Source organism: Gymnodraco acuticeps, unplaced genomic scaffold (genome assembly GCF_902827175.1).
Source record: "Gymnodraco acuticeps unplaced genomic scaffold, fGymAcu1.1, whole genome shotgun sequence".
In the NCBI taxonomy this organism is placed as follows: Eukaryota; Metazoa; Chordata; class Actinopteri; order Perciformes; family Bathydraconidae; genus Gymnodraco; species Gymnodraco acuticeps.
In genome coordinates, this window is record NW_022991279.1 from 1 (window position 1) to 56637 (window position 56637).

General features: G+C 41.7%; 3 protein-coding genes across 4 annotated transcripts; 1 reads left to right on the plus strand and 2 right to left on the minus strand.

Moving 5' to 3' along the window:
* Nucleotides 1-1533: 1533 nt before the first annotated feature.
* Nucleotides 1534-6706, minus strand: LOC117562078 (5-hydroxyisourate hydrolase-like). Its single transcript, XM_034239857.1, has 3 exons — nt 6429-6706; nt 2902-3032; nt 1534-1854 (listed from the first exon to the last, which is right to left on the minus strand). The coding sequence occupies exons 1-3, from the start codon at nt 6543-6545 to the stop codon at nt 1671-1673; spliced, it is 432 nt and encodes a 143-aa protein (XP_034095748.1). The 5' UTR covers nt 6546-6706; the 3' UTR covers nt 1534-1670.
* A 1049-nt stretch (nt 6707-7755) lies between these two features.
* Nucleotides 7756-10524, plus strand: LOC117562077. 2 transcript variants are annotated; one of them, XR_004571483.1, is made up of 2 exons: nt 7756-8204; nt 8787-9474. XR_004571483.1 is itself a non-coding variant. In XM_034239856.1 (2 exons), exons 1-2 carry the CDS (start codon nt 7817-7819, stop codon nt 9429-9431), a joined length of 960 nt encoding a protein of 319 aa, XP_034095747.1. In that variant the 5' UTR covers nt 7759-7816; the 3' UTR covers nt 9432-10524. The 2 variants fall into 2 exon arrangements, 1 of the variants encoding a protein (XP_034095747.1); XM_034239856.1 differs by having other exon boundaries at nt 7759-8131; nt 8787-10524.
* An 8809-nt stretch (nt 10525-19333) lies between these two features.
* LOC117562079 (RNA-binding Raly-like protein) lies at nt 19334-53052 on the minus strand (the record flags this gene model as incomplete). Its single annotated transcript, XM_034239858.1, is given in 7 exon segments — nt 19334-21991; nt 22209-22255; nt 31258-31340; nt 33065-33178; nt 38814-38950; nt 45117-45167; nt 52980-53052. Coding segments are annotated over 6 exon segments (489 nt in total). The 3' UTR covers nt 19334-21991; nt 22209-22216.
* Nucleotides 53053-56637: the final 3585 nt, after the last annotated feature.

Sequence of the window (56637 nt, forward strand, 5' to 3'; positions counted from 1 at the left end):
CGACACCTTGTGTGCGACACCTGTGGCGACTTGTGGCGACACTTTGTGGCGACACCTTGTGGCGACACCTTTGTGCGACTTTGTGGCGACCCTTGTATGGTGGACACCTTGTGGCTGACACCTATTGTGGGACAACCTTGTGGTGACTTGTGGCGACACCTTGTGGCGGACACCATTGTGGCGACACTTGTGGTGGGCCGACCACCTTGTGGTGACACCTTGTGGCGACACCTTGTGGCGACACCTTGTGGCGACACCTTGTGGCGACACCTTGTGGCGACACCTTGTGGCGACACCTTGTGGCGACACCTTGTGGCGACACCTTGTGGCGACACTTTGTGGCGACACCTTGTGGTGACACCTTGTGGCGACACCTTGTGGTGACACCTTGTGGTGACACCTTGTGGTGACACCTTGTGGCGGCTACTGGTCACCTCCAAAGGGTGCTTGGTTATTACATTGCAGGACACGTTACAGCATGAATATTTATATCTTTGATAAAAAATTGGGAAAACACGGTTTTTTTCAGATGTGTCTGCGATAATGTAATACTTACCAATAACAAAAATAACAACCTATTACTATATGAAATAAATAACCTTATGTGAACACATATTCTTAGATTAATTCAAAAAGAAACATCCAGAAAGGTTAAACCAGAAATTAATATTGTGGTTTATCCAGGACATAATCCACATTAGTTTTTTTAATTGTTTAAGGTTACATCACTATGTAACACTCTAGCTCCTATTGGCTAGTGCTCCAACACATTGTACGTGATTGGCTAAGGGGCTGGACATCTCTTTAAAGTAGAGACACTACATACTGATATACACCTGATCATCAGCAGGAGAGGACTCTTTAAAGTAGAGACACTACATACTGATATACACCTGAACATCAGCAGGAGAGGACTCTTTAAAGTAGAGACACTATATACTGATATACACCTGAACATCAGCAGGAGAGGACTCTTTAAAGTAGAGACACTACATACTGATATACACCTGAACATCAGCAGGAGAGGACTCTTTAAAGTAGAGACACTACATACTGCTATACACCTGAACATCAGCAGGAGAGGACTCTTTAAAGTAGAGACACTACATACTGATATACACCTGAACATCAGCAGGAGAGGACTCTTTAAAGTAGAGACACTACATACTGATATACACCTGAACATCAGCAGGAGAGGACTCTTTAAGTAGAATCACTACATACTGATATACACCTGAACATCAGCAGGAGAGGACTCTTTAAAGTAGAGACAGTACATACTGATATACAACCTGAACAACCAGCAGGAGAGGACTCTTTAAAGTAGAGACACTACATACTGATATACACCTGAACATCAGCAGGAGAGGACTCTTTAAAGTAGAGACACTACATACTGATATACACCTGAACATCAGCAGGAGAGGACTCTTTAAAGTAGAGACACTACATACTGATATACACCTGAACATCAGCAGGAGAGGACTCTTTAAAGTAGAGACACTACATACTGATATACACCTGAACATCAGCAGGAGAGGACTCTTTAAAGTAGAGACACTACATACTGATATACACCTGAACATCAGTAGGAGAGGACTCTTTAAAGTAGAGACACTACATATGAAACTGTAGATGAGTTTTGTTTGACAGCAGCTGATGACCATGTCTTAGTTTATAGATTCTCCTGCTCCAGATGAATAGATGCTGAATCTCACCTCCACATACGGGTAGAAGGAGCTCTGACCCAGACTCTCCCAGTACGATCCCGTCTCAAAGCGCAGTTTGTACATCCCGGGGCCGAACGCCTCTCTGCTGATGAGCCCTGCGCAGCGGCCATCTTCATTTGTAGTTCTAAAAATCATAAAACTTCTGAGTTATGACGTTCCTTTAAAGGACTCTGATCCTTTGGGTCTTTCATATATTTTTCACATCATGTTCCAAACCACATGAAGGATTCTCTCTGAACCAGTATGGAGCTCAAACTCTTTCTCTTTTACCTCATTCACACCAACGCAACTCCGGTACAATCTCCGTGCTAGAGCTTTTGAGGTTCAGAACCGGTTCTTCGGTTTAGCTCCGGCTCTTTTCACACCGCCCAGAGTCCGACTGGTGCTGCGTCATTGCGTCATCGTTTGCGTCATGACGTAACCGTTTGCGTGCCTGCTTCATGAAGCCAAACCGCGCGGAAACCCCTCACAGCTCACACCGACAACAACAACAATGGCCGATTGTGCTCCAGCTTCCTCTGTACGTCTTCTGAAGACCAGATTCCCAGCAGGTAGCTGGTCTCTTCAGTGGACCACTGCTGCTTGTTAAGTTTCTCCATCGTTCTGTACAAACTGGATAAAACGCCGGCTTGTTGTTGTTGTTCAGGAGTTGATCCCGCCCCTGCCCCCGCCTCGACGTAAGCGTGACGTATGCGGTGCTTTTGATCTGGTCGGACAATTTTTTGGTGCTTGAAATGAACCGGATTCCGGAGCTAAGAGGCTGCTCCGCTGCGGTGTGAACAGGAAAACCCTGGTTCAAGCTCCAGCTCCGAACCGGCCCTGAAACACCGTTGGTGTGAATGAGGTATCTCTCAGGTTTACCACAAGGTGAGTTCCTTTTGATTTCCTGCTTCTTCACACACACTCTCTCCTGTACAGGTTAGCTCTGAGTGTTAGCATGCTAATGTAAACACAGACAATATTACTTCCAGAACACATGGTGATGTAGAGAAGACATCAAAAAGTGCATTTTGCATGATAGAAGACCTTTTAAACAAACTAAGAATCTTCTCCTGAGGTTTTGTCACAAACCCTTAAACCTATCTCTAGAAAAAAGACGATTGTTTTCTATGTTTAGTCACAATTCCTAAATTAATTATAATGGATATTTGATGTTATTTTGTCTCTCTACCCGACACTCAGCAGGGTCCAGATCATGATCCGGGGATCCAGTCTGTGCAGGCTGAGGGGCAGACGAGCCGCTGGCACCCCGTCTGCTGTGTTCAGGACGTGAGACGTGAGGGGGCTGGACTCTGACATCATCTGAGGAGAGACAGAGATGGCAGAAGTACACACATCCTTTACTCAAGTAGAAGTACAGATACTCGTGTTTAAATATACTCTGGTGAAAGTAGAAGTACTGACTAAACTTCTTTACTCAAGTGAAAGTAAAGAGGCTTTGAAATGTACTTCAGTAAAAAGTACCCATAACTAGCAGCTGCTTTAAAGAGTACCTGACCTCCCTTTATATTAATAGAACAATAATGTCATTGTTAGCTAATGAATGTTTCCATGCTGAACAACGGCAACATGACAACGTTTCCATTGGTCCCTCTTCTTTAGAGGAGACCAGGAAATGATGGATACACGGATCGTGTTCAAATCAATAGGCACACAATGACTCTAAAGAATAATGATCACGCATCAAACACACATTCAGACTAAAGGAACCAGCTGTTTGGAAAATGAGAGAAGTAGAAAGTACAAGTATTTGAGTTCAACATGTAAGAAGTAGAAAGTACAGGTATTTGAGTTCAACATGTAAGAAGTAGAAAGTACAGGTATTTGAGTTCAACATGTAAGAAGTAGAAAGTACAGGTATTTGAGTTCAACATGTAAGAAGTAGAAAGTACAGGTATTTGAGTTCAACATGTAAGAAGTAGAAAGTACAGGTATTTGAGTTCAATATGTAAGAAGTAGAAAGTACAGGTATTTGAGTTCAACATGTAAGAAGTAGAAAGTACAGGTATTTGGGTTCAACATGTAAGAAGTAGAAAGTACAGGTATTTGAGTTCAACATGTAAGAAGTAGAAAGTACAGGTATTTGTGTTCAACATGTGAGAAGTAGAAAGTACAGGTATTTGTGTTCAACATGTAAGAAGTAGAAAGTACAGGTATTTGTGTTCAACATGTAGGAAGTAGAAAGTACAGGTATTTGTGTTGTTCAACATGTAAGAAGTAGAAAGTACAGGTATTTGTGTTCAACATGTAAGAAGTAGAAAGTACAGGTATTTGGGTTCAACATGTAAGAAGTAGAAAGTACAGGTATTTGAGTTCAACATGTAAGAAGTAGAAAGTACAGGTATTTGTGTTCAACATGTAAGAAGTAGAAAGTACAGGTATTTGTGTTGTTCAACATGTAAGAAGTAGAAAGTACAGGTACTTGTGTTCAACATGTAAGAAGTAGAAAGTACAGGTATTTGGGTTCAACATGTAAGAAGTAGAAAGTACAGGTATTTGTGTTCAACATGTAGGAAGTAGAAAGTACAGGTATTTGTGTTCAACATGTAAGAAGTAGAAAGTACAGGTATTTGAGTTCAACATGTAAGAAGTAGAAAGTACAGGTACTTGTGTTCAACATGTAGGAAGTAGAAAGTACAGGTATTTGAGTTCAACATGTAGGAAGTAGAAAGTACAGGTATTTGTGTTGTTCAACATGTGAGAAGTAGAAAGTACAGGTATTTGAGTTCAACATGTAAGAAGTAGAAAGTACAGGTATTTGTGTTGTTCAACATGTAAGAAGTAGAAAGTACAGGTATTTGAGTTCAACATGTAAGAAGTAGAAAGTACAGGTATTTGTGTTCAACATGTAAGAAGTAGAAAGTACAGGTATTTGGGTTCAACATGTAAGAAGTAGAAAGTACAGGTACTTGTGTTCAACATGTAAGAAGTAGAAAGTACAGGTATTTGGGTTCAACATGTAAGAAGTAGAAAGTACAGGTATTTGAGTTCAACATGTAAGAAGTAGAAAGTACAGGTATTTGTGTTCAACATGTAAGAAGTAGAAAGTACAGGTATTTGTGTTCAACATGTAAGAAGTAGAAAGTACAGGTATTTGTGTTCAACATGTAAGAAGTAGAAAGTACAGGTATTTGAGTTCAACATGTAAGAAGTAGAAAGTACAGGTATTTGGGTTCAACATGTAAGAAGTAGAAAGTACAGGTATTTGTGTTCAACATGTAAGAAGTAGAAAGTACAGGTATTTGTGTTGTTCAACATGTAAGAAGTAGAAAGTACAGGTATTTGAGTTCAACATGTAAGAAGTAGAAAGTACAGGTATTTGTGTTGTTCAACATGTAAGAAGTAGAAAGTACAGGTATTTGAGTTCAACATGTAAGAAGTAGAAAGTACAGGTATTTGTGTTGTTCAACATGTAAGAATTAGAAAGTACAGGTATTTGAGTTCAACATGTAAGAAGTAGAAAGTACAGGTATTTGGGTTCAACATGTAAGAAGTAGAAAGTACAGGTATTTGGGTTCAACATGTAAGAAGTAGAAAGTACAGGTATTTGAGTTCAACATGTAAGAAGTAGAAAGTACAGGTATTTGTGTTGTTCAACATGTAAGAAGTAGAAAGTACAGGTATTTGTGTTGTTCAACATGTAAGAAGTAGAAAGTACAGGTATTTGGGTTCAACATGTAAGAAGTAGAAAATACAGGTATTTGAGTTCAACATGTAAGAAGTAGAAAGTACAGGTATTTGTGTTCAACATGTAGGAAGTAGAAAGTACAGGTATTTGTGTTCAACATGTAAGAAGTAGAAAGTACAGGTATTTGGGTTCAACATGTAAGAAGTAGAAAGTACAGGTATTTGTGTTCAACATGTAAGAAGTAGAAAGTACAGGTATTTGGGTTCAACATGTAAGAAGTAGAAAGTACAGGTATTTGAGTTCAACATGTGAGAAGTTAAAGTAAAAAGTCGTCAGGAAAATAAGTAGTGGAATAAAGTACTGATACCAGAAAAATGTACTTAAGTACAGTAACAAAGTATCCTCCGCGGTCTTAAAATCCCCACAATGCTTTGCACACGGACCAATTTCCAAAGTCTTTGGTGGAAATCGCGCTCCATTTAAGGCGGGGCCTCGCATATGACGCACACCTGCACACATGTTAGCCTGTTCTTGCCTCGCTTCTGAAGGACCTGACTCGGAGGGACATGTCCTACCAAGGAAGCGTCCTCGACATCGAGAAACACCAAAGTGTTGACTCGTGAAAATGAAAATGTTGCGGTTTATCTTTTCAAACCTGTTAAGCCCCATAACTGCCAGTGGGGGGAAAACGCATAATCGGCAGGAAACAGCGTCTGAGGTCTTCTTAATATTTAAAAACCTATGAATGTGTCATACCCACTTAACGGGAAGAAACTCAGCTATCAGATCATATTAACCATTTTTAGCAAAACGAAACATAAGGGTAATAATAAAGGCTCTGAATTAGCCGTGAGCGAAGAAATGCTAACACCCTTAGCACATAAATCACAGTTAAAATACCCTTATTACTTATCGTATCTGCACAAACAAGATATCAATAGCAAACTGAGATTGCACAGACTCGACAGGTACTGGTATCATTACTGACCGATCCGAACTCGCGACATGAGAAGCTAACAAAGACATCACACCACGTAGCATGAGGTAGCCAACACGGCAACATGTCTTACCTTTGTTGTTTTCTGATCTAAAGTGGTCTTCAATGGCATTAAAATGATAAAAACGCTGCTGAAGTTAATCCATAGGTTAATCCAATGTGTCACTTTGAATGATTTCTGATCATCCATGAGCAATACAACTAGTTTTCAGATTTCAGAGCGTAAAATAAGTTTCGCTTCGGGCAAACTGCGTGCGCATAGCTCTCATTTCTCAATGGTAACGTTGGTGTGTATGTGGAAATCCCCCTTCAATTCTATTGGCTCTAACGATTCAAAAATCATCAAAATCGACCAATGGGTTCCAGAGAAACGGCAAAAATGCCCATTTCCACCCAAATCACCTCAGAGGTGGAGTTTGTTTTTGCTAAATCTCTCTAAAAAGGTCAAATGTCACTTGTTTTACATCAATCTTGATACAGGGTACTTATTATATGTTATAGTTTGGATTCCTAAAGCTTTTAGTTTACCATCCCATCATTCAAGGGTGGTTTTCACTATAAGCAATGATTTATTTTTGGACGGACACAATCATTTACAGTTTTTTAATATGTTCAATCTGAATTGTCTTTAAAATAAAAAACATCTATATTGATTCTGACTTCTCTACATCCAACTCACAGGTTTATCATTACTTTGAGAAAAAAGATTATTAATTTAACCCTTTTAGAAGGGAAGATATGGTCATTTGTTCTGGGAATGTCATTTTCGAGCCTGAGACCTGAAAAACAGGCTTGGGGCTAAACAGGTTAAAATAATGGTTGGTTGAGCAGCAGAAACTATACCTCATTCACACCAACGCAACTCCGGTTCAAGCTCCGTGCTAGAGCTTTTGAGGTTCAGAACCAGTTCTTCGGTTTAGCTCTGGCTCTTTTCACACAGCCCAGAGTCCGACTAGTAATGCGTCGTTGCGTCATCATTTGCGTCATGACGTAACCGTTTGCGTGCCTGCTTCATAAAGCCAAACCGTGCGGATGAAATCAGTTGTATTCATTTATTATGGCTCTATCTGCAGCTTTTCCGGAGTCATTTTTGTGGTTTAGTTATATTCTTATAAAAAAGTGTACTCGTGTCAATAAAGGTTTTTTTAAAACACAACTGCTTCCGAGGTCGGTCTTATTTCTTAAGGTGGACTGAACCATGAGTGTGGAGTAACGTTGTATCTTTCATTTAAATGAACTGTAACCTTCACCCAGGTATGTAACAGCTGTTCTCAAATGAACACGTGAAGTAAAGTTTAATATTTATAGTTTTATAGATTTATAATGAGAGGTGATCAACGTGAATGCTCAGGTTCCACCTTAACACGCAGACACGTTGCTTCACTATGAGCAGAAACCTTTATATAGAGGCTTCGCGGCAGACATCTTGGAGTATCACTCTACTGGCGGCAGCGTTCAAAAATGGCGAAAATGAAAGGCTACTACGAATCACTAAACCCGGAGGATAAGACCGTTTACAGAGAAAAATGTGCGTCGATTGGTTCGGTGGACCCTTATTTGATTCCCTTTAAGGATTACAGCACCGATATAAATGCATGGCCTTCACTTTCCTACTGTGATATCGTGAACTACCTGGTTTTTTCGCCTATTCCATTGTACACCATGGAGGAAATGAAGGCGTACAAAGGACTCGAGGCACATAAAGAGTTCACATCCGGGTGGATCCGCGACGTTTGCGTTGCATATCAAGGAGATGTGGCTGTAATAGCTGGAAAAATGAGTAAATATTTCGTGAGGTCCTCTTCAGCTGGCTTTTTAAATATCCCTAAAGTCCCCCAAAATAAAATGGGTGAGGCTGCTTGTATCCACTACGACGCTACCAAGAAATATCAGAGGCCAACTCAGTGGACATTTTTAAACACCAGCTTTTATTTTTGTTGTACCTATATCTATATGTTTACTTTATTTTATAGGGATGTTGTTGCATCAATAAACTTAGTCTTGTGTCTTATTATTTATTTGTATTATCATACCTTTTACCTCCTCGTGTCTCTTAACCTGTTAAAATGTTATATGTTGTTGCTATGCTGCATGTGCCTGTAAAGGTCTTAACATCTGATCTGAGGGGAATTTCTTGTGGTCTATTTTTAACTTGTGATGTGTGCCATTTTGTAAAGCACTTTGAGCTACACGTGCTTTATGAAAAGGTCTTTATAACTAAAGCTTTATTATATATTGCAATATATTTAAATTACAAAAGTTGTGAACCTATTCTTGGTTGTCAGCTTCTGTTATGAGCTACCTAGCATAGGAATATGACAAGAGCTGACCACCCACTGGTTGTGTAAACAATCAGTATTTGAAAGTAAAGTTGGACCAAAATATTGGTGGTTCTAAATAGTCAACAATCCAATCATATTTTATTTTTCAGGTATTGCATTCTCAGAGTATTGGGCTGCCGCCAACATGTCCGTGGGTACTGATGAAGAAGGATGGTGCAGTCATCACAGCTAACTGCAACTGCAAGGCTGGTTTGGGATCGACATGTACCCATGTTGCATCTCTCCTTTTCTACATAGAAACATCTATACGGATACGTGATGCCAAGACAGTTACCCAGGAAAAGGCGTATTGGCTTCTACCTGGATCAGTCAAGGATGTAACACCTTCCCCTGTTGCTGACATTGACTTTACTTCGGCTAAAACCCGAAGGAATCGTTTAAGCCAAGCAATTGACAGTCTTGGTGATGCAGCTAATTTAACAACAAAAACAACACCACCACTTTTACGTCACTCGAGGGAAATTCCAAAAGCGACAGATGCTGAGCAACAGTCTTTCCTGGCGTCACTGAAATCTACTGGAAGGAAGTGTGCAATATTGACAATCTCAGCTCCACACAATGCCGATTTTGTCCCAAAAGTGACTTTGTCAACATTTCCGAAGCCGCTTTCTAGTTTAAAAAGTGAGAACTGCCTAGAAATGGACCATAAAGCCGAAAACAGCTTAAATCATTTTTCAAACATTCCCCTACACAACCAAACCCCAAATCACTTTTCTGATTATCAAGACATTTAATTGACCAAGTACAACATTGACAATAATGTAATAATAATTACAATACAAACATATCATATTTTTCAATCTGATGTGGGTTAATTGGGGTGTAACAGAATGTAAAGGCTCAATCAACGGGTATTACAGTATCACACACATTATTCAGGTCGCAGCACACTTCAGCTATTTTATCCATCAATGTAATCCCATCTACATCTTTAGAAAGTAAAAAATCTATAGGAATTGGTCCTCCCAAAATGGTATATCGCTGCCTTACACATCCTGTGACACGCTCAACATGAATTTGCACGTTAGCAATTTTCCTTGTGTCAATAACATCTTTCATTGATAATTGTTTCCGGCCTTTCATGAATGCAGGCACCTTAACCTCAGCACACATGAAACCCACTGAGTCACTTATATTGAAACCTCGGTCTGCCAAAATCAAATCACCAGGCAAAATGTTATCTACAGTAAGAAGCCACCATGTTATCCTTATCACTGGACCTGCCACCCCATGCCCTTGAAATGAATGATATAACACCCTGCGGACAGATTCCTATGAGAAATGTTATGGTGTTGTGATGTTTGTAGTTTGACCAAGTCTGAGCCCGTGCCATTACATTTGATGGCCTGTCAATGAAAACCATCATTAGAATGGCAAAAGTAGGAAGTCCCGTGTAGAACCGCACACGGTCATCATCGCCCTTAAATGTACTCTCTGAAATTGTGGACTTTACAAGCTTTTCTTTTAAGTTAACATTTTCTGTTGTTACATTATTAATTTCAAATGACATTTTGTCAATCATTTCACCAGTCCAATCAGTCTGAGTTGCAGTGCCAGTCTCTGGTTCAATCAGTCCTTCTTCTTCCCCAGTGGCTCCCAGGACTGGTGCGGGCTCTTCTGGAGATGGTATATCAGACACCATGCTGTAGAGATCAAGTAGTGCAATGGATGACCTTTTTCTGGCGCGTTTATAACTGGCATGTGTAGCAGGGGAAGGTGCTGTAATTTTCTCCTGGCCCAATTTGACAGACGGTGCCCAGTCAGGATGATTTTTGTCAAAAAGTGCCACTGGTTTACCTGCAAATAAATCAGATTGTAGGTCAGTTATATCCTGGGTGAACTGTTAATTCATACAAATGTGACCTCTTTTGACAGGCGAAGTCAGACTTTAGATATATTTAAAATGCTGGTGTCAAGACATTGGAACATGACAAATAATTGAGGAAACCAAAAGCCTCTGAAAAGATGCCAGGGACTGTACAGCCTTTGCTGTTTACATATAATCAAATGGCCAGTAGGGGGAGGAATTACTTTAAATTACAGTTAAACGAAGCGCTGCAGGGGATTGACAGACTGGTGGGAAGATGACCCGGGCCAAGGGATGACTTTAGTTTGTAGATACTCCACAATCTGAAATGTCGATCGATGACACAGACTCCAGGATTCCTATTTCCTTGTTAAGATGCATGTCTTAGTACGTGGGTTGTATGTTGATTTTGAATGTTTGTATGTAAAACCCGACACTTACCTGACGTGAAATGATCCCCACAAACGCGAGTATAGTTGTGGTTGGATGGTTTGAGATCCTCCCGTCCGATCCTATTGAGCCATGTTTCCCGTCGACGCTTTGAAAGTTCATGTGTTGCTTCACCCTGGTGTGTTATAACCGCCGGCAGCCTGTAAATGACTTCGGCTCCCTGTTTCGATCACCTCTGTTGCCGCAGCCAACAATGGCACAGAAGTTAACCATTATATGTCCGATAAAAAACAGGTATGAGTATTACGGTGTCTGTTTTGATACTCCAGTATGGCCGTTGGGCTGACGTCCCGTTACCCGTGACGTCATATGCAAAGCCTCTATACAGTCTATGGCTGAAACTCTTGTTAAGTTTCTCCATCGTTGTGTACAAACTGGATAAAACATGGGCTTCTTGTTGTTGTTCAGGAGTTGATCCTGCCCCCGCCTCGACGTAAGCGTGACGTACAGTGGGGCAAAAAAGTATTTAGTCAGCCACCAATTGTGCAAGTTCTCCCACTTAAAAAGATGAGAGGCCTGTAATTTTCATCCTACGTATACCTCAACTATGAGAGACAATGAGAAAAGAAAAAAATCCAGAAAATCACATTTATTTGCAAATTATGGTGGAAAATAAGTATTTGGTCAATAACAAAAGTTCATCTCAATACTTTGTTATATACCCTTTGTTGGCAATGACAGAGGTCAAACGTTTTCTGTAAGTCTTCACAAGGTCTTCACACACTGTTGCTGGTATTCTGGCCCATTCCTCCATGCAGATCTCCTCTAGAGCAGTGATGTTTTGGGGCTGTCGCTGGGCAACACGGACTTTCAACTCCCTCCAAAGATTTTTTATGGGGTTGAGATCTGGAGACTGGCTAGGCCACTCCAGGACCTTGAAATGCTTCTTACGAAGCCACTCCTTCATTGCCCGGGCGGTGTGTTTGGGATCATTGTCATGCTGAAAGACCCAGCCACGTTTCATCTTCAATGCCCTTGCTGATGGACTCAAAATCTCACGATACATGGCCCCATTCATTCTTTCCTTTACACGGATCAGTCGTCCTGGTCCCTTTGCAGAAAAACAGCCCCAAAGCATGATGTTTCCACCCCCATGTTTCACAGTAGGTATGGTGTTCTTTGGATGCAACTAGTGTTAATTTCGTTGACTAAATCTATGACGAAATATGTTCGTCAACGACCTTTTTTTCCATGACGAAAACGAGACGATGACGAGACGGCACCGACGGCAGTAAACAATAACTGTAACGAAATCATCATGCAATATCGTTGACGAAAAGTGACGAGACGAAAATGTAGTTCATTAAATAAAAACTATGCCAAAATCTCTCTTTACTTTCGTTGACGAAAAATGAGGAGACGAAATATTATCAAAGATAACGTTACATCTCTGATAGTCAGTTTTTCTCCCAGCAGTTCCATTTCCGGGGCTGCGGCAGGGCAGCAGCTGTGTGTCTGTGCGGCGGTAGATTTGAATTACACCGGGCAGCGGCACACTGTGAACTGTCAGGAAGACTCGGTTCTAATTCATGGTCTAACTAACCTTATTTAACAGAAAATGAAATGGCAACAGGGCTTGGGAGCAGTGGTCGCACTCGCGTTAACCGAATACCCCCCGTCAGCGCGAGTGATTAATAAATTGTGCACTCTACGGATAATAATGGATTATGACGGAAATGTTACGATCCGTCAAAATGACTGACAACGAAAAAGTCTAAAGCCACCACTGCTTGGGAGAAAGAAACGATGTGATATTTGGGCCCATTTTCGCTACAATGAGGTGGAGAGAAAAAGCGAATGCATTGTTTCATCAGAAGGGAAGCAATGTGGCCAAAACAGAGTAAAACACCACAAACCAGATACACTCTGCGAAGCTGCATTCTTAATCATTCAACCTGTGTTTTTCATCAAATAAGAACAAGATATAATCTTATTTATTTATATATACTAAAATGACAAATTATTGGTTTTGGCTAGACTAGTTTGACTGAAATGTTCTATATAATCTGATGACTAAAAAATACTCAACAGTTTTTATTGACAAAAAGTAGACTCAAATAATTAGTTTTCTTTGACTAAAATATGACTAAAATGCTCAGACTTTTAGTCGACTAAAACTTGACTAAATAAAACAGGATGAAGGTGACTAAATATGACTAAAACTAAAAAGGAAATTTAACACAGGACTAAGACTAAAACTAAATTAAAAAATAGCTGACGAAATTAACACTAGATGCAACTCAGCATTATTTCTCCTCCAAACACGTCTAGTTGAGTTTTTACCAAAAAGTTCTATTTTGGTTTCATCTGACCATATGACATTCTCCCAATCCTCTTCTGGATCATCTAAATGCTCTCTAGCAAACTTCAGACGGGCCTGGACATGTACTGGCTTAAGCAGGGGGACACGTCTGGCACTGCAGGATTTGAGTCCCTGGCGGCGTAGTGTGTTACTGATGGTAGCCTTTGTTACTTTGGTCCCAGCTCTCTGCAGGTCATTGACTCGGTCCCCCCGTGTGGCTCTGGGATTTTTGCTCACCGTTCTTGTGATCATTCTGACCCCACGGGGTGAGATCTTGCGTGGAGCCCCAGATCGAGGGAGATTATCAGTGGTCTTGTATGTCTTCCATTTTCTAATAATTGCTCCCACAGTTGATTTCTTCACACCAAGCTGCTTACCTATTGCAGATTCAGTCTTCCCAGCCTGGTGCAGGTCTACCATTTAGTTTCTGGTGTCCTTTGACAGCTCTTTGGTCTTGGCCATAGTGGAGTTTGGAGTGTGACTGTTTGAGGTTGTGGACAGGTGTCTTTTATACTGATAACGAGTTCAAACAGGTGCCATTAATACAGTTAACAAGTGGAGGACAGAGGAGGCTCTTAAAGAAGAAGTTACAGGTCTGTGAGAGCCAGAAATCTTGTTTGTTTGTAGGTGACCAAATACTTATTTTACCGAGGAATTTACCAATTCATTCATTAAAAATCCTACAATGTGATTTCCTGGATTCTTTCCCCCATTCTGTCTCTCATGGTTGAAGTGTACCTAGGATGAAAATTACAGGCCTCTCATCTTTTTAAGTGGGAGAACTTGCACAATTGGTGGCTGACTAAATACTTTTTTGCCCCACTGTATGCAGTGCTTTTGCTCTGGCCGGACAATTTTTTGGTGCTTGAAACGAACCGGATTCCGGAGCTAAGAGGCTGCTCCGCTGCGGTGTGAACAGGAAAACCCTGGTTCAAGCTCCAGCTCTGAACCGGCCCTGAAACACCGTTGGTGTGAATGAGGTATGTGTTTCTTAGATAAACAAACCGGTTCTAGGACTTTCAGCCATTTGACCGTTGACTCTCCAAATGTGTTTTTCCCAAAATCTCACGATTGCCAGCAACTGTCAAACTTTCACGTGTTTTTTTTAAAACAACAAAAATAAATACATAGAGAACACTTAGATATTTGATATAAAAATGTTTATTTTAGTCATATCCAGACACCAGAACAAATTCTGGTTTAAGGTCACCTATAATGCTATTTCTAGGCAACAGCATAGGTCTCAGATATATACAAATATATAAAAAACATGTCTATGAAGTGTTTGGCTCAAAACACCAAACAGATCATTCTAGCCATGCCTCATATCCCTCTGTTTCACTTCCTGTTTCTAAAGTGCTGATCTGGGTATAAAGCTTTAAAGAGGAGGGTCTGAGCTCATGCGGGACCCGGCAGCTACTGTCTAAACTAAATGCTGCCGTGATGAAACGCCATATCATGGATCATCAAGGATTCTCTCTGAAACAGTTTGGAGCTCAAAGGCTTTCTCTCTTGCCGGTTATACCACAAGGTGAGTTCCTTTTTACTTCCTGCTTCTTCACACACATGCTCTCCAGTACAGGTTAGCTCTGAGTGTTAGCGATGCTAATGTAAACACCGACCATATTACGTCCAAAACAGTCGGGCATTGTTTCTGATAGCAACGTTTCTGATTGGGCCGTGGGTCCACATTTCAGATATTACGTCATATCGAACGCAAATCTGGATCAGCTCCGTTGTTCCCCGTTTTTAGAGATTTGAGGAAAAGAGAGAGGGTTTTATTTTCTGACGCTGCGTGAGTTCCCCGACACACGGGACACATGTTGATGTATACAAGACATCAAAAAGTGCATTTTGCATGGTAGGAGACACAGAGGATGCAATCTCCTCCGCTCTCCACCCAGCCCTCACACACCTGGACACTAAGACTAAGGACCCATAAGTCAGAATGCTATTCATAGACTTCAGCTCAGCATTCAACACCATCATCCCCCAGCAGCTTGTAAAAAAACGTACAGACCTGGGCCTCAGCCCCTCTCTCTGTAACTGGTTGCTGGACTTCCTCACAGAGAGACCACAAGCTGTACGGGTAAACAATAACACCTCAAACACCATCATACTGAGTACGGGGGCCCCCCAATGATGTGTGCTCAGCCCCCTTCTCTTCACTCTGCTGACCCACTACTGCAAACCCAACTTCAGCTCCAACCACATCGTGAAGTTTGCAGACGACACTACTGTGGTGGGTCTCATCAGCAACAACGATGAGAATAACTACAGGAAGGAAGTGAACCAGCAACAACAACCTCTTCCTCAACCTGGAGAAAACAAAGGAGATAGTTGTTGACTTCAGGAGAACCCACCGTCGACCCCCTCTCCCCCTGATCATCAACGGCGCTGCTGTGACGCAGGTGACCAGCACCAAATTCCTTGGGGTGACCATCACTGATGACCTCACCTGGAAAATCAACACCACCCCCCAACGAGGAAAGCCCAGCAGCGCCTGTACTTCATCCGGAACCTCAAGCGAGCCAGAGCATCACCCCCCATCGTGCTGTCCTTTTATCGAGGCGCCACCGAGAGCATCCTCAGCAGCTGTATCACGCTGTGGTTCGGAAGCTGCACCGCCGCCGACCGCAAGAGCCTGCAGCGCATAGTGAACTCTGCCCAGAGGATCATCGGTGCCTCGCTCCCCTCACTACAGGACCTATACAACACCCGCCTCACCCGCAAAGCACTCAGCATTGTGGGTGACTCCACCCACCCCTCCAGCAGCCTCCTGCCTTCAGGAAGAAGGTTCCGCAGCCTCAGCTCGGGCTCCGTCAGGCTGGGGATCAGCTTCCTCCACCAGGCGGTCAGGATGCTGAACTCTCTCCCCTCCCTATCTCTCTCTGACATCTCTCCCCTGAACTCTCCACCCTGCCTCCGACCTTTCTCCCCTGCCCCAAATGGTCCTGGACTCTAACCCACACACACACACACACACAAAACCAACCTTCCTCATCCAGCACCAGTCACTTTTCTGCCATCTCCGCTGAACACTTTAACATATTATTAACATTTTAAACTGTAGGACCTCGAGAAACGATATTTCGATATTTCTGGATGTAGAATTCTTGACAATAAAGCTGACTTTGACTTTAAGTAAAAGTCCTCAATTGGAAATGTTACTTAAGTAAAGGTATAATAAAAAATTATTAACCATAGAAAATAATATATAGGAAATAATAAATCATTAAAAAAACACCCCAAAAATACTAAATTATAAAAAAATATATATAATGTTTAATGTAAAAATATAATGTTTAATGTTTATCGATGCTATTTCATTATTTATCTACGGAAGAGGATTAGGGCCACATAAAAAATTTTTTTGTGAGGATTTGAAAAAAATATTTTTTTTCAAATCCTGACAAATTTTTTTTTGATGTGGCCCTAATCCTCTTCCGTATTTATCAATTCGCTGGTTGGTTCATTTATTTTGCTGTTTAAGAAAATATCGGTTACGTTTTGTGTTTTTAAAACTTGAAGTTACTAAAGCTGTAAGATAGATATGTTGAGGTCAAGAGTACAGCATTCCCTTTTGAGTTGTATTGCAGTAAAAGTTTAAAGAGGCATGAAAATAAAATACTCAAGTATTCAAAGTACTCAATATTGCACTATAATACACGAGTAAATGTGCTGTTACCTACTCTGTATAGTCCAACACTAAGACTGAGTCACTTTAAACTCTGCAGGAAAACAAGGAGGAATGTAAATACTTGTGATACTCTAAAAGTGCATACATTTTAAATGCAGTAATGTCTGTAAGAGAAACCTTACCTGCTGCAGCCGTCGTCCCAAAACTCATCCAACCATCCCTCTGCTCAACTTACCCAGCATGCACTGCACAAACAGACCTGGGGTTAAAGGTCGTCGTGGCTCGAATGAATCAATAAGAATAAAAAGCTGAGAGTGCAGCTTCCCTTCAGTCAACAACATGTGATTAAACTGTCCATACACGATAAGGCTGACTTAATTAAAACACTAGCAATATATTATATATACAGCCTGACAGTTATTCTTATCTAACCGGAGGGATGTCATGTTAATTAACTTGTTATGGTAGTTACATATGGTCTTAAAGTTGGCCATTTTCGGCAGATCACAGAAAAACATACTGGCTCAAATGTCATGAAAGTTGGTGTAAGGATGTAGCATGGGTCAAAGAGTAACCATTACGTTTTGAAACTATTATTTGTGTCTTTATTCTATATATTTTCTTACATATTTACAGTGAATCATGAGGCCTTTGCCCTATGAAGAAGGTGTCTCATAAAGTAGTTGCACGTATTCAAATTTAAGTCGATTTAAGAGTAAAAGATACTTCAGCGCAATAAAAAAAATGCTTTGAACACATACCTGTTGAACCTGACACGTGTTCTTCATTTGGAGAAAATACCAGCTTTTTTTTAAACAATTAGAGACTTTTTTACTCTGAATATGCTTTTTATATATCGATTTCTCACGTTTACTTTAATTCAATGTTAAACTATGTTTTTCCCACATGCCTCCAAAGAAGTCTAAAAATAAATCTGTTCTCAATCTCTCACACAGCTTGTGCAGTATATATATGTTGCACATAAAATGAAATACTTTATTTTTCAGATTCAATTGTCATATACTTTGTTCTTTTTTGTATATATCTGCATTTCTTCAAATGTTTTAAAAAATTTTAAGTTTTATATTTTTGTTCTAAATGTCCTTGTTTAAACTTGTTTTCCTTTTACTGTGTCATTTCTTTTTTTGTATAAACCTTCTTGGCAACCTGATTCTGATATACTTTAATGTCATGGGATACCCTACATCATTAAAAACAATGTTTTCTTGATCGCTTCTCAGTCAGTATGACCCAAGTCTCATTTGTTCAGTCATATACTCACGATAACTTCAACTGGGGGATTCATTGATACAAATAGAACATTTGGGGGTAAAGAATACCGTTAAACCAAATTACTCTCAACATTTAAATGACTAAACACATGAATATAGAATTATATTATTACAACACATAAAAAGCCAATCACCAATTTTATGAAAAATACCTTTTCTACAATCACATTGAAATAACATTTAGCGCTGAGGACAAACACAAAAGCACCAACAGCAGAAACAGAGAAGCTAAATGCGGTTTTTTCAGAAAGTATTCTCTACCTGCAGTTACAGGATTTCTTATTGAAACCTATGAAGACCTAAAAGTTAGTATAAAGAGCCACTAGTGTGCACATACATCGTTTTCAAGAGACTCTTTTTAAACCAACAAATATTTCACATGAATGCTTTAAACATATTTACAGGCGTCCATATTTTCCATCTGGGTAAAAAGGCTGCAGAAAAAGTCTTTATGCATTTGACTGGACAACAGTTCAGTGGATTTGCCCTCCATAAAACCAGTCTTGATGAATCTGGTGAAACAAACAAGCTGTCATCAAATGGTAAGTAATGTATGACACAGAAGATATGACTAAAAACAGGGTATTGGTCAACAAATAGCAACCTTATTTGTTGACCAATATCCTTAGGTATCAACAGCGTTCACTTTCTTACTGAATGATTAAACTAAATGTCATGGCAATTTTGTAAATAGTTGTCAATACAATACAGAAGCTCTAAGTCACATGTGTCAAACTCGAGGCCCGGGGGCCAAATCAGGCCCGTGGTGGTTTAATTTCGGCCCGCAGGATAATTTCTAATTGCTATTAGATCTGGCCCTCCGGTATATTGCTCTCACACCTTCACTCCATCCTGAGGGTCTCCTCCGCTCAGAGCCTGAGCCCAAACATTGATGACCTTGCACCCAAGATGAGATGCCAAGTATCTGAACTAGCATCACAGAGCAGCACACTGAGTTCAATGGATGCTTCCTTCTGCACTTTCTCTCAGGACAACAGGGCAGGTTTGGTTTTCTCTGTGAGGGAAATAGTTTTGTTGAAGCTGTTGTTGGCCTGTGGAGAAATGTACTCATAAGAAATGACTCTGGAGAAGCTGCAGATAGAGCCATAAGAAATGAATGCAACTGATTATTTAATGTTTAATGTTGTTTTTATAGGCAATCATTTAAGCTTTGTTAGTTCCAGGTTGAATATGTGCAATAAGTTCATTTCAATAAGTTTTGCAATAAACATTGAACCAGTCCGGCCCTCGACTAGCACCCATTGTTTTATTTTGGCCCACTGTGTATTTGAGTTTGACCCCCCTGCTCTAAATGTTTCATGGACGTAAATGAAATTAAACGGCATCCTTTTTGAAGCCAAAAGTTTGCCATTTTATGGATTTTTCAAATATGCATTTACAATTAAAAGTAAGAGACAAATAGTATATCCACCATTCCAGTTATTGCAAACCTAACGCTATAGAGTTAGACTTCAGCATTGAATGGACCTCCACAAGAAAACTACACAGTAAACACATAGTTTTAATGTCGTAAATGGATAAGGCTTATGACCCTTTTAGAATTTGGGTGATTCTCTGAATCGGGTGCCTTTTGGGTCTTTACCTTTTTGAAAAATGAAACTACATTTTTTGCATTTGTGATCATAACATCTGGTAGTGGACTATTTAACACTTTGAGAAAACACATTTCCGCACCTCAGGCACAAAATATAAATAATTACTAGGAATATCTTTGAAAAAATGTGACGGGTTGAAGTTTTTGGTAAAAAGTAGCCATGAGACCTTGTTTAGCTAAGACAGCACCACATGGAATTTAAGGACATCATAAAATTGTAATATTTTCCTAAATAATTGTTTACCATAAGTAATTCATACAACAGAGTTGAAATGTTGACCATGACAATCTCAATCTGACAATAAAAAATATAGGTAAGAGAAGATACTGACACTTGCCTTTCTTTGCCACCTTTTCCTCAATAGACTTCTGTGATGTCACTCCCTCAAAGCAGATGTCACATGGACTGATCCATTATTTTAATAGGGGGGTCAAATGTATAGCGTGACGGGCTTGAAACAAACTGGGGGACGAGTGTCAATAGTGCAATTTCATAGATAATTCATGTTTTTTTTTTTCTCAGTTAAAGTACACACGCATATGATTATATTAGCATCAAAATGTTGGTATAATTGGCAATTGTTATTTGTTTAATATTCAATGAATATGTGATGATGCTCAGTGAGGACATGCACAAATTTGTGTTGTCTACTACAAAGACAACTAATTATTATAAAACAATAACAAAAAATATATATTTCGTTTTACATTGTAATGCAAAAAACCCTGTTCCTTTAATTCAATGCTTTAACATACATTGTGTAGTTTCCTTTCATTTAAAATCTTTGAAGTAAGCTTGGGGGACACAAAGGGCACCCGATTCAGAGAATGAGCCATTTAGTCGGCTGATGACACATTTTGACCACTTCTTGGAGTTTATTGATTCAAAGATTACTAAATTAGTTGTTTGAGCCGCTAAACTGAACAAAAGAAACCTGCCAATCTGATCCTTAAGAAGCTAAACCTTTATATACAGTCTAAGCTAAACCCAAAGATTTCCTCTTTTAAATAGTTGTTAGCTAACCAACTGTTAGCGCTTCCGTTAGCTTACATTTAGCGTACTGCTTTAGCCACTGAACTCTTACATTGTTTTATGTATTAAACCAGGACCAGCTACTTTAACCAAACACATCCTTTAACAGGCCCTAAGATTGACTAAACTGTGTTCTTGACAATTTCCTATTTTATTTGCTAAACCGACCAAACCTCTACAAACTTTGTTGTTGCAAAACTGCTAAACTAACATTAAGAAATTAGTTTTCTTTGCTAGACCATTAGCAAACCAAAACAATTCCTACCTCACATGTAGCAAACTATTTCAGCTACTGTATTTTCTAACCTGAACCCACTGCTAGCTTGCATGTGGAAACTATTTTAGCATCTAAGCTATTAGCTAATGTAAACCAGGTGTAAACTAACATGTATAAATTATTTTAGCATCTAAGCTGTTAGCTAACGTAAACAAACTGTTAGCTTACATGTAGCAAACTCTTTTAGCTACAGAGCTGTTAGCTAACGTAAACAAACTGTTAGCTTACATGTAACAAACTCATTTTGCTTCTGAGCTGTTAGCTAGCCTGAACCAAATGATGTCCCAGTTGTTTATATGCACTACATGCAGTTTTAATCAAGAGTTAATCTTCATTTCAGGAAATTACCAGTCTGTCAATCACTTAACACTGATTTCCCAAATATAATTCACCCAGAGGCTTCCTGTACACATCTGGTTACACATCATTATTATAACACACCTAATGAAAATAAAGGGTGTAATAAGGAGCTGCCAGCTGCTCTATCGCTGATTTGGTTAACTTTAATCAGATAGGAGTCCAACATCGGAGCAAGGGCAATAAACGGGGCCAATTTAATCTGTTGGTAGAGAAAATGTATGTTTTGTCTATCTGGCTATGCCTACAGAATAATAAATAATATAATAGCATGTAGGCATGGAGCACAGTGATGTACCAGGAACAGATTGGGGATTTTGTCGTCATTGTGGATTGGAAACCAGAACTGAAGGTGGTGCCGCAGAAGAGAAATCAAACTGAGAGTGATGGGCAGATAAGAGACAGATTTAGGTGGAGGAGAGTCACTCCAATACAGTTCAGGATCCTGTCAACAACTCTTTTGGGAATATCCAATCCCAGCTGTTACCAATCCCAGTTTCCATTTCTTTTTCTGGAACGATCTGGAAAGAAAACCAGAGATGAGTCTGAACATTGAATATTGATGGGTCTTGGTTGAAATGGCATGTTAACATAGTATTTGTACTTATTAGACGTCAATATGAGACAAATAAAGCACTTTTTGAACATTAAAGCATTGTAATCATGTACAAAAATACAATTATGAAATCTGGAAATGTGCATAATAGGGCACCTTCAAAGTGTCTCAGTGATAGATACCTGCAGTTTCACAGATCGTCCTGTAGATCAGACTCAAACTGCTTTATCTGGAAACACAGAGCAAGAAACTTTTAGAAAGACATTTGGCCTCATGCTAATTTAAACTTCTGGTAAGAAAAGACATAAGAGAATTTTCCAGATGCACCAAATGTTCTTCACGATCCAAATCTACTCTACCCAGGGGAGCTAAATGACGAGTTCACTTGACCTGAATTAGCATCTATTATTAGCATAGGGAACACCCTCTAAACACTGCATAAGGGAAAGTGTTGTGTGGTGTGTAAACACTCTGGCACATGCTTGAGGATAAAATAAATGCCACCAAAAAAGGCTTTGAGGACAATAACTTCAGCAGGAATAGACTACAGTTAAATAAACAATGACACAATAAATCAATTTAAAAAAAACAGTATGTAGGCCATTCAGACTCATTTTGTAGATTTAACTGGGATTAACGGACCACTGCTGTTTCTTTAATAATCTAATTATTGAAATAAGATTAGCATGTATGATAATCGTGCAATTTTTATGTTCATTACATTTAAAATGTAGGCTATGTCTTGTTGCGTTGGAAAAAAATGTCTTGACTCTTTAAACTTGATGTTTTTCCTTATCGTGGAAAAGTATGGTCACATATCTTCACGTCACCACCGCTAAGCTAAAGGAGGCTAATGTTGGGCTATAAAGGAACTACGGCACGGTCACATGACTTCACGTCACCACCGCTAAGCTTAAGGAGGCTAATGTTGGGCTATAAAGGAACGACAGCACGGTCACATTACTTCACGTCACCACCGCTAAGCTAAAGGAGGCTAATGTTGGACTATAAAGGAACTACGGCACGGTCACATGACTTCACGTCACCACCGCTAAGCTTAAGGAGGCTAATGTTGGGCTATAAAGGAACGACAGCACGGTCACATTACTTCACGTCACCACCGCTAAGCTAAAGGAGGCTAATGTTGGACTATAAAGGAATTACGGCACGGTCACATGACTTCACGTCACCACCGCTAAGCTAAAGGAGGCTAATGTTGGGCTATAAAGGAACTACAGCACGGTCACATGACTTCACGTCACCACCGCTAAGCTAAAGGAGGCTAATGTTGGGCTATAAAGGAACGACAGCACGGTCACATTACTTCACGTCACCACCGCTAAGCTAAAGGAGGCTAATGTTGGACTATAAAGGAACTACGGCACGGTCACATGACTTCACGTCACCACCGCTAAGCTAAAGGAGGCTAATGTTGGACTATAAAGGAACTACGGCACGGTCACATGACTTCACGTCACCACCGCTAAGCTAAAGGAGGCTAATGTTGGGCTATAAAGGAACTACAGCACGGTCACATATCTTCACATCACCACCGCTAAGCTAAAGGAGGCTAATGTTGGGCTATAAAAGAACTAAAGCACGGTCACATGACTTCACGTCACCACCGCTAAGCTAAAGGAGGCTAATGTTGGGCTATAAAGGAACGACAGCACGGTCACATGACTTCACGTCACCACCGCTAAGCTAAAGGAGGCTAATGTTGGACTATAAAGGAACTACGGCACGGTCACATGACTTCACGTCACCACCGCTAAGCTAAAGGAGGCTAATGTTGGGCTATAAAGGAACTACAGCACGGTCACATATCTTCACATCACCACCGCTAAGCTAAAGGAGGCTAATGTTGGGCTATAAAGGAACTACAGCACGGTCACATGACTTCACGTCACCACCGCTAAGCTAAAGGAGGCTAATGTTGGGCTATAAAGGAACGACAGCACGGTCACATTACTTCACGTCACCACCGCTAAGCTAAAGGAGGCTAATGTTGGACTATAAAGGAACTACGGCACGGTCACATGACTTCACGTCACCACCGCTAAGCTAAAGGAGGCTAATGTTGGACTATAAAGGAACTACGGCACGGTCACATGACTTCACGTCACCACCGCTAAGCTAAAGGAGGCTAATGTTGGGCTATAAAGGAACGACAGCACGGTCACATGACTTCACGTCACCACCGCTAAGCTAAAGGAGGCTAATGTTGGACTATAAAGGAACTACGGCACGGTCACATGACTTCACGTCACCACCGCTAAGCTAAAGGAGGCTAATGTTGGACTATAAAGGAACTACGGCACGGTCACATGACTTCACGTCACCACCGCTAAGCTAAAGGAGGCTAATGTTGGGCTATAAAGGAACTACAGCACGGTCACATATCTTCACATCACCACCGCTAAGCTAAAGGAGGCTAATGTTGGGCTATAAAAGAACTAAAGCACGGTCACATGACTTCACGTCACCACCGCTAAGCTAAAGGAGGCTAATGTTGGACTATAAAGGAACTACGGCACGGTCACATGACTTCACGTCACCACCGCTAAGCTAAAGGAGGCTAATGTTGGGCTATAAAGGAACTACAGCACGGTCACATATCTTCACATCACCACCGCTAAGCTAAAGGAGGCTAATGTTGGGCTATAAAAGAACTAAAGCACGGTCACATGACTTCACGTCACCACCGCTAAGCTAAAGGAGGCTAATGTTGGGCTATAAAGGAACGACAGCACGGTCACATGACTTCACGTCACCACCGCTAAGCTAAAGGAGGCTAATGTTGGACTATAAAGGAACTACAGCACGGTCACATGACTTCACGTCACCACCGCTAAGCTAAAGGAGGCTAATGTTGGGCTATAAAGGAACTACAGCACGGTCACATATCTTCACATCACCACCGCTAAGCTAAAGGAGGCTAATGTTGGGCTATAAAGGAACTACAGCACGGTCACATGACTTCACGTCACCACCGCTAAGCTAAAGGAGGCTAATGTTGGGCTATAAAGGAACGACAGCACGGTCACATTACTTCACGTCACCACCGCTAAGCTAAAGGAGGCTAATGTTGGACTATAAAGGAACTACGGCACGGTCACATGACTTCACGTCACCACCGCTAAGCTAAAGGAGGCTAATGTTGGACTATAAAGGAACTACGGCACGGTCACATGACTTCACGTCACCACCGCTAAGCTAAAGGAGGCTAATGTTGGGCTATAAAGGAACTACAGCACGGTCACATCTCTTCACATCACCACCGCTAAGCTAAAGGAGGCTAATGTTGGGCTATAAAAGAACTAAAGCACGGTCACATGACTTCACGTCACCACCGCTAAGCTAAAGGAGGCTAATGTTGGGCTATAAAGGAACTACAGCACGGTCACATGACTTCACGTCACCACCGCTAAGCTAAAGGAGGCTAATGTTGGACTATAAAGGAACTACGGCACGGTCACATGACTTCACGTCACCACCGCTAAGCTAAAGGAGGCTAATGTTGGGCTATAAAGGAACTACAGCACGGTCACATATCTTCACATCACCACCGCTAAGCTAAAGGAGGCTAATGTTGGGCTATAAAGGAACGACAGCACGGTCACATGACTTCACGTCACCACCGCTAAGCTAAAGGAGGCTAATGTTGGGCTATAAAGGAACTACAGCACGGTCACATGACTTCACGTCACCACCGCTAAGCTAAAGGAGGCTAATGTTGGACTATAAAGGAACTACGGCACGGTCACATGACTTCACGTCACCACCGCTAAGCTAAAGGAGGCTAATGTTGGGCTATAAAGGAACTACAGCACGGTCACATGACTTCACGTCACCTCCGCTAAGCTAAAGGAGGCTAATGTTGGGCTATAAAGGAACGACAGCACGGTCACATTACTTCACGTCACCACCGCTAAGCTAAAGGAGGCTAATGTTGGACTATAAAGGAACTACGGCACGGTCACATGACTTCACGTCACCACCGCTAAGCTAAAGGAGGCTAATGTTGGACTATAAAGGAACTACGGCACGGTCACATGACTTCACGTCACCACCGCTAAGCTAAAGGAGGCTAATGTTGGGCTATAAAGGAACTACAGCACGGTCACATATCTTCACATCACCACCGCTAAGCTAAAGGAGGCTAATGTTGGGCTATAAAAGAACTAAAGCACGGTCACATGACTTCACGTCACCACCGCTAAGCTAAAGGAGGCTAATGTTGGGCTATAAAGGAACGACAGCACGGTCACATGACTTCACGTCACCACCGCTAAGCTAAAGGAGGCTAATGTTGGACTATAAAGGAACTACGGCACGGTCACATGATTTCACGTCACCACCGCTAAGCTAAAGGAGGCTAATGTTGGGCTATAAAGGAACTACAGCACGGTCACATATCTTCACATCACCACCGCTAAGCTAAAGGAGGCTAATGTTGGGCTATAAAGGAACTACAGCACGGTCACATGACTTCACGTCACCACCGCTAAGCTAAAGGAGGCTAATGTTGGGCTATAAAGGAACGACAGCACGGTCACATTACTTCACGTCACCACCGCTAAGCTAAAGGAGGCTAATGTTGGACTATAAAGGAACTACGGCACGGTCACATGACTTCACGTCACCACCGCTAAGCTAAAGGAGGCTAATGTTGGACTATAAAGGAACTACGGCACGGTCACATGACTTCACGTCACCACCGCTAAGCTAAAGGAGGCTAATGTTGGGCTATAAAGGAACTACAGCACGGTCACATAACTTCACGTCACCACCGCTAAGCTAAAGGAGGCTAATGTTGGGCTATAAAAGAACTAAAGCACGGTCACATGACTTCACGTCACCACCGCTAAGCTAAAGGAGGCTAATGTTGGACTATAAAGGAACTACGGCACGGTCACATGACTTCACGTCACCACCGCTAAGCTAAAGGAGGCTAATGTTGGGCTATAAAGGAACTACAGCACGGTCACATATCTTCACATCACCACCGCTAAGCTAAAGGAGGCTAATGTTGGGCTATAAAAGAACTAAAGCACGGTCACATGACTTCACGTCACCACCGCTAAGCTAAAGGAGGCTAATGTTGGGCTATAAAGGAACGACAGCACGGTCACATGACTTCACGTCACCACCGCTAAGCTAAAGGAGGCTAATGTTGGACTATAAAGGAACTACGGCACGGTCACATGACTTCACGTCACCACCGCTAAGCTAAAGGAGGCTAATGTTGGGCTATAAAGGAACTACAGCACGGTCACATATCTTCACATCACCACCGCTAAGCTAAAGGAGGCTAATGTTGGGCTATAAAGGAACTACAGCACGGTCACATGACTTCACGTCACCACCGCTAAGCTAAAGGAGGCTAATGTTGGGCTATAAAGGAACGACAGCACGGTCACATTACTTCACGTCACCACCGCTAAGCTAAAGGAGGCTAATGTTGGACTATAAAGGAACTACGGCACGGTCACATGACTTCACGTCACCACCGCTAAGCTAAAGGAGGCTAATGTTGGACTATAAAGGAACTACGGCACGGTCACATGACTTCACGTCACCACCGCTAAGCTAAAGGAGGCTAATGTTGGGCTATAAAGGAACTACAGCACGGTCACATATCTTCACATCACCACCGCTAAGCTAAAGGAGGCTAATGTTGGGCTATAAAAGAACTAAAGCACGGTCACATGACTTCACGTCACCACCGCTAAGCTAAAGGAGGCTAATGTTGGGCTATAAAGGAACGACAGCACGGTCACATGACTTCACGTCACCACCGCTAAGCTAAAGGAGGCTAATGTTGGGCTATAAAGGAACTACAGCACGGTCACATGACTTCACGTCACCACCGCTAAGCTAAAGGAGGCTAATGTTGGGCTATAAAGGAACTACAGCACGGTCACATATCTTCACATCACCACCGCTAAGCTAAAGGAGGCTAATGTTGGGCTATAAAGGAACGACAGCACGGTCACATGACTTCACGTCACCACCGCTAAGCTAAAGGAGGATAATGTTGGGCTATAAAGGAACTACAGCACGGTCACATGACTTCACGTCACCACCGCTAAGCTAAAGGAGGCTAATGTTGGACTATAAAGGAACTACGGCACGGTCACATGACTTCACGTCACCACCGCTAAGCTAAAGGAGGCTAATGTTGGGCTATAAAGGAACTACAGCACGGTCACATGACTTCACGTCACCTCCGCTAAGCTAAAGGAGGCTAATGTTGGACTATAAAGGAACTACGGCACGGTCACATGACTTCACGTCGCCACCGCTAAGCTAAAGGAGGCTAATGTTGGGCTATAAAGGAACTAAAGCACGGTCACATGACTTCACGTCACCACCACTAAGCTAAAGGCGGCTAATGATCGGCGTGAAGACGTTTAGTCGTCTCATTTAGACACTTGTTAGCAACCACCGTTTTTAAATTCACTAGTGGGGTATTTACTGACGTATTTATTTCGTAGAATAAAAATCCCTTCAGCTTGTGTTATCCACAGACCTTATTTCAGGCTAACAACCAAAAACACATTAAAAAAACCTTTGAAAATGGGGCAGGAAGTGTTAAAATGCTGACTATTTTTTGTGTTTTAGAACTCATTCCTGCCTCTTTATTAGCCTTCATTATACGCCTTTTCCCCTTTTCTTCAACATCATCATCATCATTGCAGAAGCACACACATATATTTTTGAGTCCACAAAAGATTTTCTGTTAACACACTTTGTTGCACACACACACACACACACACACACACACACACACACACACACACACACACACACACACACACACACACACACACACACACACACACACACACATTATGTTAATTACTACTCTCTGTTTCTTCCTGTCGGAGGAACAATGCTGCAGATTAAAGGTCTGCTCTCTGCCTCCGCTCGGCTAAATGAGGCTCCGCTCCGTCAGGTAAGCCTGCAGCTGATTATATATCATTAAGTTTCCCTGTAAAGAAACGGAAACACTGAAAGCACCGCGGCTCCTCTGCTTTACACCAAGGAGGAGCTCAATCAGAAGACAGTAAACACAACACATTATGCAAATTGTCTTCGGAGTATAGTGTGGAGACTTTTACTGTTTTGTGCAAATTAATGCACCGTAACTTTAAAGACGGGTAAAAGAGTTACTTGCCTCAGATTATCCCCTTATTTCACATTGTCTTTTTTTGTTTTTATTAACCCTTAAATGGTTTCTGTATCCTAGGGAAGAGTCATTTGATACGCTGTGTCGATGTGGAACATGGGTATAATATGGGTGCGATACAGGTTTAATGATGGTGTAATAAGAATTGAAACCGAGCAATCTCATTCCTCTGCATGTTTTTAAAGCTAGGCTAAAGGAAATGCTCGTTGATACTATGGGCACTTGTAAATGTCGATAACTATGTAAATGTATCCTGTAAATATAATGTATGATGTCCTTTATTGTTTCATGTTTCATGTGGAACCTATATGCTGCAGGTCTCCCTTGAAAAAGAGATCTATGACCTCAATGGGACCAATCTGGTTAAATAAAGGTTTGAAATGAAATGAAATGAATATGGGTGTAATATTCGAATTACATGAGTTTAATAAGGATGTATTAACAGTGTAATTACTATCTCATATTCGGGTCTAATAGCAGTAATACCGATGTATGGGCGTAATGATGGTTGATTATTGAAGCTTACTGGTTAACATTCATCATATTAAACGAACGAACCCAAACGTTGTTGTTTTTATTAATATTGCCAATACTTACTAAGCATTTTATTATCATTACACTGGAGAAACCGACTGGCAGCAGAACGTGAACATGTAACTTAATACCTGCATTTAAAGGTGGGGTAGGTAATTTTGGAGAAACCAGCTCGAGTGGCTAGAATGTGAAAATACACAGCCGGAACAAATCTGCCACTTCCTCACAGAGCCCCTCCTCCAACACACGAACGCGCACATGACCAATGAGGGCACGAGATCAGTTTGTGCACAGATGGTGCAATAGGGGTGTATTAATGTGTAATATGGCTGTAATAAGAGTGTAATTAATCTCATTAAATCTTCCAAAATATGTGTGATTGCCCATTTAAGGGTTAAAAAGCACTACTAGTCTTTTCAGATTCAGATTTTTCATACTGTATAACGTTAACAAAATAGTTGGCTTCATCCTGCAAACATTTCACTGAGTGAGGAAAAACAAAACCTTATTCTTATCTCCCAGTAGTCATTTAATTAGGTCTATTTTTAATTGTTTTTGTTTTGCCTCGAGCTAAAGCAATTCAATTGAGAGACAATTAACCAGTAACCACGATGTTGGTAATTTAATCATTAAAGGCTTTGTTTTTCCAGCAAAAGTAAACTTCTTCTAGCTTTAATATTTGTTTTTATGATGTTTGGATTTTGGTAAACATATTATGTTCTGACACACATGTTACGTGAACAAATTGGATATTGGATGATTATTGACATGAAATCAGGTGAATATTAGAGTGAAAACTGTATTTAATAACTTGGTCTAAACTACTTTTTACAAAAACGTCAGAAGCCAAAAAGGTTGAAATCCACTGGTGTTGTGTTGAATGAAAATATTGTTATAAAAGCCAATGTTTAAATGTTTAATCTTAAATGTTAGTGAGGTAAAAAGTACAAAATACACTGACATTGACGTTGACTAAATATATTAAGTTGAAAGCAATAAAAATTAAGTATAATTGAAAAATAATTAGGTGCTTTCAACTAATACAATTATTGGAAATTGTATTTACATAAAACATTTAATGAAAGTCAACGTTAGAGGGAGGTGCAGGGATGAGCCTTGAAATGAGTGGGCATTTTAGCACTTCCTTATAAAAAACAATCGCGGAGATGCTTCCAGCCGACAGGAGTGTGTGTTAATGATGAAGAATCCACAAGATGGCAGCGTTACATTGCTACAGACAGTGGAGCTCAATGTACGCAGACAAACTGAACCGTTGACTTTAATTAAATGTATTATGTTAACAAAATGTAATTAACTGTATGAGGTTAGTTGAAAGCAATGATATGAAGTTGAACCTAATTCTTGCTTTCAACTAACCTAATACAGGTGTGTGAAATCTGTTAACATAATACATTTAATGAAAGTCAACGGTTCAGTTTTTGCATTGTAGAGGGGTTTATATATATTCACCATGTTGGAAGGTATTTATTATATATATTTACCCTGGGGGGGCAGTAGTGAAGCGTCTCTTCCTCGCTCGCCTCTCCTGGTTCGGGACTCTCTCTCTCCAGACTGCTGACTGAACCTGAACACACATTTGAATACTTTATTTGGTTCCACAAATTATATTACATAAGACAGGGAATCAAATATATCGGGGCTAAGCAGCACAGAACACTCAGGGGAACACATAGCACCTCCTTCCACACACACACACACACACACACACACACACACACACACACACACACACACACACACACACACACACACACACACACACACACACACACACACACACACACACACACACACACACACACACACACACACACACACACACACACACACACACACACACACACACATTCATTATTCCAATAAATCGTTTTTCTTCCTGAGAGAAGTTTTCTAATATTAATGTCAAGGAAAAAACATCCCCAAGATGTGAAAACATGTCAACTTGTCACTTTGGATAATTTCCTCATCTTATTTTTGTATCCTCGCAAGCAAATGTTCCACTTCCAAAGTAGAGAGAGTGAATACCGGTGAATACACATACTTTACGGAACTAAAACACAACACACACACACACACACACACACACACACCACACACACACACACACACACACACACACACACACACACACACACACACACACACACACACACACACACACACACACACACACACACACACACACACCACACACACACACACACACACACACACACACACACACACACACACACACACACACACACACACACACACACACACACACACACACACACACACACACACACAGAGAGATAACTCCTGAAGGGGAGCTTATGAAAGGTTATGAGGCCGGTGTTTATCGATGTTTACTCCCCGTCATAATCCACGCTCCGCTGCCGGTGGTTTTGTCATTGAACCATTACTCACAGATGCAGTTTGATAGCGGATAGCATCTGATGGTAAACACACACGCACGCGCACACGCGCACACACACACACACACACACACACACACACACACACACACACACACACACACACACACACACACACACACACACCTCTCTGCATCACCGTGCCCTCACACATCATCATTTGTAAATAATGCAGTCGCTCTCCATGTGGGGTAACGACTGATTTTGATGAAGCTGATATTGTAATAAAACTGGGACCTGGGGTATGACAGACTTGTGTTGTTGTGGCTGCAACATATTCATCAGAATTTGACATTTTAAAGAAAACTGTTTATATGTGTTTTTCCATCAGAAAATAGAGCCTCGAGAGTTTTACAAAAGCTATGCTTTCTGTGAGTTAAAAAGCTGTTATACATGTAGGTGTGGACGAAAGGCCAAAGCCCAGGTGTTCGAAGGCCTGAATGAACTCTGTATTTATGATATCTCACAGCTTTACCTTGCTGTCAGACAGCCTTTTCTGAGGGGGAACTGTCGCAGGTACCTAAGCTCTCTGCAAAGCATCCGGACTCCATTGAAAAAGACATAAATCTTGACTTGCAGAACACGGGAATTAAGGTCTATCGTTGCCTCTGTCTTTGGTAAAACAGGCCGCTCAATTAACCTGTCAAATAAACAACGGCTTCTTCTTGACACCAGTAAATTAGTACGGTAATCAAACTATCCGGCACTCATAGAGCATTTTGCATCATCGCATTTGGACGCACTTTTGAACAGATATAAGTACAGAAACAAGTGAATTGAGAAACAGCCTTAGTGTCGGTGCTGGTTTGTGTCCAGGTGTATCTAATAGGCAGGTAAACACTCGTGAGGGACAATAATGTTGTGTCTGTACCTGAGCAGTCCTTCCTCCGAGGGTCCATCTTGTCCACACAGTCCAACAGGCCGTCGATCTGAACCTTGATCACCGTCAGCTCTCTCTTTATGGACAGGAGCTCCGCCATCTTCACTGCAGAGACACATAAGGTGCGTTCACACCGGAGTACTTTTCCCGTTTAGTTCCGTTAGTACCCCTTATGTCGCATTCACACCAAAAAGAGTACTTCGTGCCGGGAACTTTTACCCCCATTTTTAGTGCCTGCTAGAGAGGTGGTACCAAAGTACCAATTTCTATTGGCTGGGCGAATTGCAAACCACGCCCCGTTTGATTTGCTGGCATTAGCATTATTAGCATTAGCATTAGCCCCGCGCACCAACGGAGAGAGAATAACTTATGGCAACACAAAAGAAAACATGGGAGCGGTGGAGATGAGGAGGTGTCGGCGTTCTGGCGATTTACTCGGAAGTCCCCGGAGCTGGGGAAGGCTTCAGTAGAAGCTGCTGGGAGTCCCAGCAGCTTCTACTGAAGCCTTCCCCAGCTCCGGGGACTTCCGGCCGGGGACTTCGGGTGGCAGTAAATTTCCCTTCTGTGGGACGAATAAAGGGATTCTGATTCTGATTCAGTATACGCCGGTTTCAGTGGTTTGCGGCCTGCCAGTAAACCCAAAGCAGAAGAAGTGACGTCAGCGGCTCATTTGCGTAATCTTCCCTCAGGGAAAAGTACTCCGGTGTGAACGCGATTGGTACTTAGTCCCCTGGGGTACTAAGTGCGGCAAAGTACTTGGTGTGAAAGCGGCTAAGGAGACAGGAGGATGTTGAGTAAGTGACCGACACACTGTGTGGTCAGAGGTTTGTGGACATCTGAAAAGGATCAAATCCATGCACGCCCCAACATGTGGTGGAAAGCCCTTCATGATAAAATGTTCAATAATCACATACTGTATGAGTGTGGTGACCAAATATGTTGTTCGGCATATATTTTACCATCACTTTTTCGTAGTTGTTCTCGAAAACAGCATGAACCGAACTGTAATGCCGCATTCCCCCTGCATGGCTCATCAACTTGATATCAACTTGTACATTTTGTTCTTCCATTAGCAGAAGTTTTGGATGGCAGCCTACCTTCTTCCTTTTTGCACCACCTTGTACAATGTTCTAATGAACTAAACCAATACTAACAGGTGCAAGACATCCCGCACAAAGGTCTGTGGATATTTAAAGCTTGGAAGCCACTTGGTATCACGTGCTACTGAACGACGTCCTGGCTCCTGGTTTTCAGGTGTTTCATTGTAAGAAAACCACCGTCATCCAACGCAATCTCCATGCAGGCCCGAATATTACATAACCTTCCCTCATTCCCTTATTGACCCTGATTTTGGACTTTTTATTCAGGTTATATAATCATACTATGTTGCTCACTGGTTTTGGCGCCATCCTGTTCTTGCAGTTCTTGGAACTCACGCAGAGGTTAAGTGAAGACCACCAAGAGGACAGAGCCAGATTCTCAGGTTTACTAGACTCCACTCAATACAAGATATAAGACATTCATATACTACATGCCGTGCAGGGAAAAGACGTCCTACTGAAACACAGACACATGTTTTAAAGGTCTCCTATCATGCAAAATGCACTTTTTGATGTCTTTTATACATCACCATGTGTCCCCGGTCCGTCAGGAGACTCTCAAAGTGTCGGAAAATAAAACCCTCTCTCTTTTCCTCCCTACCCAAATCTCTAAAAACTGAGACCTATAAAACATGCCTAAAAATAGTATAATAGGAGACCTTTACCGCGTTAGGTGTTAGAGGATTTCCCCCTCGTTGAAACACTCGTGAAAATGGATCAGAATTTGGTTTTGGTTCCTCCACCCTCGCCAAACGACCCTGAAAATGACTTCACTCCCGAGAGCGCTTCGACCTCGGGAGCATGCAAAGGCAATCTAATTTCCTCGTGATGGGGCGAAGTAAAAACTATTAAGGCTTGTAATAAACTAGTATAAACAGTTCTGATTTGCCACGCACTATTAACTCGGTCTAATTGCAAGCGCTGATGGGTTTTAAGAGAGAAAAGAGCCCCGCGGTACAGAAGCTTTTAATGAAGAGACCATCTGGAGACCACCGAGAGAGACTGGAGAAAACAGCAGTCCCACAGAGGGGAAATGTGCATTGTTACAGCAAAAGAAAAGAGTTAAAAATAGCTTAATATTAATTATGAAGCATGCATGCATTCCCCCTGCCTGGTTCATGGACTCGGTCTTTTTAGATTTCCCATTAGCAGAAGTTGTGGATAGTACCTTCTTCCTTTTTGCACCACTGTAGTCGCTGAACTAAGCCAACGTTAACAGGTGTAGTTCAGGGTTTCCGCTAGGATTTTTTCTCGCCGGTCAAACGTCCGAACAGAATTTATTTTACCGGACAAATTTGAAACTTACCGGTCATGTTTCAATAATAATAATAAGAGTTGTGTAGCAGAGTTTCCGTTAGCAGGTAATTACCGGACTATGACCGGATATGCTGAGGTTTAAAACTCAGTTAATGGGAGTAATTTTTATATTGCTTCAGTTTATAATCGTAACAGATCGGAAAAATTCAGATTCATTTTTCAATAAATGATTCCACAAACAACAAACAACATCATTATTACATTCAAAGAAACTACTTGTAGTAGATGAAGTACATTATTCAAAAGTTTACATCAATTTAAGAAGAATAACACGGGAGAAACGGATCCTCTCTTTTCCCCTCTCTCCTGACAGCCCGTCAGTTTCTCATGCAGCTCACTAAACAGAGGCGGGGCTTCAGGTGATTATGCAGCAGCTGATCTGATCTCTCTCTCACGTCCGGTTACACTTCACTCGCGTTTATGTCCATATCGATCAGATCCAGCTCTCCTGATCGGCCTTTATAGAGAGCACCGATCAAACTATTAAGAGTGAATATTGGCCGATAATGACCGGCGGGCAATCGATAGGAGCATCGGACATTTTGACCGGCAGGTTTTTAATTTACCGGTTTTTATTAAATTTTACCAGCTAAAAACCGGTAATTACCGGCTAACGGAAACCCTGGTGTAGTTATAACACTGCATACCAGTAGTTTGTAAGTGAAAATCCTCATTAGCCAGATATCCACCACAAGCCAAGCTCCCAGAAAGAGCGCTGGGCCTTGAAACCAATTTCCCCTAGTGGCCAAACGGTGGAGTTACAACTTCCAGATCCTCCACGTGACGCCATCAGGCCAACACATACTGTTTTCTATTGACTAAGATTGGGAAAAACTTGAATGACCCTAGAATAAAGAGTATCTCCGTTTATAAAAGTCAACTATAGTAAGCGGGGTTAAAGGACTCTTGGGGCGCCCTGGATGCAGAAGATCCAGGTAGACAAACAAATGGTATCACGTTCCACTTAACAACTTGAGGAAGGAACAGAATAAAACAAAAGTAAAAGAGCCAAAATGTGCTTAAAGGGGACCTATCATGCAAAATGCACTTTGTGATGTCTCTTCTACATCACCATGTGTCCCGTGTGTCGGGGAACTCACGCAGCGTCAGCAAATAAAACCCTCTCTCTTTTCCTCCGTACCCAAATCTCTAAAAACGGGGAACAACGGAGCTGATCCAGATTTGCGTCCGATATGATGTAATATCTGAAATGTGGACCCACGGCCCAATCAGAAACGTTGTTATCAGAAACAATGCCCGACTGTTTTGGACTTAATATGGTCGGTGTTTACATTAGCATCGCTAACTCTCAGAGCTAACCTGTACTGGAGAGCATGTGTGTGAAGAAGCAGGAAGTAAAAAGGAACTCACCTTGTGGTATAACCGGCAAGAGAGAAAGCCTTTGAGCTCCAGACTGTTTCAGAGAGAACCCTTGATAATCCATGATATGCCGTTTCATCACGGCAGCATTTAGTTTAGACAGTAGCTGCCGGGTCCCGCATAAGCTCCGCCCCCTCCTTTTTTATTTTTTAAAGCTTTTAAATCAGCACTTTAGAAACAGGAAGTGAAATAGAGGGATATGAGGCATGGCTAGAATGATCTGTTTGGTATTTTGAGCAAAACACTTCATAGACATGTTTTTAATATATTTGTATTTATCTGAGACCTGTGCTGTTGCCTAGAAATAGCATGATAGGTGACCTTTAGTATTAAATAAGAAGCCTGCATAAAATACAGCAGATAATATAAATGATATTCCCTCAGAGATGTCGAGGAGTGGAAGTAGGAAGTAGCATGCAATGAAAATACACAAGTAAAGTAGATTTTATAAAAGTGTCAAAAGAACTATAATTCCACGGGAGGACTAGGGGTAGAGGAATGAGATAATCTGGTTCGGGGTGTTTCCAAACATCTGGAACTAACTCCCAGAAACCTGCAGGTCCGCTGCAACTCTGACTGCTTTAAGATCCAGGCTGAAGACTTTCCTTTTTGACGCTGCCTTTAATTGAACTATTCACATCTCACACTAGTCTGTAACTGTTATTCATGTTTTATTATTATCTTTGCTTTTTAATGTTTATAACGTGTTTTATGCTCTTACTGCACTTTGACTTGCCTTGTGTTGAAAAGAGATAAGATAAGAAATACTTTATTGATCCCAAGTTGGGGAATGTTTGCGTTGCAGCAGCATTAAGACATGGCTTTGTACAATAACAATTAAAAGACTAGAAATAAAGTAGAAATATACATGTTGAATTTACAAATTAACAATAACAAAATATAAAGCAAGTTATTATACATGAGTATGTGAGGGATGGAATATGAAGTATTAAACTGAATATATAAATGTACAGTGAGATTTTAAGTCCAAGAGAAGCGATGGAGCAACTACACTGAACAAAAATATAAATGCAACACTTTTGTTTTTGCTCCCATGTTTCATGAGATGAACTCAAAGATCTAAAACATTTTCTATAAACACAAAATAACCATTTCTCTCAAATATTGTTTACAAATCTGAAAGAATCTGTGATAGTGAGCACTTCTCCTTTGCCGAGATAATCCATCCCACCTCACAGGTGTGGCATATCAAGATGCTGATTAGACAGCATGATTATTGCACAGGTGTGCCTTAGGCTGGCCACAATAAAAGGCCACTCTGAAACGTGCAGTTTTGCTTTATTGGGGGGGTCTGGGGGGGGTCCGAAAACCAGTCAATATCTGGTGTGAGGGGTAGGGTTAGGGGTAGGGTTAGGGGTAGGGTTAGGGTTAGGGTAATGTTGTGAATCGAGTGGCCCATGGTGGTGGTGGGGTTATGGTATGGGCAGGCGTATGTTATGGACGACGAACACAGGCCACTCGATTCACAACATTACCCTAACCCTAACCCTACCCCTCACACCAGATACTGACTGGTTTTCGGACCCCCCCAGACCCCCCCAATAAAGCAAAACTGCACGTTTCAGAGTGGCCTTTTATTGTGGCCAGCCTAAGGCACACCTGTGCAATAATCATGCTGTCTAATCAGCATCTTGATATGCCACACCTGTGAGGTGGGATGGATTATCTCGGCAAAGGAGAAGTGCTCACTATCACAGATTCTTTCAGATTTGTGAACAATATTTGAGAGAAATGGTTATTTTGTGTTTATAGAAAATGTTTTAGATCTTTGAGTTCATCTCATGAAACATGGGAGCAAAAACAAAAGTGTTGCGTTTATATTTTTGTTCAGTGTATATAAATAAACCTGCCTTGTCTTACAAATAGCTTATAATTATACATGAGTAAAGTACTTCCACGTATATTTACTTTCCACTGCTTACGTTTTCTGTGAGAGGAAGAGGAGGCTCTGGTGCTCTTCATCCTCAGAGCTGCTGAGGAAGAAGAGGAGGAGGAGGAAGATGAAGGCCGGCGCCGCTTCACAGGACTGGAGGAGGGGACCCGCTGGCAGTCAAACACCCTGCAACACACACACACACACACACACACACACACACGTGTAAACATACACTATGCCAGTGTTGGCAATGTGTCGTTGGGGAGGAGGGCAGATGGAGGCTGCCAGAGATTTTAGAGCTGAGAGGCGTGTGTGTGTGTGTGTGTGTGTGTGTGTGTGTGTGTGTGTGTGTGTGTGTGTGTGTGTGTGTGGCCTAGCATTACTATACTTGTGGGGACCTAAATCTGTTTACACAATCACGTGTGGGGACTCGCCGCCCTTATGGGGACAAAATGGAGGTCCCCATGAGGGGAAGCATTCATTTTAGGGTGAAGACTTTGTTAGGTTAAGGGTAAGGGTTAGGGTAACGCATGTGTTGGTTATGGTTAAGGTTAGGATAAGTCTCCAGGAAATGCATGTAAGTCAATGTAATGTCCCCTGAAGTGATGTATACGTGTGCGTGTGCGTGTGCGTGTGCGTGTGCGTGTGTGTGTGTGTGTGTGTGTGTGCGCTACTGTACCTTCCCAAAGCCGATAATCCGCACCCTGGCAGATAAAAGCCTATAAATATTTACAGGACGGCAGTGTGTAATCCTACAGATAAAAAGGAAATACATAAAATCCTGCCGATCATTCCTGCAGGCTTTATTCAGAGAAGGTGGTGTGTGTGTGTGTGTGTGTGTGTGTGTGTGTGTGTGTGTAGCCTAGCATTACTATACTTGTGGGGACCTAAATCTGTTTACAAAGTCACGTGTGGGGACTCGCCTCCCTTATGGGGACAAATTGGAGGAATCATTCATTTTAGGGTGAAGACTTGGTTATGGTTATGGTTAGGATAAGTCTCCAGGAAATGCATGTAAGTCAATGTAATGTCCCCTGAAGTGATGTATACATGGTTTGTGTGTGTGTGTGTGTGTGTGTGTGTGTGTTATATTTTATCCTTAATGCCGGCTGCACAGGTCAAAATATGTGTTAATACTTTCTGTTCGGAGGAAATAACAACCGTTTATCTAAATCGCTTATTTTATACCAACTTCCTGCATAACTTACGGCCCGTCTACACTACAGGCGTCAAAAAATGCTTTCAACGCTTCGCCCATTCATTTGAATGGGGTGACGTAGGATATTTTCAAACTTCGCCGAACTGCATTGTGGGTAGCATGGCAAGGCGTTGCAAGCATCGCGAGCGTCTATCGGTGTCAAAAGTTGAACAATGTTCAACTTTTGAGGCTCGATGCTTGCTCGAAGCTGGCGTCAGCCAATCAAATCCCGTTTTTGCAATTCCCGCCAGTACAAGCGCTAGCCAATCAAACCGCGTGCAAGCTGGAAGAGCCAGACCGCAGTTCATTTCCTCATATTCCAAACGAGAAATTACGGTAGCAAATCACCCGGTTCTTTCCGACCAGAACTATTTACCGGGATACAAACCGGAGGAACCAGGCATGGAGGGAGGTGGCAGAGACAGTGGGGGAAACTGGTAGGTTTTCGCCTGTTTGGGGATTTTATATCCAGTTTACTTCGTTTTAACATTGCTATTGCTTTGTATGTCGGGGGCGGGAGATTCATGTGATTGGTTGTTAGTCGCGTTGCTCGCAAAAAATCGCCAAGCTTCAGACACGCCCAGCTTCAAGCTTTTTCGATGCCTGTAGTGTAGACGGGCCGTTAGGCTCACTATATTTGGGTTGTACATCTATGTTTATGCATTACGGATTCAAAAAGAAATATACAAGAAATACGCAACTTAACACTCATTGTGTGTCGTCAATTGCTCAATTAAAAAAATGCGGGCCCTTGAGGAAAAAAGGCTGGGAACAAATGTAATTACAACAAAGCGCACTGCACCCAAAGCGATTCTGAATAAAGGCTGTAGACTTTTTTTGTAATGGGTAGTTTATTTAGCTGAAAACAAATGATACACTGATTTACATACATTTCTTTCCCCAATGTAAGTCAATGGGAAAAAGTCATAAAACGTCCCGGAACATAACACAAGTGCAGTACCACCGTATGGCCACTACGATAAAAGACAGCCACCAAAAACACATCTTGCTAAAGAAAATGTGTAAGCATCATAAACGTTTGAAATATACCGAAATCCAACATGAAAGTCCCATAGCGTTTTGTCAAGAGACGATGCTAACTTCTGCTAAACGTGTCAGCACTGCACCACTCTATAGATCACACACTAAAGCTCAGTTTCTCAAAAAAACAAATCAACACACGTAGAAACATTTACAACAGTATAGCAGTTAGATGCTAGCTTAGCCGTGCAAAGTTAGTTTACAATGTAGTGGAAGTTCAGTCCATGAATGGAAAGGCTACTTAGCATTAGCTTAGCCTCAATGAAGAAAAGCAGAGTCACAGGGTGTTTCTCAATCTCGAGTACGCTTGCCTGGTAGCACATGTCTTCCGAGCGTCTTGCTTCAGAAGCGAGGCAAGAATACTTCCGGCATTCGGAAAACGAAGAGTGGAACAGGCGAGCAAGTGTGCAGGTGTGCGTTATATGAGAGGCCCCGCCTTACATTTTCCGCCACAGATTTGGGGAAATCGGTCCGTGCGCAAAGCATTGTGAGGATTTTAAGACCGCGGAGTCTACACATGTGCAGCCTCGAAATGTCTCCAAACGAAGTACGCCGGGCTCGGTAGACTTCCAAGTATGCTGGACATTGGAACAGTCCTTCGGTGGCACTCGATGACGTAGAATGCTTGAAATAGTGGCTCTGGAGCAGCTTTACTCGAGATTGAGAAACACCCACAGTTGGATGTGTGCTTGGCAGTGTTGGGTAAAGTAACGCGTTACAGTAACGTAACTACTTTTGCCGGGTAAAAAGTAGTGTAACGTGCTACTACGGAACATTTGGTAACGTAGTTTCTTCTTCAATTCGCCGCAACGTTACTTTTCCCAGGGACGAGTGGCAGTGACACTGCCTACTCAGCTGTGTGCTTACGCATTAGGCACGAGCTCTCATTCCACACTGTACGTGATAGAGGCTGGCCGCGGGTGGTGGCATGAAGACTGAAGAGCAGTGATGGCAAGCGAGAAGCAGGCGCAGCCAACGCTAGCATTCGAGGGATGGAGGTATTCCCATTACTTCAAACTTGTTGAAACTAAGGGGGGAAATGTGAGTGTACGTTGTGCCCTGGCCAGAAACTTGTGTCCACTGCCGTTAACTCCACTGCCAACCTCACCAAGCATTTGAAAGGAAAACATGCTAGCAGGAAGCTAGTAGCTCAAGATCCCCGGGGAAATGATGATATTTCGAGCCCAAGCCTATTTAGTAGCCTATTGATATTATTTGCACTAGCTTTGCACCTATTTTGGGGCTAGCCTGTAACCCTTAATGATTATGATTTGATATTGATATTGTTTGATATTATTGTTTAGTGGTGGTGTTGACGCCTATAGCCCAATGTTTTGTTAAGTGCTCTGTGGCATTTTTTTTATAATAAAGAGCACAAAAGACATAGCTGTTATGTCCTCCATAGTAGAACTTTATGTAAGCCTACACATTTAGGAACAGAGATGGGGTTCTGCCCAAAGTCAAGTAACATAAAAGTAACGTAAAAGTAACGAGTAACGTTGGAGGGTAACTAAGTAAAGTAAGGGATTACTTTTTTAAGGAAGTAACGAGCAAACACTACTTTTTAAAAGTAACTTCCCCAACGCTGGTGCTTGGTTAAGCAGGCTGGTCGTTGTTATCTTGCAGAATGCCGTTAGCTCCTTGCTAATTATTCTCTGATTTGGAAGTTAAGCTAGCTGTAGTAGAGAGTCACTGCATTCACTACGTTTGTTTGCCTTGATTAGCAATGCTGGCTAACTAGTAGCTAACTAGTGTCTGCTCCAGAAGTGAATAAAGTTCCTCAAAGACACAGAGAATGAAGTACGTCTTGAAACATACTTGATAATTGTGTCATCATCTTCTAGTCCTGTTGTTGTACCGCCACAGAGACCTTCGCTGGTGAGCTCGTCACTGGGAGTCCATTCCCCGTGTAAATGTATGGAAACAGCCTCTCAGTGAAAGTGTGTGTGAAGGTGTGTATGTGTGTGTTAGTCTCAGGATCAGAGAACGACAGCGTTCCTCCGTCCCAGTCCAGATTCCCTCTGACCCTCTGGAGCTCCTTCTCTAATGGGAGAGGGGTTTCTGGACCTGGTGGTGACCCCGCTGCGTATTCGCCATAATGGAGATTTATGATCCATAATCCAGACTTTGTATCTCCCTTCCTCTGACCAGACTGTGCCATCACACCAACATCCATCACTCTCTGCGACGTCGAATCCCAGCAGTGCGTCCCTGAGTCAAAGCCCTCAGAGCCCAGGACAGACCATTGTTCTCCAAACCTCTCTGGATTATCAGGAAGATATTGACAATCTGACTCGCTCGCCGTGGTCAGATCTTCAGACACCACAAGTCCAGGGTAGGCAGTGTTTGGGTCCAGGATCACAGGGTAATAGGACACCATGTCCTTCATCTTGCTCCAGATGTTGAAGCTGAGGTTGCCCAGGTGTTTGGCCTGGTCTATCAGAGCTCCTGAGGGCAGCTGTGGATCCTCCAGCAGGGGGCGCTGCAGCCTCCCCACTGCGGCCTTGTAGTTGAGCAGGAAGGAGACGTCTTCAGCTCTCAGCTCCTCCTCTGTGGCTCTGACTGTGTGTGAAAGAGCTGCTATCTCTCTGCTCACAGCCTCCATCACCCTCCTCTTCTGCTCCTCTTCCTCCCTCAGTGCAGCCATCCTGGCCTCCTCTTCCTCTTCTAGAAACTGGTGAAGCTTCTGAAACTGCTCCTTAATCTGCCTCTCTGTGCGTCGGGCCTGGACTTGTATGTGTTCTGATGTTGGATTACAATTCATTATAACTTTTTTTAAATCCTCTAACTTCTTCTTGAAGGGCTTCAGAGATCTCCGGAGCTTCTCTCTGAGATCCTGAGCAGCTTCATCGATGGGTCTGAATCTGTGGTCGCTGTGTTTCTCTGAATCTCTGCAGACGACACACACTGGCTGCTGATGGTCCAGACAGAAGAGTTTGAGTTTCTCAGAGTGCAGTCTGCAGAGATTACCCTCACCTTCTGATCGTGGATATGATCTTATCGGATTCGTCTCCAGTGAGAAACTCTCACACAGGTTCTTTAACGCCAGGTTGCTACTGTACGTACCTCTGATGTTGAAATACTCCTACAAGAGGACAGTCTTGGATTACTTTCTCCACCCACCAGTACTCCACACAGTCTTTACAAACACTGTGGCTGCATGACAGGATGACAGGATCTTTAAAAAGCTCATAGCAGACGGGACAGGAGAGATCTTCCTCTAACCTTGAAGCCATTTAGTCTCCGAGTGACAAAGAACACACAGCATTCACTCCCTGTTAGCTGACGGTAAGCCTGTCCGTCTCTGTGTGTGTGTGTGTGTGTGTGTGTGTGTGTGTGTGTGTGTGTGTGTGTGTGTGTGTGTGTGTGTGTGTGTGTGTGTGTGTGTGTGTGTGTGTGTGTGTGTGTGTGTGTGTGTGTAAGTGTGTAAGTGTGTGTGTGTGTGTGTGTGTGTGTGTGTGTCATCTCATTGAGCAATCCTGTGTTTCCTTGTTCAACTCATATGAACCACAGGGTGGGCGGAGCTTCATCATGACAGTTTGCCAGAAGGTGTTTCCCTCATTAATTCCATTCGTTCTTTTCCCTTCGTTCAGCAAAGACAACGGCATTCTTTAAAAAAACTCCTGTCTATTAGGTCGGGGGTCACATAGTTATACTACATGTATTTATTATTTTTAAGTTTGCTGCATCTATTCTGAAGAGGGTTAGGGCCAATGAGAAAAATAAATTGGGATGTGACCAAAAGTTTAAAAGAAATCGGAGAAAAAGAGATTTCTGAGATTAAAGTGAGAATCTAATGTTGTTTTGAGGGGTTTTATTTTATTTCATTGTCAAAGTGTCACAACATGAATACTGCCATATGAGCTTGTGTCCTGTGTAAGGCATATCATCACATGTCACTTGTTAGACGCTTTTATCCAAGGCGACTTACTGTGGACAATCCCCACAGGAGCAATTTGGGGTGAAGTGTCTCAGGGACACAACGACATGCTGACTGCTGTGGGACTCGAACTTAGTACCCCCTGATTCGAAGTCCAGCACACTATCCACTGAGCCACAGCCGCCCCAGGGCAAGTGGAACAAGTTAATAAAAGATTAGATGTTGGGTACCTGTTGTAGTGATCAGCAGGGTATCTGTCATACTCCATCTCATAGTCGGATCTGAGGGCGGAAAAGACAAAGAAAATGTTAGAAAACATTATTTTTTTACTGAAATTATCAAATAAAGTCAACATGTCAGTGTTTACTGAGCTGTGTGGGTGTTCTTATTGTTTTAAACATGTTTGAATGGTGATATACATATGAAAGATGTTACGGCCTAACAAGTTTATAATATATACAATTGTGTTTAAGTGAAAATAAACAAGTTTCACTTTACTTTTACCTTATTTCTTTAATTATTATGTGTTTTTTGTCAAAATGTTTTTCTTTTATTGAAACACTGCGATACGAAACATCACAACAAATTATTACACTTTTTTTTGTCTGCATGGGTTTTTCTTTCATATTTAATACATGTTTTCTCAAATTATTACATTTATTTTCTCTAAATATTAATACTAATTTTCTTGAAATACCACTTTCGTTTTTTTTTTTTATTAAATACTTTTTTTATTTAATAAATATTACCACGTATTTCTTTAATTATTATGTATTGTTTCTCTAAATATTAAATGTTTTCTAATTATCACCCTCCAAATTTACGATTTTAAAAAGTTTTATTTTTGTCACTTTCCTACAACTAAATATCCTTATTCCGTCTCTGTACCAACCATTTTACACAAAAGTAAAATAAATAAATATTAAAGTACTATAATCCAGTTAATGCACTTCATTACATGGATCACTTCCACCACTGCTGCTGTATAACATGCAGAATAATTTAGCAGTGATAGTCAGTAATGCGCTCATAATCACAGTGAAGAAGCCCCTTTGGGTTTCAATTAGACCTTTTAATTGACTCTTTTCACTGCTGGAGAACCTGATGGTGTTATTAGAGGCTTTTCTCCTGATGGGAACAATGACACAGCAGCAGAAAAACATCGATAGCTTAGCGGTGGTGACGTGAAGTCCTGTGACCGTGCTGTAGTTCCTTTATAGACCAACATTAGCCGCCTTTAGCTTAGCGGTGGTGACGTGAAGTCATGTGACCGTACTGTAGTTCCTCTATAGCCCAACATTAGCCTCCTTTAGCTTAGCGGTGGTGACGTGAAGTCATGTGACCGTGCTGTAGTTCCTTTATAGCCCAACATTAGCCACCTTTAGCTTAGCGGTGGTGACGTGAAGTCATGTGACCGTGCTGTAGTTCCTTTATTGCCCAACATTAGCCTCCTTTAGCTTAGCGGTGGTGATGTGAAGTCATGTGACCGTGCTGTAGTTCCTTTATAGCCCAACATTAGCCTCCTTTAGCTTAGCGGTGGTGACGTGAAGTCATGTGACCGTGCTGTAGTTCCTTTATAGCCCAACATTAGCCACCTTTAGCTTAGCGGTGGTGACGTGAAGTCATGTGACCGTGCTGTAGTTCCTTTATAGCCCAACATTAGCCTCCTTTAGCTTAGCGGTGGTGACGTGAAGTCATGTGACCGTGCTGTAGTTCCTTTATAGCCCAACATTAGCCACCTTTAGCTTAGCGGTGGTGACGTGAAGTCATGTGACCGTGCTGTAGTTCCTTTATAGCCCAACATTAGCCTCCTTTAGCTTAGCGGTGGTGACGTGAAGTCATGTGTCCGTGCTGTAGTTCCTTTATAGCCCAACATTAGCCACCTTTAGCTTAGCGGTGGTGACGTGAAGTCATGTGACCGTGCTGTAGTTCCTTTATAGCCCAACATTAGCCTCCTTTAGCTTAGCGGTGGTGACGTGAAGTCATGTGACCGTGCTGTAGTTCCTTTATAGCCCAACATTAGCCACCTTTAGCTTAGCGGTGGTGACGTGAAGTCATGTGACCGTGCTGTAGTTCCTTTATAGCCCAACATTAGCCTCCTTTAGCTTAGCGGTGGTGACGTGAAGTCATGTGTCCGTGCTGTAGTTCCTTTATAGCCCAACATTAGCCACCTTTAGCTTAGCAGTGGTGACGTGAAGTCATGTGACCGTGCTGTAGTTCCTTTATAGCCCAACATTAGCCACCTTTAGCTTAGCGGTGGTGATGTGAAGTCATGTGACCGTGCTGTAGTTGCTTTATAGCCCAACATTAGCCACCTTTAGCTTAGCGGTGGTGACGTGAAGTCATGTGACCGTGCTGTAGTTCCTTTATAGCCCAACATTAGCCACCTTTAGCTTAGCGGTGGTGATGTGAAGTCATGTGACCGTGCTGTAGTTGCTTTATAGCCCAACATTAGCCGCCTTTAGCTTAGCGGTGGTGACGTGACGTCATGTGACCGTGCTGTAGTTTCTTTATAGCGTAACGTTAGCTTTTGACATAAAGTGATGTTAATATGAGGAGATTATCCTGCTGAACAAAACTTGGAAGTATCATAAACGTTTGTTCTGGCCTGATGTCATTTCAAGACTTGATCACTGCAAACAACAATATGGTAGATCTCCTGGACAAACATATACCTGTCTTATATCTTCATTGTATTTAAATTGCATTTTCTGTCCTTGCATGTTAACACGTTTCAGATTAGATAAAGTGAGTTTTTTGTCCCTTCGAGCTGTTATTTTTCTCCTCAAAGGAAACGCTGATTCATCTCTTTCCACTAAACGCTCATCTCAGCAGGACGATGGAGGGACAAGAAAACATAATTACAGTTCTCTCTCTCTCTCTCTCTCCTATGAACACTTTCTCTGTCTCTTATGATTTCCCTGCGTCTGCCTCCTCACCACGCTCAAGTGAAGCAAATCAGGAAGTGGGGAAAACACCGTTTATGCAATTCCACCTCTAACAAAAGCACAGATCAATTTACAAACTGAGCTGCAAAGCGTCAGCATCTGGTAATTCAATGCACAAATGGATTGTGGTCGAAAGCTACTTACAGGCTTCAGCATGCCGTACGAAAAGTACCATCTTGACTAAAATATAAAACAGACAATAGTTGTTGTAGTAGTTTATAGGTTTTACAAGACACATATTGTTAGAAAAATGTCACTCGTCACCGGCTTGGTCTTCAAAATCAGGATCCATGTATTTATTATCCTGTCATCACACACAGGGCTGCGTGGGACAAATAGTTCCCTGAGTAGAGTCCTTGATATGCTGATATACAAGAGAGGGAGTTACAGCCGGTTCAAAGCAGTATTCTGACATTAGTTCAGATTAGCTAAGGCCTGCGTAAGCAATAGACATGACAGTCATATGCCTATCTCTCTAGGCTGTGTCATCATGCCACTCTTAAGGCTCGTCCACACAGCGGCGTGCGTTGAAAGCTTCACCATTCACTTTGAATGGGGTGACGTCATTTTTCGCCGAACTGCATTGTGGGAAGCGACGCGGAGCTTTGCTGGCGTGGCTCGCTGCAAAAGTTGAGCAATGTTCAACTTTTGGCGCCTCGGCAGAAGCGTCAGCCAATGAAATCCCGTTTTCGTACAGTTTCTCGCCGTGGTCTGGATGAAAAGTAAGAAGTCTCATTTTGATCTGATTTTATGCACATTTTCAATTTGCACATCGTTTTTTAAAATGTATGGATGGTTATTTGAAATGAATGACATCACATGTTAGACGCTTTTATCCAAAGCAACTTACATACTCAATACTGTGGCGAATCCCCACAGGAGCGACTTGGGGCGAAGTGTCTCAGGGACACAACGACATGCTGACTGCAGTGGGACTCGAACTTGCAACCCCCTGATTCAATGATCAGCGCACTAACCCACTGAGCCACAGCCCTTATTTAGTTATTTAATGTGTTCTTTAGTTGGTGAATATTTTCAAAATGCTGCCCAAGTTTCATGTGTTTTATCACATTTGCGTTTTTATATTTGTGTCGTTTCTGAATCTGCAGCGTGTTTCTCTTCATGGAAGTCTTTTAGGCCGTGTTTGCACCTGTCGGCAACCGTATGAAGCCATTTCATTTCTTAAAATGGATTCAGTATTCAAGGCTTTATCATCAAGCAGCTGCAGTGTTGTGAATCGAGTGGCCCATGGTGGTGGTGGGGTTATGGTATGGGCAGGCGTATGTTATGGTCGACGAACACAGGCCACTCGATTCACAACATTACCCTAACCCTACCCCTAACCCTCACACCAGATACTGCCTGGTTTTCGGACCCCCCCAATAAAGCAAAAATGCACGTTTCAGAGTGGCCTTTTATTGTGGCCAGCCTAAGGCACACCTGTGCAATAATCATGCTGTCTAATCAGCATCTTGATATGCCACACCTGTGAGGTGGGATGGATTATCTCGGCAAAGGAGAAGTGCTCACTATCACAGATTCTTTCAGATTTGTGAACAATATTTGAGAGAAATGGTTATTTTGTGTTTATAGAAAATGTTTTAGATCTTTGAGTTCATCTCATGAAACATGGGAGCAAAAACAAAAGTGTTGCGTTTATATTTGTGTTCACTGTAGTTACATATAGGACATAGGACAATAAAACAGATACATTTGTGCAAGAGAATGGGAAGTCTAAGTAATGAATTACATCATATTTTATAAACTCATTTGTTTAAGCTGTCAGGTACTTGTGGTTCAATACAAATGTGAAGTTAAGTGGAAATCCTTAAGACTTACTTATCGAGCAAGTATCTAAAACATACAGCAAAGTATGTACCTTCATGAAGGACAGACACACCCCTGCTCACAGCTTGTGTGCCAGATGGGCTCGGCCTCCTTCTTCCGTGTACTAATCAAAACTAACAACGATAAACCTTTTCTGAGGGAACTCCCTAAAGCTCAACATTCCTCGATGACAAAAGTATTCACAAAAGGAGACTTTAAAAAAATTAATTTCATCTCAAGTTTCATCAAATACAGATATAACTGGTTTTCAACGTTCCTTATAGCATAGTAGCTTTTTACTAAGTGGTTAATATGAGGAGATTATCCTGCTGAACTAAACTTGGAAGTATCATAAACGTTTGTTCTGGCCTGATCATCAAGTTAGACATTCTGTTCAGATTTATTTCTCTGTCCCCAATGTATTGGCAGAAGAGCGTTCATGTTCAAAGCCCCAACCGACTGGAATACTTGACCTGCTGCTATTAGATCTCTGTCATCATTGGGTTTATTTAAACATGCATTGCTATCTCACTTTCAGCTGGTCTGCACTTGTTAGTAATGAAACTGATATTGATGAAACTGATTTGCTCGACTGTCTCAAATTGTAATGATTGTGTGCATTGCTTGAATTTCACTTAACAGACTGTATGTGGTTTGTCTTGTGTGTCATGTTTTGCATTTTGTCTTTTTGTTTATGTCTGTAAGTTGTTGCTATTGTCGGGACCCCCTTGAAAACGAGATGGTGCATCTCAAGGGGTTTATCCCAATCAATAAAAATGTCTATATATGTCATTTACGATACGATATACTTTATTGTCCCCGTAAGGAAATTTGTTCTGGACTCCGTCCTGCAGTTCCGCATACAGTACATATACGAACATAGTGGACATTAAGAGACACACACATATCATCAGTCATACACCGTTTGAACAAACACAATACACAGACGCACATACTGACAATGGCGACCTGTTGCACTACCCCTCATGGCCAACATTTAAAAAGTACATTTCATTACATTTGACTACATTTCATTTCATGTGAATGTTAAGAAGCTTAATGGACAGGTAGGAATGAGTGCTTATAGCGGTTCAGCCTGCTCTTGGGAACCCTGAATCTTCTACCAGAAGGTAGGAGCTGGAATCCTGGGTGAAGTACGTGGGAGGGATCAGACACCATTTTGTTTGCCTGTCTGATAACGGACTGCTCGTATATGTTTTGGAGAGATGGGTATTTTTTAACCCCCATCATTTTCATAGCAGTCTGAACCAGGCGAGCGATCTGTGACTTTGACTGCACTGTCAAGTTACCATACCAGGCAGTAACACCATACCTCATGGTGCTCTCCAACACTGCATGATAGAACAGTAACATGAACTTCTGGTCGACTCCGAAAGCCCGGAGTCGACGCAGAAAGTACAATCGCTGTTGAAGTCTAGAGCACAGACCTTGAACATGCGCCTTCCAGCTGAGTGTATTATCTAGATGGACACCAAGGTACTTATAGGAGCTGACCTGAGCTGACATTTCAAGACTTGATTACTGCAAACAACAATATGGTAGATCTCCTGGACAAACATACCTGTGTTATATCTTAATTGTATTTAAATTGCATGTTAACACGTTTCAGAGTAGATGAGGTGAGTAAGGCCATTTTCTCATAGACTTCTATACAATCGGTTGCAACTGGTTTACTCATAACTCTGTCCAACATAACATTTTCATTCACCATTGGCTTTGGAGGAGGACTGCCCTGCGAGATCCAACTGTATAATTTAATCTCCGTACAGGTTGCCAAACCCCTGAATGTACGGCGCACAATTCTCAAGGTCTAAAGGTACTGGAATTATCTTTTTGAATGACCACAATGTGTAAGCTTTCAATTTAAATAATAGAATAAATCCCCCAGTTTTATAAAACCTCATTAACTCAGAAACAAAAAACCACCCAGAGGACATGACCTCACGTTTCTGAGGAGTTCTGCACAGATCCTCACAGTCGCTGCCTGGCTTTAAATCCCAGCTCTGGGAGACACAGAGTCCTGTTTGCCCCGGCTTTAATCCGTCCAGCAGCGGGCGGCGGTGGGATTTGGGAGGACATTTTGGCTTTAGTTTCCATGTTAACCGAGAACGAGGTTAAAGAAGAGCTGGATTGTCACTCTCTGTCATTCAAACACCGAGGGCAAAACTACAGACCAACGAGCAGCTCTGAAAACTACTGAGAGTACAGCTGCTACACTATGTGTGTTTAAAATGCTGTTAATATCAAAATGTCAAGCCTTGAGATTTCCCATACGTTATATCAAACCCCATTTTCAGTGCTGGAAGTATTAAGATGTGTATCATGCTGCACAGAACAGTACAGCTCTCCTGCTTTAAAAACCCGTTTCACGTGCATGTTTATTTTGTATTCCCTCTGTTTCATGTAATGTCTTTTGACTTTTGAACTGTGTTAATGGCAGTGGCGAACCGTCACAACTGGACCTTCTGTAGACACACACACCCCCCGCCACTGTAATATTACAGATCAACAACACAGATACCTCATTTATTCATTTTATATACATTTTATTTATATAATTAAATCGATTTTTTGTTTGTTTTATCTGAGTGTTCCAGGGTATTCTCTGGATACCTTGAAGGCCCTGACGGTTCGCCACTGGTTAATGGTTAAGCACCAAAATACCAAGACATATTGTATTTTCAAACTGGCTTGGCAATAATGTAAACGGATTAGAAAAAGTTGTGTAAAGAACAAAAAAAGTGAGCTTTCTTATTTACCTACGCACAGCTGACCATTCACGGCCTTAAAGTGGGAGTGAATATCGGATAGTAAGGTTTAGGAAATGCTGCATTTATGTGGCGTCAAAATATTGAGGAAAATTATTTCCCGACTCACAAAGTTGAAATATTGACGCCATATAATGCAGAAAATGTTGAGTTGATGTTATTCATTTATGTATGGCATATACATATTTAGCGTTCCAATTCTAGCGTTAGCATTAACCCCAATAACAAGTAAGGCAAAACTATATTTGAAGGTCATTTAATGGAAACGTCTGGGACAGCTACCAAAGTGATTTTCAATGCTCTTAGCAATCAAATAAAACACACCTTGATTGTAGCATCCGTGTTGTTTTTACATCACGACATTGAGACAAAGTTAAAAGTTAAAGGAAGGACTCCTGACATCTGGAAATAAGACCCTCAATGGGAGCCCTAATCAATCTTCAGAAAGTTAAAGGATAGTGAACATACTGCCTCTCCACCGGCTTCATCACTAAAGCCACAGACAAAGAGTGTTGTGTTTCAGACTCACCTGTAGGAGGTGCTGTTTCCTCTCTTGGCCGTCGTGGTGCGGCCAGCTATCAGCTCACCATTCATTCTGGCGTCTGAAACACACAAAACAAACTGTCAGATCAGGTTAGACACTAATGCCCCCCCGAAGTCTCACTTCCTGACCTGAGGGAGACAGCAATGAAGATGGACAGGTACCACACCCACATTCCTGTACTTATATCGTTGTCGGGACCCTATGTGACTATGCATTCCCTGAATCTAACCTGAACATAATTCTAACCGGTATCGTTATATCCAATTTCAATATTTTTTAAACGGGCTTTAATTAAATAAGGACACGTACAAAATTGTCCTTGCTCTGTCGGTTAAGAACATTTATCAGACCTTACTATGTGACAAGTACAAGAGTATCCACACACACAGACCCAGTGGGCTCAGCCGGTCACCTTAACGAGGTGCCGGAGAGTCTAATTGGCCTCCATCTGTCAGAGGAATGAATTATCTCTCGTATTTATTATGCTTCCTGTCAGCAAACATGTACCTGTCTATCGGCCTGAGAACAACATCTGAGTTAAAAGATACTTTTTTTTAAAAACCATGGATTTCTCTGTGACTTCAAGAAATGTTAAGGCTTGTATCAAAGCAAGAATCCTGCAGCTACACTATTGTCCCAACCAGATGAAGTGCTACTGCATTAGCTTCATGAGTGCTACGTAAAAGTCCTAATGCCACACTTTGAAAAACGTCACTACATTTTACAGTGTGTATTAAAATCCTTCAGTTAAAGTAAAGGTATGTTAGTATTACGAATACATTTCTCTCAAATTATAAGTATAGATTGTGGAGTTAAAGAGGCCCTATTGTGCCTTTTTGGGTGTTCCCTTCCCTGTAATGGGTTTTGTGCAAATGGTCTGCAAAGGCTTTCTCTCCCACAACATGAACCTGAACGTCAGCAGGAGAGGACTCTTTAAAGTAGAGACACTACATACTGATATACACCTGAACATCAGCAGGAGAGGACTCTTTAAAGTAGAGACACTACATACTGATATACACCTGAACATCAGCAGGAGAGGACTCTTTAAAGTAGAGACACTACACACTGATATACACCTGAACATCAGCAGGAGAGGACTCTTTAAAGTAGAGACACTACACACTGATATACACCTGAACATCAGCAGGAGAGGACTCTTTAAAGTAGAGACACTACATACTGATATACACCTGAACATCAGCAGGAGAGGACTCTTTAAAGTAGAGACACTACATACTGATATACACCTGAACATCAGCAGGAGAGGACTCTTTAAAGTAGAGACACTACATACTGATATACACCTGAACATCAGCAGGAGAGGACTCTTTAAAGTAGAGACACTACATACTGATATACACCTGAACATCAGCAGGAGAGGACTCTTTAAAGTAGAGACACTACATACTGATATACACCTGAACATCAGCAGGAGAGGACTCTTTAAAGTAGAGACACTACACACTGATATACACCTGAACATCAGCAGGAGAGGACTCTTTAAAGTAGAGACACTACATACTGATATACACCTGAACATCAGCAAGAGAGGACTCTTTAAAGTAGAGACACTACATACTGATATACACCTGAACATCAGCAGGAGAGGACTCTTTAAAGTAGAGACACTACATACTGATATACACCTGAACATCAGCAGGAGAGGACTCTTTAAAGTAGAGTCACTACACACTGATATACACCTGAACATCAGCAGGAGAGGACTCTTTAAAGTAGAGACACTACATACTGATATACACCTGAACATCAGCAGGAGAGGACTCTTTAAAGTAGAGACACTACATACTGATATACACCTGAACATCAGCAGGAGAGGACTCTTTAAAGTAGAGACACTACATCATGATATACACCTGAACATCAGCAGGAGAGGACTCTTTAAAGTAGAGACACTACATACTGATATACACCTGAACATCAGCAGGAGAGGACTCTTTAAAGTAGAGACACTACATACTGATATACACCTGAACATCAGCAGGAGAGGACTCTTTAAAGTAGAGACACTACACGCTGATATACACCTGAACATCAGCAGGAGAGGACTCTTTAAAGTAGAGACACTACATACTGATATACACCTGAACATCAGCAGGAGAGGACTCTTTAAAGTAGAGACACTACATACTGATATACACCTGAACATCAGCAGGAGAGGACTCTTTAAAGTAGAGACACTACATACTGATATACACCTGAACATCAGCAGGAGAGGACTCTTTAAAGTAGAGACACTACACACTGATATACACCTGAACATCAGCAGGAGAGGACTCTTTAAAGTAGAGACACTACATACTGATATACACCTGAACATCAGCAAGAGAGGACTCTTTAAAGTAGAGACACTACATACTGATATACACCTGAACATCAGCAGGAGAGGACTCTTTAAAGTAGAGACACTACATACTGATATACACCTGAACATCAGCAGGAGAGGACTCTTTAAAGTAGAGTCACTACACACTGATATACACCTGAACATCAGCAGGAGAGGACTCTTTAAAGTAGAGACACTACATACTGATATACACCTGAACATCAGCAGGAGAGGACTCTTTAAAGTAGAGACTCTACATACTGATATACACCTGAACATCAGCAGGAGAGGACTCTTTAAAGTAGAGACACTACATCATGATATACACCTGAACATCAGCAGGAGAGGACTCTTTAAAGTAGAGACACTACATACTGATATACACCTGAACATCAGCAGGAGAGGACTCTTTAAAGTAGAGACACTACATACTGATATACACCTGAACATCAGCAGGAGAGGACTCTTTAAAGTAGAGACACTACACACTGATATACACCTGAACATCAGCAGGAGAGGACTCTTTAAAGTAGAGACACTACATACTGATATACACCTGAACATCAGCAGGAGAGGACTCTTTAAAGTAGAGACACTACATACTGATATACACCTGAACATCAGCAGGAGAGGACTCTTTAAAGTAGAGACTCTACATACTGATATTGGCCTGAAGAGGAGCATAATAGGGACCCTTGGAGCTGCTTTGATGCAAGAACAACAGTAAAGAACAATTAGATGGTATCGTATAAAACAGTGACACACAGTTGAGGGGAAGACCTCCATCAGAGTTTTGTACACAGCTCCCACGACCCCCCGCGTTAAAAGCTGTGTTTGTGAAGGCGACAGCTGGCTCTTCACCCTGATATCCTTCAACACCCGCTGCGATCACTGGCTTTTTCATAGTTTCCACCCCGGCTGCAGCTTGCAGGACATCAGTCTTCCAGAGTGATGTTTATGAGGACTGTCACTCTCCATCTGTCGACTGCAGGCTTTGGGAGTAACGGGATTACGTGGTGAGGATACAAAAAACTGTAGTCTCTCACTTATATTATGGGTAGAAGTACTGCCGGAATTCTCTTTGGACACCTGGTTTATTAAAACAAAAAGACGGTTGCTTTTCATTCATATATTAAATGAAAACACACGTCGGCTCTTCTATTCTGTCTAAATGTTAAGAATACACATTTTTGATCCTAAATATCGCGGTTTCTTCTTTTCTAAGATCACATTGTTTTGTTGTAAATGGCCTGTTCTTATAAATCTCTTCATCAGGTCAACACACACTCACATACT

Coding starts and splice junctions, on each gene's coding strand:
- LOC117562078 (XM_034239857.1), bottom strand. CDS start 6,545: ATGGATGATCAGAAATCATTCAAAGTGACACATTGGATTAACCTATGG. Junction 3,033..6,428: donor TAGATCAGAAAACAACAAAG/GTAAGACATGTT, acceptor GTCTCTCCTCAG/ATGATGTCAGAGTCCAGCCC. Junction 1,855..2,901: donor TGGACCCTGCTGAGTGTCGG/GTAGAGAGACAA, acceptor TATGATTTTTAG/AACTACAAATGAAGATGGCC.
- LOC117562077 (XM_034239856.1), top strand. CDS start 7,817: ATGGCGAAAATGAAAGGCTACTACGAATCACTAAACCCGGAGGATAAG. Junction 8,132..8,786: donor TGGCTGTAATAGCTGGAAAA/ATGAGTAAATAT, acceptor TTTATTTTTCAG/GTATTGCATTCTCAGAGTAT.